At 37.9% G+C, this 72,089-nt stretch overlaps 2 protein-coding genes and 2 pseudogenes across 2 annotated transcripts; all 4 read left to right on the plus strand.

Moving 5' to 3' along the window:
* Window positions 1-11,876: 11,876 nt before the first annotated feature.
* On the plus strand, window positions 11,877-15,235 carry LOC140947065 (uncharacterized). Its single transcript, XM_073396151.1, has 4 exons — window positions 11,877-11,941; window positions 12,578-12,670; window positions 13,861-13,968; window positions 15,084-15,235. Exons 2-4 carry the CDS (start codon window positions 12,586-12,588, stop codon window positions 15,218-15,220), a joined length of 330 nt encoding a protein of 109 aa, XP_073252252.1. The 5' UTR covers window positions 11,877-11,941; window positions 12,578-12,585; the 3' UTR covers window positions 15,221-15,235.
* Window positions 15,236-17,742: 2,507 nt separating this feature from the next.
* On the plus strand, window positions 17,743-35,393 carry LOC140947060 (uromodulin-like). Its single transcript, XM_073396144.1, is given in 5 exon segments — window positions 17,743-17,863; window positions 18,291-18,413; window positions 20,429-20,556; window positions 29,288-29,303; window positions 34,755-35,393. Coding segments are annotated over 5 exon segments (687 nt in total). The 5' UTR covers window positions 17,743-17,799; the 3' UTR covers window positions 35,111-35,393.
* Window positions 29,891-32,147, plus strand: LOC140946645 (uncharacterized; annotated as a pseudogene).
* Window positions 35,394-56,402: 21,009 nt separating the features above from the next.
* The window catches only part of LOC140947067 (uncharacterized), a 25,676-nt pseudogene continuing 9,989 nt past the window's right edge, over window positions 56,403-72,089 (plus strand).

Raw genomic sequence — 72,089 nt, forward strand, 5'->3', positions numbered from 1 at the left:
TTGGACGCTTTCTTTTAAACCATGGATGTTAAAGGTTAAAGCTTTAACAAAAAACTATGATTTGCCATGTTTGAAAGTACTGTAAAGATCTAACTTTAGCGCGTCTTATGTTTACGGCTACATGTCCACGCAAGAATTCGTCTTGACTTTCTCAAAGCCCGTTTCTGGTTTCTGCTGGTTAGGTGGTCAGTTGGGAAACGACCTTTTCTCGCCTGCAGTACGCTATTTTTGACCGGTCAATTTACTTTAATTTTTCTAGCCGGCGGTGTGAGGGTGTGTGTCGTTAGGGATACGTCCAATCAGAAAACGCTTTATCTTGTGACGTCAGTTTTCGGGAAACTTGATCCAGGCGAATTCTTCGCTTGGCACGCACTTGTAGCTTTGAAGTGAAGAGAGCGTAGGAAATGAACTGAACGTACACAAAGCGATTGACGGTACGTTCTATTAGTGGTCGAGATTTCTGCATGGTTGCGTCGACAGCCTCAGAGAAAAGTCTATCACTTCACATCGCGCCGTTTGAGAACACACAATAGCAGAAGCGTCCGATCAGGCCATAGTAATGTTTGGGTGAACTTTTTGTTATTGATTTTCACTAAAGGAATATAGGTTGAGCAGTGATGCTACTAGCGAGTTTCTAGATCACTTGGTGTGTATATAAGCAATTATTCACCTCGGCCTCAATTAATATTATTGAATTTAATCAATTGACCTGTGGAATTTTTAAATATTTTATTAAATATCTATCTCAAAATACCTTAAACTTCAATTCAGTATCTAGTACATATTAGCAAAGGCAGAAAAAAGACTGCATGGTTAATAAAGGCAATAAAGTCACGTATCGGCAAGTAGTGCAGTTTACTGATAATGAATAATAACAATAAAATAGTAATAATAATATTGATAAGTTAAACGAGGACACTAAGAACAGTATGAAAATTGATCTTTTTAAACATCGTGCCCGTAGGGAACTTTGGGCGTCTATACTTTGACTTATGTAATATGTTTTTAGGATCATATCCATGTTAGTTCATCTTGATAGGTTTTAGTAGTTTTTTCTATATTAAGAGTATTGTAATTAGGTCTTCTTCTGATGGTTGTAAATTAACTTTCAAAATCCCAATTTGGAATATGTTAATAAACTTATTGTATTAATAAATATGATAAACTTATTATTATTATACTATAACATTTTTTTTATAGCGCTCCCATACCTGAGTTCTTGGCTCTCTGCTATATTATATTAGGCTGATTTAAAGATTACCAGTGGACGAAAATTGGTAACAGAACTTTCTGTAGCAAGTCAAACTAGGTATATAACTGATTTAATGAAGGTTGCTTTGCGCATCGGGAACTGGCAATTGTATGGTTATTGGGCATTTGGGCATGCGAAACTCAAAGCAATGATTTGCTTCCTTGGCCTTCCTGCAATCTGAAGCAATATTTATTGATCAATTAGCTATATATAAAACACCCTGAAAAAGAAATCAATAAAGTTAAATGTTGCGAACGTTAAGAAGATCATCAGAGCTTTAGACTCAACTTTTGCATTTGCGAAATGAAAGGGTTAAATAATTCAGGCTTGTGGTCCTTGTGCTATGTCCTGGATTCAAAGCCCTGATCTCGCTGCGATAACGGTTCAGCGCTCTACTAATTGAGCCAACAAGCTAACTGGGAGCGGGTAATTGAGTTTGTTCATTTGACGAACGATAAGTTTCACAGTCAACTCTCAGTACTACTCCTTAGTTACCATGTGAAGTACCTCTAGCCGATTGTTTGAAAACTAGCCTAACGAGACTTGCAGCTATTTGAGTGATGTACCAATCTCAAGTGCTAGTCGACTGGAAATTTTTCTCTATCTCCCTCCCTCTGATAACAGTAGAGACCTTACGATCCGACAACGGCAACGCCAATGAAAACGTCGCTGAAAAATTGACTTCGCTTCCTTTAAAACCACTTCGCGATTATCCCAAGTCACCCAGTCACTTAAAGGAAGGGAATTTATGTTGGAGCTGAAGATAGGGTGCCGTACCCGAGTGCAGACAGAGATGGTAGAATTTATCGTCTTGCCGTTCCCGTCCTCAAAAAAAAAATTCTTAAAATTTGGTCATTTCACGTGGTAGTCGTGCACGGATGGCAAAGGAATGTACAAAAAAGCGTGATGCGCGTGCGGAGTTGTTGTTTTGCTAACTAAAACTATTGCTTTTTGACGTTGCCGTTGCTGTCGACGTCGTAGTTTCGAAAGTTCCCCATCGCTAAACTGTGACAGTTTTAGAAGATTTGCCATTTGTATTCCTTCTGGAAAGTAGAATTGCCGACCGATGCAGCAGCCGAAATCTCGGTCGACTGTCGCTTGACATATCGGTCGCTATATCGGTGGAGAGTACGTTAGTCGAGTCTCGGAGGATCGAGTCTCGAACGAGAGTTGGTTGCTACACTCTATCAGTCGACAGTCGGTCGATGGTTGGTCGTTACTTCGCCGACGGATCACCGACACTTAGTCGATTTAACGGGCGACACCTCGGTCGACTGCCGTTCTACATGGCTGTCGATATATCCACCGATATCGACTAACCCTTGACCGACACGCCACCAACACTCTACCGATGTAGCTACCCACATGTGACCGACAGTCGACTGAGATATCGGCCGATACATCTGTAGACAACCCCTTATAAGACATATGATCCCCAGGGCTTTATATGCGACTTTTCCAAATCGATGAGGTCATGCAGTTGTTAACTAAAGGCGGTGCAATGGAGTTACACTTAATTCGCCTTCACAGTGTGTTATATAGTACATTTATAAAATAACTGAGATAGTACGCGTGATCTGATTGGTCAAAAACCTATGGTTTATTATACCGGTAAACTCATAGAAAAAGGCAACCAGACCACGAGCCATAAACAAAACCGGCTATCGATCTGCAAACAACGACTTTAGAAAGGCTAAAAAACCGAACAAGTTACTTACCCAGCCCTTCTTAATATTAAAAGCGTTGGTTTCCACATTTTATTACTGAGCGTCACAATTCGCTACTGCCATAGCTTTAGTAGTTATAAAGTACAAAGCTGGAAAACAGTTTACATTTCACGACGATGCCAAATCGCAGAGAAAGACAACAACTGTGTGAATTTCTGGTGTAGAAAGTCTCTAGGAAAACTTAACCATTTGCCAACCAGCAAGAAAACGGATAGTTTTAGCATTCTTGATAGATTTTATGTCAAAATTAAATTCCTTAATGAAAGAACTTGTTCAAAAAAGACATCCCTGATCAAGATATGGTACAAAATCGGCCGCTGTAGGTTGTAAACAAGCTGCCAAGGATGATGAAAGATGTCAGAGTTTCGGGCTGGTTTTTTCCAACATTTGCACAAATTATGCGGTGATATCGATGCCATAACCTACCTCATGAACCACCTGCCTTCACGAATCGACAAATATTAGCGTCAATATGTGGCTACGGCAAAGAAACCTTTCTCCACCACTGACATATTTCCATCGGTCGCTGTACGTGCATACAAAGTTACATGCGAAAACTTCGCAAATGCAGCCACGTCGTTACCGCAGCATTTCTTGATCATAATAAAGTCCAGAAAACAGATCTTAAACCACTGCTTTTTACTTTGTAAAAAGTGAATGAAGTCCTCCATTACAATAGCTGTCAGTTCCGTCTGTAATAACGAAATTCTTACGGATCGACTCAACAAAATACGGCCGCGTACAGTCTGATGTTTAATTAATTTCTACTTCTGAAGTAAACAAACCATGAACGTATTCTTTCATTGTACGTTCGCATGAATATGTGTTGACTTTTCCTGTAAAACAGCTTTCATAAGTTATCGTGTAATGAGTGCAAAAACTCGTGTTTTGAAGTGCTGCTGTTTGTTGTTTGACTGAACTGAGTTTTGAGAAGTTCAACGCTGTTAAATCGTGAGTCATGGTTGCCTTACGATGACTTTAGAGAGAAGACGTGACTTAATCACGGTAATAGAACCATATTTTTTACCTAAAAGACTCCATTCTACCAAAAGTTATTTTATAAACGCAATAGACCACACTTTCTATGGGTCTAACGGCGTGATAACCCACTTGGGATGTTGGGAGAACACTCGAAAAGCTTGTAAATCACTCGCCTTCGGCTCGTGATTTACAAGCTTTTCTCGTGTTCTCCCAACATCCCGCGTGGGTTATCACGCCGGTAAACCCATAGAAAGTGTGGTCTATTGCTTAAATAATTTTTGGCCTAACGCTAATGTTCAGATATGAGGATGTATCATATCAATTGCTGAAGCGGGGAAAGCTGGTCTTTCTGGGGATAATCAAAGTTAAGATGTGGATTTTTGAAGTAACAAGCAATTTTATTGCACAGGATTACGCGTCTGCTAAGTGTGGTTATAACATTTAGACCGTTTCTTGATCTGAAGCATCAATCTTTTGACTGTAACCTGTACCAGAATCGTATACTCATGTATATTTAACCCTGAAGAACCCTGAAGCGTCCAAATTCCTTTCATTTGTTTAGACACATCCTGGAGTTTTTTAGCCTTCCAATCAGAAGCACGGATTTTTTTTTTTTGCCCTATTATAGAATCGGAGAATTGAAGGCATCCCTGTCTTAAAAGTAGCTAATAAAGAATCTTCAGGTCCTTAAACAGTTCTCTTAGTACATCCATAACTCAACAGTTACACACTCCGCCGTTTAAATTTGTTTACATAACAAAATCAACAGACTAAAGCATTCATATTTACAGCTAGCGGGACAAGTGTTTTGTCATTTGTGCGCACTACGCTGCACTATGCATTAATAACTTTCTTTGCGAAAACTTTCTGTAAAAATCGATAAGTAGTTTTCCGTCTCAGTGATCATTGCAAAATATATATACTATATGTTATTCAAAGCAACCTTTGAAAACTATCGGGTGAAATTAAGGTCGCGTAATGTTGACACAATCAGTACTCTTCTGAAAACGCGCACGCTTTCGTCACCAAGTGCCAGGCCCGTAGATGCTTATCATGATTAGCCGTCTTTGACTTGTCTGGTTACCCTGGCCATTTTGAATTCCGATTTTCGTCCAATTTTACTTCATAAAACTGTTATTGCCCCTTGTAGCGCTTTGTTTGCATCTAGAGACAAAGCTTTCATAACATAAGCCCGACGGTCTCCCGTATCAGTGATTCCATATTAGTTACGAAGTAAATTTTGATTGGTTCTTAGAAAGAAAAAAAACGCATTGGATCATCGTTGGTACGCTAAGGGTTATTTCTAATGAATCAGATGCTTCTGCTTGTACCTTCCCGAAAATCGACGAGCACGCCTGAATAACCCGCGGTTTTTATTGCATACGCTCTCGACGATCTCTGAAGTCTGTGAACAGTCTAGTTTCGCTGTAGCGATAATTTTTTTCCTTACTTGACCTCATGCTGTCATTCAAGATTGCAGAATGACTGCAGAGCTTTAATAAGCAAGCCCTGCGAGGAGGGTCTCCTTCGATCTTCCTAGATAAGTCGGACTTATCTAGGAAGATCGAAGGAGACTCTGCTCGCAGGGTATAATAAGCACCATCTCTACACATTGACAGAGAAAGGAGGTCGGGGCCACACTTTCTCTCTTGAAAAAAAAAAAACCCAAGGGGCCTGAAAACAAATCGTTGTGCGTATGTTATCAAATGTACCGGCCTGGTGTGCTTTAGTGAAGAGATTTTTGGTGTCAGCGTTCATAAATGATTATAGTCAACTGACCTTACTAGACATATCACAATCGGTAAAAAAGTACACTGTATAAGAAAATGTGGAGATAAAAAATCGAGACTGAAGCAAAGGTAATGAAACGAGCGAAACTTCAGGTGATTAGGGTTGTGCGGGTAGGTCTCAGGTCATTATGGATGACCTTAGTTCTCCTTTCTGAAGTTCAGATTATTGTGAAGAATCGTGAACAAACCAAAAATATACGGTGGGATTATATTGGGAAGTATACTTCCGCAAAACGAATGGAATTTTTAAAATATTGGTGAAAAAAAAGAAAGAAAGAAAGAAAAATACTGAACCCCGCGTAGAGAGAAAGATTGAATCAAATCACGCAATAGGCGTTGCGCAGGGATTTCTGTTGGCCATTTTCTCCAAGCAAAGAACAAAGCATTAACTTTTAATTTTATTCAAACCAAGGTTTAGATTTTCAGTATCAGAAAGAAAATGACCAAGAGTGTACTGTAAAGAACCCTGCGTTAAAATCACTGGGTAGATGAAATGAGGAGGGAATGGGAGGTAGCTAATAAGCGCGCTAAAGTGACCTTTTTGTTGACGGAACCGCCACGCTAAGCGAGGGAAGATGCCGCGACTAGTGGTTGCTAATCGCGCCATCAGCACTGTAAATTAAAGACAGCCTTGCTAGGGTGATGGGAATCACTTTCGACAGCGATAGAATTTGACGAATGCACATGGCATTAATCATCCAACTTGAAAGTCAGTTTCAGGGGAACAACTTCCGTAAGTAAGTTGCTCCTCTAAATTATTCTAAGTTGATGCCTCCTTGGTTTAAATCATAATTATTTGGTGTGATTACATTACGAATACCAAACATTCCCTTTACGTTTTAAAGCTTTGGAAAGCTTCTTAATTCGAAAAAAAAAAACGGATCGATCGCTAATCTCCTCTTTCGACGCTTTTACACAAAAAAGACACCAAAGGATATAGCTGAGACGTCATGAAAAACAAACCGACAAGTGCCTCACAATAGCAATGTATAAACAATCACTATGTATCACTTTGGCATGGCAGTGCAGTGATGGAACTTAATTTTCCTTTTTCTTCATGGAGGAAGTCAGATTTTCAGTGCACATTTTCAGAGGTTCGAATAAACAGCCAATGAGCTTTGCAATATATCAGACACAAAAAGAAGCTGCAACTCTTGACACTTGAAGAGCAAAGCAAAATAGTACATCACGGAAACATTGAATTAAAGTGAAAAAAGTCAAACATTTAACATGCATTTGGATAAGTTGTCTTTGGAAGAAAAGGGGAAGGTAGAGAAATAAGGTTAGTACAAGTAAAAATCCCCTTTTTGTTTGTGGACAGGAACTTATGATATACATGTATAAGTGCATGGAAGATGTTTATTTAAAACGTCAGGATTAAACCACTGTTCTCGTAGGGGGCAAAATAGTGAGAAGGGGAGGAAAACTTGGAAGGAGAAGGGGCCTGAGGGAGTTCCTGTAAGTTCTTCCCTCTTCCATTTTTTGGTCATTTTTTTATGAAATCAGAATGATTTACTGCAATACCTAGGCAAATTCTCCGACGAGTAATTTCCCCCCTTTACTCGACCCTAACTTCAGGACTATGATAAATTATGTCCATTTTAGGTAATTCAGTGCTTTACTTCTCCATAATCTGTCTACGCAACAGAAATGATGCCTTCACGTAAAGACAATCTGTATAGTATTCGCATGAGCAGAAGCACTTCTTCAGTTGAGCAAAGATGGTGGGAGAGCAACACCTTCCCTTTTTCCTCTACGCGGTATGCACTGCTGTGCTTTTTGCTCAAGGAAGGCAAGGTACCATGAAGTATTTGCTTATTGAAATGTTTCACGAATATTCTTTTAAGTACTGATATTTGATGTTCATTTTCTACGGTAAAATTGATGAAAGTTTCATTTCAAAGAAAGGACGCAGGAATCGGGGGTGGGGCGCGCAAGGAAAGAGTTAATTACGGAACTATGTTCAAGGCCCTTGCGCTCAAGACGTTTTGAAATTATTAAAAATATATATATTGCAGCCATCGTAAATAGCCCAGAGGCAACGGGAGCTTACTTTTACTAAGACACTTTTCTTTTCTTTATAATAGCAATCAGTTTCAAAGCTGGAAAAACCAACGTCACTGTCAAAAGTCCAGGGTTATTCGCTTGTGAGACAATCTCATTCGCTGAATCGTTCTCTGGTGGGAAGCAAGTAAAAGTCTTTGCTTCCTTTGGTCACTCAGTTAACAAAAGGCCCGTGGTAATAGTCCTGCTATTTGGGTTAAAGCGGCAGATAGAACTCAACTCCGCGCTTGCATCTACGAGTACAGCAACGGCTCAAATTCAACTGCTGAGATAAACTGGATTGCCCTACAATCTGCTCCCAAAGGAGCACAGCTAGGAACCACTTCCTTGGACCTTTGGACTACCGAAATGTAACAAAGATCGACTTTCCTCAGGTACGTTCCATTTTGCTATGATTACCTACAAGGCGCCCATGCAGGATTAATCTAAAAAAGGCAGAAACTGGTGAGTTATGTAAGGCATAGTTCAAAGATGTAACTGACGACCGCAAATGCGAATCCTCTTAAGGAACTTAACCAGCTGTTCAATCAATGAATTTAGGCAAAAAATTGACGTCACTTAAGTTTCAAGTTCAATTACCTATATACAATGTACATGCTATTATGCACGGACTTCATGATTCAACGGGAAATGACGATAAAAGTCTAAAAGGTGAATCGATAAGCGTTGGTTTGTTTTCAGAACGATTAATGCAATGAAACAGCTTACTTTGTCTGTGATCTTTTGTTGCGCGGCTCTTCCTCTTTGTTTTCCTGTATTGTGTTTGTCTGTTCACCTCTTTTTTTGGAATGGGCAGTATTATAACTAAGACAGATGTCCACTCCATGACCCACACTAGCCCGCACTCATGTTATCACCTACCCGCAACTCCTCGACCTCAAACCCTCTCACTCTTTCATCCGTATTTGATTATTACACTGTCATATATTTGCTATAGTTATCTGGGTGTTTTTTTTGGTGCAATAAAATTTCTTGTTACTTTTGCGGTTTTTGCAGACTTAAATACTAGATTTCTGCAAGCAATTTCTATTAAACATATTTTTGCTAAAATTGCGACAAAAATTTGTAGGAAAGTTTTACTACAGTTTGCTATCCTTGTTGAATTTGTTATTGTTGCTATATTTGCGATTTTTTCTATACAGTTCTGACAGTTCATTTAACTCTTTTTTAATACGATAGTTAATTAATACGATAGTTGGGAAAATGTGGCCTCAATAAAATGTTTTGGTGAAACGGATACATTTCGTACATCTTGCCTTATCCGGAAAGCGGGGATCCTCATCTTCGTTGATGGACTCTTCGGCTAACTGGCTTAAAGAACTGATGCTGGCGTTAGTTTACAATACTATCAATCAACTTTGCAGCGCAATAATTCACTGAGTTGCTGCCACAACTTGAATGTGAGTTCGATTGGGTCAACGAGTGAGTTTGTGACTGGTTTTGTCAAAACTTTAATTTCTAGATTTCTATTTGCCCTGATATTTGCTTAAATTTGAGTCTGAAGGATTTATATAGCCCTGTTAGCCACCTTGTATAGACTTGAGTAAGGTACTGTAATTTTTTTCTGTATCGGGTCGCCGTTTAAATAACCCAGACACATCAATGATAACCTATATTTGTTAACCCTCGGACATGCACGCAAATTCATACCCCCACCTTAATACAAGGGTGTTGGGTGAATGGGAACCCTCCCTAGAATTCTTGATATGTTGCAGTATTTCGAAACGATTTTGCCTTAAGTGGAAAACTTTTGATCTTCTCTACAAGATGAGGTATATTTTATAAGTGGTGACGCTACTGGGGCCTGTGACGTCACCAATAACAATTTCCATCTTGGCCACCATCTTAGATTTTACCTGAAGTATTAAAAATCAGGTTAAAACCCCAAGAAATGTTTTTTTTTGTGCTCGACATATAAAATAACGCATAAATAAGCACTTTGCATCATTTTATCCACGCTCTTTTCTTTTATTGTTGAGAGAAGTTGAGAGAACATGCATTCTCACTCAAAAATGGCTTGACCATCAGCTACTTACGACGTCATATCTCGTATCCATAATAACCGACCATCACTAAACTTGTCTCAAAGTGCGTGCGAATGATAAACGAACAGCTATTGAAAACGTCAGGTGCTGTTCAGAAGTTCTATCGTCTAAGAAAACACTCAAAAAAACCTCGAAGGGGGGGGGGGGGGGGAGGCACCCCCCACTGGTAAGTGAGGGTTAAAACGAAATGCATTTGTCTCTGCGACCAGATGAAGAAATTTGTTTAATTTATGCCCATTAGGATAAGACCGGAAATAAATATGATGGCGTTCTGATAGCCAGCAAACGTAAGCAATAAAAATGAGATCATGCCTGCTGTTTTTCTATTGGTCAAATTAACAATTTTATCAATATGCAATAAATTGGCGCCACCGTTCTGGCAAACAATTGTCTTTTTACTCTTGAAATTCTAATTGCTCTAATTTGGAATCTTCCTAAAATACATTGAAACATATCCTGCACGTTGAACGTTACCTTTGAGTTAAAATTGCCGTACGTATTTACGTCATTAAGAATCTAGTATAAAACATCCTCATTGATCTTCAGAAGTTTATCCTCCAAAAGTTGGTTAACTACAGCAGATCAAAATAGCTGAAAACTGAGGTACGTAAAGTATAAAACTTTTTACCATTATAAAAGATAGAGATGTTTCAGTTTACTTACACGAATATTTCGTAGCCTTTTGATTATCTTTATACTTTGATCATGAGCGACCTAATCGACACCACTGCGCCGTATGTGAACATTTTATCTGTTACGGCCAGCAGTTAAAATACCTTTTTTGATTCACTCTACCCCTTTTCCCAAGAAATGCTTAATACCCAAACTAGCGAGTTGTAGATATGCTGGAGGATGAGTTGGACTTTAAGTCTTTAATGTCGCCGATGGGTTTTGTGTTGAAGTGGGTGATGGAAATTGCGAGTTGACTTCGTAAGGCCAAATAACGCTGTGTATTGTAGTTAGCATTTGGTTTGTACTTTAATGCCAAGGCAAGTCACTGGTCACCGGTGAACTGTGAGTAGTTAGGTTTGAGTTGTTAAGTAAGCGAAGTCGCAACACGAACTGGAGTTTGCAGAATGAAAGGTCACGTTTAAAAGCCCACAATTTAAGTATTTTTCCCTACCATGAGGTCACTGAATTAAAAAGAAGTACAAAGATGCGTGTTTAATGAAGTCAAATGAAACAGATATTCCTTATATATCATCAAACGATTGCTAGTACCTGGTATAAGAATACAATTATCCTTCGAGTGAGTAATACTTTATCGTGCCTCTATATAAACTCCTTGCATTCGCGCAAACTGTTCTTCCTTATATTAAAAGAAAAAAACTTCGCTCACATTTTCATAGCACTTTAATAGTTTGTTAGCGGCATAGCATTTTTGGGGACAAAAGGTATTTATTCTGTCTTGCGGCTATTAAAAAGGAATGATGTGAACTTCATTCGATGTCATGAATGTTACTGAAAATAGAAGGTTATAGTTGAACACGCCAAAATGTTTTTTACTCCGTTCTTTCATCTAGTGTAGAATCCTGAACACTGACTTGCCCTTCAAAATATCCTTTATCATGTATAGTTAATAAACTATATTTGTAAAAACAAAATACACCAGCCTGTTTTCTTTGCGACCAGATGGTGGAATTTGTCAATTTATGCCCATTAGGACTAGACCGGAAAACTGAAGCATTGATAACAAAACGATCAATGGCGTTTTGAAATGGCCATCTAACGTCAGTAATAAAAAGGCGATCATGCCTGCTGTTGTTGGTCAAACATTTTTATTTGTTAACCCGATAAGCTGGCACCTCAGGTGACAACAAACTTCCTTTTTTGCGTTTGATATTTGATATATATATTTTTTTTTTTTTTGGGGGGGGGGGGGGGGGGCGGGGGGACGGATCCTCTTGAAAATATATCGAAACATATCCTGCGTTAAATCTTGTTTGAGTTTTAATTGCTGGGCGTATTTGGCTGCTTCACAGGCAAACAACTCAGACAAGTGAAGAAGCGAACAGCAGATCTTTCTTAGCCTCCAAAAGTTAGGAGACATTACAACTGATCAGAAGAGCTAAAAAATTTGAGGTAAGAAAATAGAACTTTTAAATAACAAGAATGATATGGAGGTGAGAGGTGATTTTTCCTACATTATTTCTTAGTTATTTCTTACTATGATCATGACCAGCGTGGGTGCAATATTCTTGTTTATTTTGGCATCACTTTCAGTGTGTGTAAAATATTCATGTGTTATATACATGTAATATATATTGTAAAGAGGGAACGGCTGTTGTCCTCTTATGCACGACTCCCTCCTTCCATCCTTCCTTCCTTCCTTCCTTAGTTTCAGCGTTTAAAACACTATCCGGATCCAATCATTGTTTTATCATTTATTCGAAATAATTTCCAGTTTAAAAACATAGCTAAAACATACTTACTATTACTTTAATCGATGTTAAGTTCCCGTTTTCAACTGCACATAACGAGCTAAAACGAGCTTAATTTACAAACTAGCTGAATTATTGGTATAATTTTAGAAGTATACGAGCACTGCAAGTAGCATATCATGCTATTTTCGCGAGCACAATCTATCAAAGCCTATTTCCCATGAGGTGTACCCCCCGCCCCCGCTTACTCGTGGTTATTAAACTTTGCGTGCATAATTCTTACACCCACGAAATTCAGTGACATGCTACGAACTAATAATTATTTTGTTTTCAACAGCTTGGAAGATGGCTGGCATGAAAACATTAATCATTATTTTCGTCATCATGTACCCAGTCGCGATGATAACACAGGAGGATGTAGATCATGGAGGTAACAACTAACAACTACGACATCACCAACAAAAATTTAATTGCGCACCTGCGGTTTATCGCCATTATATTTCAGCGTCCTGTCTCTGCTCCACGTACAGAGAGCCGCTTAAAATTCTCATTTTTACTTTCCCTAAAAATTATTCCAAGGATTTATTCACCATAATCTTCACATCGTCAATAATACACCGTGTTTACGCCCAAAATTTTGCATGGAATTATTCTTAATTTTTCCTTAGAATAAGCAGTCATCACAAGAGAAACTGAAAACAATTTACTTATGCAAAAGTTTTTGGGGGGTAGACAAGATGTTTGACGGGCGATGCGAAAATGGTAAATATGTTAACAACTTCATTTAGCTTTATTTGTTTTTGTTTTTTCGCCAATGGATTTGAAATAAATTTTTATTTAAGAATATCTTGCGATACAGTCAACTCTCCCTTAACAAACACCTCTTTAAGACGGACAATTTTTTGGTGTTGGCCCCTGTCATTGTCCAGTCATTTGACTCAACTATACTCTCTATAAAGGCGTAAACCTCTCTAAGAAGGACAACCGACACTTTCAAAACCGTCAACGATCCCTTGAGAAATGCTTTAGGTAGTGAGAAATACCGCAAAACGGAAATGTAGGTGCACTTCTTGACGACAGGTTATTGCAATCAGGATAAGCAAATTACATACCCATTCCAAATACAAAACGCGTCTTCTTACAGCTCGAATCTTCTAAACGCCACACGGAGAGAACCTCTTAACCTGTAAAACAGTTATCTTCTCAGTCTGTAAGCTTAACTGTTTGAGCCTTATGGGAACTTCACATAGTGACATCAAAAATTAAACAAACCATTATGACGACTTAATTTTTATATGATTTAGTATATGGTAATTAACGTACACTAGAACCCCGCTAACTCGAACTCTGAAGGGAAACGAAAAACAGTTCGAGCTAGCGAGGGTTCGAATTATCGGGGTCGATTGAAAAAAAAAAATTATTGTTATCACTACCATTATCGTTATCGTTATTATTGTTATTATTTTATCGTCATTTTCTATTATCGTTATTATTCAACACTATTGAATAATAATTTATCACAATTATAATTGCTATATTTATTATTGTTTTGCAAATTTGATAAAATGTCGTTAGCTTACAGATTGAAATTTTTTGGTCATATGTGTTGCTACTTTGCAGTTTGTCCTGTTCCGACGAATAAAGAAGAAGAGGAGTTTATTAAAGAGCGCGAAAGAAAAAGAGAACTAATGGAAGAAATCGCCAGAGAAATTGAAATGACGTGCCTAGGTAAGTTAAAAAATATAAATGAATAACAATAATAAAAACCTTGAATGAGCAAGTCTTTCAGAGCGAATTGAAAGCCCTTTTGAATAGTTTAACCCCTTGGGACAGTTGGGTGTGTCCAATATCGAACAATGCAGATTTTGCATTTCTAAGGCCACTTACCCTTTTAGTTTAACCCATTTAGTTGTTAAGCAGCGAATCCAGCAAGTTACACATACATAGACTATCTACAGTTAGCCATTTTGACTCCTGAAGGAAATAACCCACCCAGCACAGAAAAGGTTGCCCACACCACCGGGGTTTACATCCAATATTCTTCACAGTGTCAAGTGGTGTGGATTCATTTAGGTCACACAAGTACCACTGTCACTGTCGGACCTACGAGACCTACGGTTTTTCTTCCTTATCCGAGAAGACTACAAAGTCTAACCGTTTTCAGATGTCATTCAGCTGACTTTCTTCCTAGTTGTTTAAAGACCCTGACTGTTGGTCAGACCCGGGTTTAAACCCGCAAACTCCCGCTCAGCAGACCGGCACTCTCCCGACTGAGCTAACCAGATTGCGGAGGTTACTAAACTTGGAACACTGCTACCTTATTATAGAAATGCTGACTAATCTTGTGAGAGTTTTAGACAAACATTTTGGGCAAAAATCCACTGCAAATCTCGCTATTCGCTACTACTCTTCCCAGTTTGAATTTCCCCTATTGCGGAAAGGTAAATAGCCCAATTCCGTGAGGAGAAAGGCTATAATTAGTTGGACTAGATATGTATAGAATAAAAGAGAAAACAAGAAAGCTTTTTTTTCTGTTTTTTTGTTTTTTTCTAAAAACGCACAAAATTTTGCGTCTTGGAATTCAATGGTACCACTTAAGATAAACTATTTCTAGTCAGTGAGCCATTTTGTGAGAAGTGGGTAAAAATACAATGTTTGTAGCAACCCCTCATGGGAAATTGCTACGTTGAGCTTGGGTGCGCTAAATTGTTTGGAGTATTGATACCAACGTTTTCTCAATGATTTTTAATCAAAGGATCATGATATCAGTTGTTTGTGCTTACAGGAGCAAACGTTGAAGTCAAGGAAATTCTTATAACTAACTTTTAGTTGCTGATTTGTAGACGAGTGTGAAGCAGGACTACATAACTGCCACGATGATGCATACTGCACCAACACCAAGCGTTCCTTCACTTGTACTTGCAAACCAGGATTTACTGGGGACGGCGTCAACTGTGCAGGTAACATAATATGGAGCTGAAACGAACTGAAACGAACTGATCTTCTCGAACTGGTCATGCATGTCCTGCCATAAACTACTTCATAGAAACCTTTTTCGTCACTTTTATTATCTGAATCAGTCGCGTACTTATCTTGTTGAAATTACTGTATGTGTCCTGTATCTTTTTGTTGGCCTAAGTTTCAATCTATTTTCAATCCTTGTAATCCATTGCAACAGACGACGAGAAACACTATCAATGCGAAGATAAAGTCTCGATTCAATTGATGCAAAAAAAAAAACGTTTTAGCTTTTTAAAAAGATAGCAAATAGCAAGACATAGTCCCATGACGCTGGTGGTAAAGATCCCGCTCTTAATCTTGAGTTGACTCGCTTCTTATAGGTCGTTGTCAAACAGGTCGAAAATTCTCTATCCAGTCCGCCCCCATCCCAACTGCATCTTCTTTTGTTACTGTTTGCACTGATGGGAGAGACATAGTTGAACGTGCTAACAAAGGCATGAAAGTATTTGACACGGGACAATTCGACTTTTCGAATTCGTAGTTCTTTTAAGCGATTCCTTCATTCTGTTTCCAAAGTTTTGGGCGTATTTCAAAGCACTAAATGTTTGGTCTTGAATGAAGTGAGAAATTGCGTGCTGTAGGTTTTCCACCTGCGTTGTCAGAAGTGTTTTGTACCTCGATGTAGACCGTTGTCGACATCCTCGTTTGCGTCCCTCAATGTTACCTTTTTCGCAGAAGTACCTTTTTTGCCTATTTCAAAAGCGTCATAAAGATATTCAAAGGTTTTAAGAAATGAAACTGTTTCGGAAATACCGGTTTAAACACTAGCTTATTTGACTCAATATAGTTGGAACTGAAACACCAGCTACAAAAGTGATGTATCTCGTAAGTACAAATTCCATGTACTATACTTAAATAAAGATGCTGATTTCTTTGAGCCATCAGAAATTCTTTTTGGCCAAATCCAATGCTAAGAGTCATGACAGCTTTTTTTCTTCGGTAGTAATGTTTAACTTGACGTCCTAGGCCTTTTGGGTCCGAGACAACTTCCTTATCCGAACACAGAAATCTTGTTAATATTAGAATTACGAACTATACACTGAGTTGTCTTCAACCAGGTCTATGACGGACGCTTTCTGTTTGCCGGGTGCTGCTCTGGTGCCTTTTGCCGGGAGCCGATTACTTAATAGTTAAGTCATCTGCGGGACAGAAAAAAGTCAGAAAATAGCATTTCTGTTTACAAAACTTTGCCGCTTTCATTAACATCAACGATGGTATGCAGTTTAGTTAATAGAATGTCACTTAACTGTTAACTTTTCATTTCTTAGTTAACTACTAATTTTTTGGCCAATTATCAGTTAACTACTGTTTTTTTGGCCAAATATCAGTTAACTGCTAATCCCATTGGCACCTCCATAAAGGTGTCTGATACCGAAGGCTCTTAGGGATGTGAAGTTTTTTTTTGGCTTAGAGTTCATGTTATTACTTTAATATCATAGGTGACGAATTACTCCTTAATTTTGGCGCGAAATTTCAGCGTTAATTTGTAATTTCACATGTGAAATTACAAAATTGCCATGGTATCCCTTCCGTACGTCTCAGCGTCAAGATTGCGACGAAGTTTTAAAATGCCGTGAATGAAGATGTCAGGGCACAAAAAGATGCTTTAGAAAACCTGAACACACAAGAGAATATCAAGAAGGATTCTAACAGGTATTTGCCGAAAAAGTCTGAAAAATTCTGAACTTTATAAGCTAAATTTAAGGTCTAAACATTTGAGAGAGTGGAGTTTTCAATCGATACGATTCAGGATAAACATGTCAAAAAACAAAGATTGCTAACGTGATTCGTCACCCATGATATTAATAGGTAATCGAATGGTATACCCGTGAACTTAGGGAATAATTTCACTCGTCACCATTTGATCACACATACTAATTTGATTGCTTTTATCATAAGAATAGAAACGGAGGCTTCGCTTTTAGCAATGGCTAAATCTATATATTAGATGAATTACGAATTTTTAAGAGGTTGTTCCATGGAGGCACAAGTACAAAACAATGTAAGAAAACAAACAAACAAATAAGCAAAGAAAAGAAAAGAAAAAAAAAAAAACACATATGCACAGACTTCAATCGCTGAAAAATTGCGGAAGTGGAGAAAAATAGTATTGGAAAGAAAGAACTTACTTTGAACTGGTGCCCCTGGCCTAACACCCAGGCCCTGTTCTATCTCGTGCCGTCAAAATAGTTATTTCTTATTCTTAGCGGGCTCATTGGTCATAAATAACATAACTTACTACATGTCAAGCTTTGGATAATCATTTGTCACTGATTTTATCTCGGATTTTGTTACAAGTGGCATGAATTGAATTATAGTTCACTGCAACTGCTTTATTTCCAAAACTGCAGATTAAGATATTCGTGAAATATTTCTACTACTCAAAAGCATTGCATTACTATCCCTCATTCAATAGACATAAGAATAGAAGAGGACTCAGTTTGATGATTCAGTATTAAATATTGATTTCCAGACATAAACGAGTGTAACACAGGAAAACACAACTGTGACGTCACTAGTTCCGTGTGCTATAACACTATGGGATCCTTCGGGTGTGGTTGCAAGGAAGGTTATTTTGAAGATGAAGAAAATAAATGTACAGGTAACATAAAATACTCAGATATTTCAGCTATTTCGTAGCCACGTTTCTTTCACATCAATTTCCTCTGTTCAAAAGAGGTTTTTCACTAGATTTGCCTTAATTTAAGTCGCGTTAATTTCCGTAATACCTTTTACTGATCCCAGAGCATTAAGTTCATATATTAATAAGTCAGATATATTATTGTAATTCTAATAGGCCATTTTCGAGTTGACTCGAGCTTCTGTCTTAACACTAGGCGAAGTGCGAAGCCTTTAGTTGATATGAAAATTAACTTTAAAGCTTAAGGAAAAAAGGTTTGAAGCCTGACCTCGTTTTGGAAATGAAAATTGATCCCATGAAACAGTTATTATGGTAGGCCACAGTAATTGCTGTGAAAGAAAAAGGAAATCAGTTTTGATCATTCAGTGCCTGACTTCCTTTTTTGCAGATATAAATGAGTGTAAAGCAGGAAAGCACAAATGTGCTGCAGACGCTAATTGCCAAAACACCAAAGGGTCCTTTGTGTGCATCTGCAAGCCAGGGTATTCTGGGGATGGAGTTAGCTGCACAGGTGAAAACAATACCTCGGTCTTCTTTACAAAGAATCTTTTTCTAATCAACTCCATTAAGTCGCATTAAAGCCAAGTTCAGCCACAAGGTAGTATGAAGCTTAGTCCCAAGAGCTGCAGTTGGTTCTTTTGCGCATAATAATAAGTATCGAAATGCCCTTGCATACTGCTATAGTTTGTGATTTGCAGTATCTGTCTGCAATTTTTGCCATTTTCGAGTTGACTAGAGCTTCTGTCTTAAAACTAGGCGAAGTGCGAAGCCTTTTGATATGAAAATTAATTTTAAAGCTTAAGGAGAAAGGTTTGAGGCTTGACCTCGTTTTGAAAATAAAAATTGATCCCATGAAATGGATGTTATGGTAGGCCACAGTAATTGCTGTGAAAGAAAAAGGAAATCAGTTTTGATCATTCAGTGCCTGACTTTTTTTTGCAGATATAAATGAGTGCAAAGCAGGAAAGCACAACTGTGCTGCAAACGCTAATTGCCAAAACACTAAAGGGTCCTTTGTGTGCATCTGCAAGCCAGGGTATTCTGGGGATGGAGCTAGCTGCACAGGTGAAAATAATACCTCGGTCTTCTTTACAAAGAATCTTTTTCTAATCAACTCCAGTTATATCGCATTAAAGCCAAGTTCAGCCACAAGGTAGTATGAAGCTTAGTCCCTAGTGCTGCAGTTGGTTCTTTACGCTTACTAATAAGTATTGAAATGCCCTTGCATACTGCCAATAGTTTGTGATTTGCACTATCTGTATGCAATTTTAGCCATTTTCGAGTTGACTCGAGCTTCTGTCTTAAAAGTAGGCAAAGTGCGAAGCCTTTAGTTGATATGAAAATTAATTTTAAAGCTTAAGGAGAAAGGTTTGAGGATTGACCTCGTTTTGAAAATGAAAATTGATCCCATGAAATAGATGTTATGGTAGGCCACAGTAATTGCTGTGAAAGAAAAAGGAAATCAGTTTTGATCATTCAGTGCCTGACTTCTTTTTTGCAGATATAAATGAGTGTAAAGCAGGAAAGCACAACTGTGCTGCAAACGCTAATTGCCAAAACACTTTTGAGGATATAATTAGATGTTTTATTCTTGATTTTATTTATTTTTTTAGCTTCGCCTATTACATCTTAATAATAAAGAAAAAAACAAAGAATAATAAATGCTTAATTAGGCAGGGGTGCCACGACAGCGGTAGGCCAATTACAGTGGTCCCAGAGCTAAAAATATATGTAAAAAGCAGTAATGTTATGTTCTAAGGCATCCACGTAGTACTTGTACATGATTGATTTGAATTGACTGATCTGAAAGTTGAAAGTCATCTGCTAGCGTGTTCCAGATTCTGGTGGTTCTATTAAAACAAGATCTCTGAAAAGTGACAGAATTGCATTTCCCTGAAATAAAGTCAGTGACGTTATGGTTGCTGTTAGATCAGGTAGTGCAAGTAACAAAGACCTGCGGGAGAACAGGGAAAAGAAAATCATGTCTAAACACCCGTGCCAATCATGAGATCGGTAATAGGTTAAGTATCATGCATTAGCTTGTCCCTATGTGTTTCGTCGCAAATGAATGGTAGATCCAGGATATACTTTGTAGCGCGCCTCTGGACACGCTCGAGCTTTCGAATCAGATCTATTGACTACGGAGTCCAGACTTGCGTGCCGACAGCCAAGATGGGATCTGCGCTTTGCATTTGCTGGGACTAGTTAAAGTTTAGGCTAGCAGAATCTGACCACGAGACCAGGTCAGATAGGTCCTCTTGAAGTCGTTTTATCTTGCACATATTCGTCAAAAAGTAGATAACATCCATCGAGCAATACACCTTTTGCTTTTCATTAAGAGAAAATACGCGTTCCTTTGCGTGAAACGGCGACCAATAGCGCGGAGATACATGTCCACGTGCGTCTATCACTTACATTATTGAGTTTACAACAATAATTTCGATTGCTGTTAATTTAATCCTGTTGGCAAACTATTTGCTTAGAAAACGATTACAATTAAGCAAAGTACTATTTTTTTTTTAATAGATGTTGACGAGTGCGCCCTCGGTACTCACAACTGTCACAGTTCATTTGCTTCCTGTACAAACACGGTTGGTTCCTTCAGTTGTTCATGCAATAATCCTTACACCGGAGATGGCAGAACTTGCAATATCGTATACGGTAAGTTACTAAATAATTAGGAAGTTAAGTTGCTTACTTCATTTGCTAGATCGCTTTCATACTCTTGTTAGATAATGTGCGTTACTCTATACTCAATTGAATTTTTTTCACAATCTGATTGTGAAATAAATTCTGTGCCTTCACTACAATGATTACAATATTCGTTGTATAAACGCGGAATATTCCAATTTAGTGAAGAGATAACTGACTTAGAAGTTAAAAGATTCACTCTTCTCCCCTTCCTTTATAAAACTGCGCCCTAAATGCAGTGTGTTATAACTTAAGCTAGTGAACTCCACCTTTATTTTTGACCAAGATGAATTAACCTAAAAGTACGGCAGTCTACTTTTGAAAACTTTATTTCTTGATGTTATTGCCTGGGAATTTATCTCTGGGATTGCAACGTTAGACGACAACGACTGACTTTTCAGAACTATTTAGCTATGAATAAGCTGCTTCAGGTGTTCAACAAAAACGTTGTATTTTCTTCGCAATTTATTCAAATGAAAGTAATAGAGTCCTTTTCTTTGTTTTGCTTTTAGTTTTTCTTTTTTTGTTTTTTGTTTTTGGTTTGGCGCAATATCACTTTTAATTAGGGTTTAAATATCGTTTTGGAAAGTGACAGTAAAGGACGCTGCTTACTTCAATTTAAATACGGGACCAACCACAATGATAATAATAATGCATTTATATAGCGCCATTAGCACTATTTGCTCATGGCGCTTATTTTTTATAATAAGAAGTATAACAAAAGTATAAAAGTATAAACAATTAAAAAGTTTCAAGGTTAATATGTAGAGCAAAAAATAGTAATAACAATTACAAGTTAAAAGCTATTTTAAGAAGGTTACAAATTTTTTAATGTTTCGATACAGTTTTCAGAGACCATACAATCGCCTTAAAAGTGATTTTGTCCTCGTCCGATCGCTACAAACTTTTCACCACTGATTCACTATGAATTGAAGTTTGTGAGAATGTAGATTTTAGTAAAATGGATATCACTATGATAACAATAAACAAAAAACTTTGAAATCGATAAAATCCGAATTTTGCGCGATCTAGACCTGCCACTGAAAATCCGACACCAGAAACTTATTCAGTGTGGTGTTTAGCAAATAACCTTTGTGGGAAGTAAAAAATTCTTCTGTTTGAATTCAAATAAAATACAAATATATTTCAAACCTTACATTTTCAATAGCCGTGATAAATTGTTTTATAAAAAAGTTCTAAATAACTCAAATTAATCTTAAGTAGCGTCAGAAGGCTGGTTAACATCATATTTCGATGCTAAGAAATATTGGTGTATTTTCTCTCTTTCGATCCCGAAAACTAACCTGTTCGTTGACCTCCTCTCTAAATGCAACTTTACCCTAGATTTGGCTTTTTGTGCTTTTCTGAATATCTCTAAAACGGCTCGACAAGAAATCAGTTGCTTCATAAACAGCATTCAACGTCGCAGGAAACCTTGTTATGATCGTGAAATTCACGTTCCAAACCGTATTTGGTAACTCTCGCGAAAGTCCAAGACACGCCAGCGCGCGATGTCGCGAGGAGTCACTCGAGCTGTATTCTATCCTTTGATCTGATTGGCCAACGACGAAAAGCTTTTACGACGCGGATATCGTTTTGCACTCATTCCACGTTAAGTGGGTAAAATGTGCCCAGAATTTTCGAAAAATCGAAGCTCAACAAATCAGACAAGTAGTTAGTTTAACCGAAAGATGTATTATTGAAGGGTGAGAAACCAAAATTTGGTCAACATATCTTTTATCTATAAAAAGTTATAGCCTGTTATTTAATAGCATGTAGTGTGATATTTTGTATGGCTTGAAACAGCACAGTGTTGCATTATATCTATACGTTTTCAATTTAACGTACTCTAAAATGCTTAAAATGAAATCCGTGGCAGGCTAAGGTCTGAGTTTTACATTTTAGTCAAGTCAGTGGCTCAAGGAATGAAAAAGTCAAGTTGTTCTGCCATGGTGTACTTTGGTCTGACGTAACAAAATATTGAGAATTTAAAATTGCTGGTTTTTTTTTTATGTTTTTTCTTTAAAAAAGCCGTCAGACTAAACATTATTTTGCTAAATGTGTAGGAAAGAAAGTGTTATTTACCTTTATTATAGTTTGGGAACATGTGATCTAGTAGAAAACGAGTGATTAACAAATAAGTTTCGGTAACGGAAGTTACAGAAGGAAGTTAATATTTCATTTCTCTTCCAACTACTTACTTTTGGGATTACAGACCGTCTTAAATAACAATGCATATGACTTATTCTATTGAATTGAATTAATGCTAAACAATTTTGAAAGAAATTTTGGAATTTTTGGGTGGAACGAGGCTAAAAACAACAAAATGAGCAAAATAAATTGAATTGAAAGAAAAAAAAATTAATAGATACATGGTAATCTGTTAGAATTCGTACAAGAATTGTAATACATGAATATGGTAAAGTCCATTCACAGAAAAGAGGGTTGAACTAGCGCAAGCACGGCTTCAGATAATCCACTTCCTGTTTTGTGTAACCTCCGTTACTTTAAAAAAAAAAAATGAAAATGATCAAGATGCCTGTCCCATTTTCATTTTATATTCCTAAATTGCCTAGAAATACTTCAAAGGAAAATAAACTTCTTTAAACTATGCAAAAAAACTCCGCGAACCATAAACTAAGCTAAAATTCCCTTATCACACTTGACAGAGAGGTATCTCACCAATGGAACACGTATGTGGGTGTACTTATGACGAAATCTTCACCAGATGTCATCAAGGCTTGAGTTGTTTGATGGGGCAATCGTGTGACAGCATTTCCCGAAATTTACCTGACGTTTATCCTATGTTTTAGAGACCGGACAAATTCTTGGTAACGGAAGTTAAGATTCTACCTTTTCTGTTACATCTTTAAGTGAAATTAATAACTCGGAAAAACCAAACATACTCCATAATAATACTCACTAGCTCCTCCGTCACCACAAAGATCGGCACGACCCACTTTTCATTTTTCTCTACTGTAATCTTAGTAACGGAAGTTACACCCTTAACTGTTCACCCAAAATCCTGCTATTGTGAGAGGGAATTTCTTTCCACAGGTTTTTGCTCTTCATTTTATGTATTGCGTATCAAAAAGAGCAAACTTAAGTAATATTTACCCGAAGTAAATCATTCGCATTATTTATTTCTAGGCCATTTGTGATCTGCCCTCAGATCGGTAACGGAAGTTTCATAAAAATAGCGGACACCAGTTCACTGTAGTTAAAAGCAACAAAACTGACCTGCAGTGAGAAATGATCATGTAGGACTTTAGTTTAGGTCCCTCCCGAGGCATTAGATTGATTAGTTTCCATAGTATAAGGTGAAAAGCACAAATATACCGTAACCTTCTATACCCACACTCTCTGGGGACATAGCAAAATTGCATTTTTTGGACACTTTTGGCCTTGAATCCCTCAAAGTTACTGTCTAGGGGAGCACAAAGGGGTACTGGCGCTATTTATTTGGGCGTATTTTAAGTATTTTTTAGCGAAATGATTATGGGAAAACAATTTGAGTCCTCAAAACTTGCCATGGACACCAAAAAATGGTAATTTACCCACTTAACGTGGAATGAGTGTTTGCCGCTCGGGTTCGCCGACGTTATTTTTCGGAAGGAGAGAAGCGACGACCGGAAACACGTCTGCTGTTCGCAGGCTAGGCTGAAACAGAAAGGTACGATATTGTCCGCTTTTCGGGAACAGGCTTTTAGGAGTCAAAGTAATTAGGCGAGAGCAAAATTCCAGGTGAACTTTGACCTGGGCCTAGACTTCGTTTATTTCTGGTGTGAAAACAGATGCTGGTCTGCCGAGCGTGTGACTGTACATCCGGGAACTTGAATAAGACGAGTGCTAAGAGAAAAGTCCTGGTCCCGGCTTCTGAAAACCCTATTCGAGCGCTAATCCAGGGTTAAAAATTTTGTTCCACCTTTTGTATCTACCTTCCTATGCATTGCTTATTAGAGTAACATTCTATGTTATCATCACTGAATCTCGGAGCAAAAACACAGCAGTATTTGTAAGCTCAAGTGACTTGTTCTTAGACAATAAAACCTTGCTTGAAATTTGAGGGTTGTGTAATACTGTCGACATGATGTAAGTGTTGTTGAGTAGGCAAATGCATCTCATTAAGGGGACTTAGAAATTTTGTTGTTTGTCATGTTAGCAACAGACCCCGTGACTTATGTCGGATCTTTGCTTTAAGAACGACTCTATACACAGAGTCTAGCGCGCTTGTTTCTTCGTGTGGCTTATACCGGGTCTTTGCTTAAAGAACAATAAAATAACTCACTTGCTTACTCCGAAGTACGTATCTAACAAACATTTTCGGAACCGCACGCTATGTTGAACAAAACAAAGGAAACGAGTTTCCCGTGACAACATCCATGTATCTATACTCTAATAGATCATGGGCAATGACTAATCACACCGCGCATAGCATTCACATAAACGTGTATCGTTCATGACCGGGACGACACAAGTCAAGGCGCATTGAAACACACACAAGCGAATGGAAACTTAAGGTTCCTTTTTGAGATTTCTAGGCGAATGCTTGTATCGCAGCAGTTTTCTTAGTAACTTCTAGTTTGTAAGGATCATCCGTTACGTCCCGGTTAGATTGTGCTTATAATCGTTTTGTACCTACATGACTAAACCTGCCTTTAACAACTATTTTAACTTCTCACACTATCTGGATTTTATTGGCGATCAACGGCCTAATTCATATAGACATCACTGCATGTGACTGGAGCTTTAAGATTATAGTAGTTTCGTGGTGTTGCGGAGAAGAAATAAAAACTAAACAATACCCACATCATAAAACAAACTTACAATTAGTTTCCTATCCGCAACTCCAAAAAACACTGCTGCATCCAAGATAGCATATTATTATAGAGTTTAGTACTCCATAGAAAACTACAAGTGTATGAGTTTTAGTCGCGACTTGAGCAAGAAAACAGAAGAGGAACTGAAATGTTTCATACAAAGACCACATTATAGCTGCCATAAACTGATCGGATGGACTCAGATCAGTGGCCAATATAAAATCAAGAGCATCACCAAAGGCCGGTTCCTCGTCCATTTTTCACGAGAGGTAAAGAAGCTTCACTGTAAAATCAGTATGAAAAAGAGAGCGTTGTAAATCCGTTGCACAAGGCGAATAGTACTGGGGTGCAACATACTTGAAAGGTCCAACCCAGTGGGGGTGGGGGGCGGGGGGGGGGGGGGGGGAAAGCTACTTCCCATACATTCTCTTAAATGAAATCGAAACGATGTTCCAGTATAAATCACTTTGTCGTTAGACCCTTACTCACCAAAATGGTTTAAATAGAAGCACGGGAGTGAGATTGAAAAGGGCCACAAGCTTGAAATCTTCTTTCTTCTCAATATTATTTATTCAATATTTTATCGTTTCTGATTGTCTGTCCCGTTGCTAAATCCCCACAACCCTGCTCATGGTTACCATATTTGGAGGTCGATGTAGGCAGTACCCAATCGATGGCATGCTCCTCCTCGATCTGCATAATTCTTCACATCATACTCAGCCTCATTCAATAATTGTTCAATATATGGAATATTTTTGACTCAATAAGGTTCTCAATAGAAGAGGAAAACTTTGAACTTGTTTCCGTCATGTTAAGGCGGGGAATCGAAAAATCGTCACATTGATATCACGAGCGAACCATTTCATCATTCACGATATGTTCACTATAATTACTTTCAATCCGGAGAATTGATTTCTCAAATTTTGCCGATTAACTGCGAATGCGGTCAACTTTAACCTTCGAGACCCAGCTGTTGTCTAACGAAAAGTTCGGAAATAGATCCTCAGAGAATGTTCTCCTAAATTTAAATTTGCTAGTTGGTATCTTTTTATCGTTGTTAGTATCGTTTTCTTTTAGTATCTTGTGTTTGGATTTTATTTTTATTCATTCACAGTAACCTTTGAAAGAAATTCAGTTTGTTACATCCGCTTTCCTTTCCCTTACTGTGTATTTTATTTCGCTCTTCCTTCCCTTTACCCTTGTTTATTAATTCTGTTCCAATTTGCTTTACGACCTTTTACCAAAAACGCCAAACGAAGAAAAAAAATAATGCGACTTCGATTAGTTAAGCATTCGTACCATGCGCAAGTCACCTTGTTTTATTTTTATTTATTTATTATTATTTTTTTTTTTACATTAGGAGCTTTTACAATAGAGAGCCACCGCAGGAGCGAGAACGTCATAAAAATCATAAATTCTTTAAATTAGGTATAAAAAACAAACATCAAACACAATTATTACTGAGGCTTACCATTCGAGATGCAGCTCTTGAAAGGTATGAAGTAAGACCAGTGTAGTTTCAGACTTTTCAACCTTTACGCATCAAGCAAGGTGAAAAACAAAAACGTTGCCATCCGAAATCGGATTCCCGACTTTGACAAGTGATGTATTAATTTCTCAACCAAAAACCAACTAGCCATGAATAACAGAAGACTCCTGGTAGCAGCTGAATTTCCTTTTTTTGCATCCAGTGGGAAAAGACAGTTAAAAACATCACAAGTTGACACAAAACTCTGTCAGCTTCAGCTGTCAAAGTAAACAAGATTCAAGATGCTGCATAAATTTTCCGCGTGAGCTCACCTGTCAAATTTTGACCAATCAGAGCATAAAAAATAGACGTAGAGCGTGACCAACGCGTGACCATGGTGAGCAAAGTCAAAAGCAACTGTCTTGCCTGTAATAGCTGGCTGAATGTTCGGGTCCGAGGTCAGTTTTAAATCAAAATTTTAATTGTGTGGCCCAAAAACAAAACATATTTCATATGAATGAAAAAAAAAATCAAAATTGAGCCTGCGATCATTTGAAAACTAGTAACTTGTTAGCGGATAACCTCGATGGGTCAACACCTGAGCCCGTGATACTGGTCAGCGGATAACTTTTTTTGACAGCTGTCAATTGATCAAAACATTGATGTCCAATGGATGTGTGCATTATCAGTTTTCCTGTGCTCTCAAACTAGCTAGCCAGAAAGTATGAGATTAAACATTGATCGCGATCTAGTAAAACAACTGGCAAGCGGACAGCTTCCAAATAAATCACGTCACCATGATGAGTTGACACATGAGCCCTCCATATGGCAATGTGATACTGGTCAGTGGCTATCCTGTTTTGACAGCTGTCAATTGACCATATCGCGAATAGCCAATGTAAAAGATGTGGATTTGCCAAGACACGCCTGAGACACCCCTCCCTTCCTTTTGATAGTCTCCCCTACCCTACCCGTACAATCTGTAGAGGCGTACGTACGTACGTACGCTCGGTCAGTCACCTGACAACCAAAAGAAAAGAGGTTGACCATATTCTATGAGTATGGGGCTCTGTCCCACGCGCGCTTCGCGCGCGAGGGAGCCCCGCTATTAAGAAATAGCAGAAACTCATAAGGGGTTGAAACGTGTAACTCTCATATGTTTGCTTTGTCCGATGCTCGTGATTATTCATTTTCGAAAGTACCATATTTGGAACGAGAAGAAGAGATAACTGACCAATCAAACTTCGTAAACAACGTGACGTAATTTTCCTTCAGGTTCCCGCGCCCCTTAAAAAAATGGCCGACAAACGGGGGAAAAACTCCCGAAAGCCGAGAAAGCTTTCAAAGGTTGAAACCAGGAATATTACCGAAACACTGAGCAGGATATTATTGCCTTACCACCCGGGCCAAACGTAACATTATGAAACCCACTGACGGCCTCGCAGCTTCTTGAAGTTGTCACTTCAAAAAACGATGCCTCGTTGACCCTCTGCACAGTAAACTTATACTGCAAATAGGCTTTTACAATTCTTATGTTAAAAGTCTAGAATAAACAGTGAAAAATATTTTCGAATAAAATTCATTAGCTGTGTATCGAAAAGTGTCCAAAACCTGAACCTGACATCTTCGCAAAAAGTGATGCTTGTAATGAATGTGAGAAGCATTTTAAAAGCTTAAATTAAACTTAGATGTTGTAGTCACGATCGTGTTTTGAGCTAATTTTATGAATGAACAAACTCAAAACAAAAGACAGAGAAGCCGTTTCATGAAAATTTTTATTCAAAGTCAAAAAAAGTTGATCCTTTATAGCAATTCGGAAAACACTATCTGGATCGTGGATCCGTTCACGCAAGTGACATTTGCTAAGCTCATGGCAAAATTCAACACAAAATCCATCCCAAATCAGGGCACATTTTGTAATTTTTCTTTTGCGCCGAAGAGAAAAATTTATAAAACGTCTATGAAACATTTAAAAATACATAAATTCCCCAATTCCCTTTCAAAAACGTAATTGTTTTGGCCATAGAGTGCAAAATGTACCTAAAAATTAAGCAAAAACTTCGTTGACTTGGTTGCATTTCAGACCATGGGCTCCGCCGTGAAGAAAACAAGATTGAATTCCTCGAAGGACGATTTCTTGATGAAAAGCTTCCCTTTCTCCACAAAAAGAAAGCTGGACATTCTTTTGAACTTTCTCTTTCCCTTTTTTGTCTTTTAACGGTGTATTTTTAACCTTGAAATGCAGAACTCTTGTCTTAAAACATCTGCATGGTGATCGCGCAGTAGAAATGGATATCCGTCACTAAGATTTCCAAATATGGTCAAAAATGAATATTCACGAGCATGGAACGCGAGTTACACGTTTCAACCCCTTATGGGTTTCTGGTAATAGTAATAGTTTATCAGCCGACCCCATAAAATGGCTTTTCAGTCAATTTTACAATTGCAATTTGATAATTAAAAGCATAATTATCTACTTTACAATATGTGAAATTTTGGGGGGAAAAAAATGAAATAAGGAAATAAGGCGGACTGCTCATGGCCGCTGACCAGCAGTGAGTCGAAAGGAAGGCATGTCTAACTATGTTTCTGTTTCCAATATTACGAGATTGCACATCGCCCATTTTCATTAACCTATTACAGAGAAGAGGCGGGGCAAGTCCCTTAACATATGTTAAATAAACTCGAATTTTTTTAAGGTTTGTCAAAAAAACGCAAGGCACTCGTTTTATCACTGGTTAAAAAATCTCTCGCTTATTACGCTCAAATGTTAAACCAGTGATAAAACATTGATGTTCGTGTTTTAAACATAACTAAACACGGAACGCTGTCAGACTAGAAAACCATTTTTCTTTTTCCTTTTTCTACATTGAGATACATTACAATAGAATTAAACACCAAAAACCATTCACTAACATTTGACAATCAACTTGAACGAAATGGAATAAGAGTGATAAAAATTAATTTGAAACTGAGCGTGAATACACTTTTTTGTGGCGTTTTCGCTCCATGCCGTCGCAGTGGTGGTTGCTTCATATGCTCCTTATATGGAAAGAGACTGTGACTGATAGGGAGATCGGGTATGCCAAAAATGGAGAATATGGACTCTACGCCTCCGACTGAGTTTAATAAACTCTGGAGGGGCTTAACTGTAACGTCGCTAAAATTCGCGGTAGACTGCGAGTTTGAAACCGCACCATTTGAAGAGAGAGCATCATGCCGCTGGCACGCAAGCTCAGAAAGAAAAAAAACTTTATAGGTGTTTGTTATTTTGCGCTTTTCAGCCCGACCATTATGATATCAAGCTTCAGGAAGATCTCCAGGAAGTCTCGTTCGCTGCTTTCCGTTATTTGCTCTATGAGATCCCTTGACGCACACGGATCTGTAGTAGTGGAGAAGGGATGTTTTACGCCGGTTCTTTGCGGATTTAATTAACTTTTTGTGCGGTATAAATTAACGTAGATGACGTCATCCATCTCATTAACATAGGATGATGTCATAGTTTATTTGTAGCTGGCAAGGAGCAAGTGACGTCAGAATACCCTAGGGGTTGACGTCATTAAAAAATGTTGAGATCATAATCTATAAATAGAATAGTGATATCATGTCCCTACTTGGTCATGATGATCCTCAGTAGTTGAGCGTTTTAACAGAACATTTAAAAGTAAGATGTACAAATATTTCACAGCTAAAAATACTCTCACTTGTTATCTTTGCAGATTATACTAAATGAAAAATCTTTAATCGTTAAATTATTTTCACTAAAAATCGGTTATAAACAAAATCAAGACACGGAGGTTAGCTGAACAATCTTTACTTCAAAAGAAGGGAAAAGGAGGTTAAGCGAATGTGAAATCGTACTAATTTTTCAGGCAAAACATGAAAACGAGGTCGAAGCTCAGCGAAGCAAAAAACTGCCTATCAAGCAAAAATGTCAATCTATGTTTACTTGACTCTGTAGAAAGTATTGTACAGGGTATGAAAATTCTATAGAAAACAACAGGTGGTTCTAAAGTAAACCCTAACTCTTTTGGTTCTTAAATAAACCCCATTCTTGTTCCTAATGAGTGGAAAGTCTATTTATAAAAATAGGAATAAGAGATGCGATCCCCTAGCAACACATGTCTTCTTATTTAGCGCTAAAAATTGGATATATAACAAAACACACACACACATACAAAAAGTGGAGTTGAAAACTCTCTATTGCAATTTTGACTCACCATTACGAAAGCGTTTTCTCCGTTCCATCTCGAGGAAACGACCAACTATTGAAATCTCAGCGCTTGATGAGCTTATGGTTTTGTCAATTTACGCGCCGTTAGTGTTAGTCAGTTAATTATGCGGGTTAACAAGCGTAAAGTTGAATACAAATTAGTTCATCTCTACAGCTAGACCCAAGGGAGCACCTTGACTTATTATTGTGAAAGCACAAACAATTGATAACTTAACAAGGATCAATTTAAACACGCGACAAATAAATTGACAAGACACGAGATACAGTTTTAAAAACTTTATTGAAAACCAGTGACAAAAAGAGTCAAATAAACAGCGATTTGAAAATTTGAGAGTGTCTCTGTAGGAGCGGTCCGGTCGATTTTGCTTGAGACACAGCTGGGTTGAAAAATTCTCATCCCTTACCCTTTCAGAAGACGACAGTACCAATGTTATGTAGCGACAGGGTAGCGAACCTTTCCAGTCGAATTTAGGTGAAGGATGGGCACTTCATAAGCCAAAAGGCGGCGCTTTTCGCTTCTCAGAGAAAGTAAGGCAGTATCTCACCTCCAAGTTTGAAATTGGTGAGCAATCTGGAAGGAACGATCTGCGACAAGTCTCGCAAGATACGAGGAAAGCGAAGGGGGAAAACGGGGAGCGCCTGTTTTCCCGGGAAGAGTGGCTAACCAAAGCCCAAATACAAGGATTTTTCTCCCGTTTATTCTCCTCGAGAAGGAGACGGGCAGGTCCGTTTCCGAGCACCGCGGTTGACGATAAATCTGACGAGGAATTAATTGACGAGGAAGAAGTGAGTCACATGACCACCGTCGAATCAGTTGTAACAGAAATTGGCTTAAAACATCAGATTGTCTATGACATAAATGACTTGTGTAACTACGTCAAGGAGGAAAAATTGAACTATTTTACTGTTTCCATGCTTAAGGAAATCTGTACTTTCTTCGAGCTCCCATTTAAATCTAGAGATTCCAAAGCTTTTCTAATGTCAAAAATAAAGGAAATGACCCATGAATGCCAGTGCTCAGTGGAAGGATAAGCCTTGTTTCTGTCTATGGTGGAGAGATTGTAAGTTGGTTATGAAAATTACACTTTTTTCTGTTTTGCTTTGACTTTGTGACGTGGTTTTGTGACAATTTAAACAGACACTCGTCACTCTTACGTAATGTTTTAACAGGAAACCAAACAGCATCATTTTATTTCCAAGTAGGTATATATTCAGTCGTTCTTAGCCACCATTTTGCCAGAACAAACTATATATATATATTTAGAGTGCAACACACAAAAAAAGACAGTTTACTTGTAAAAATCTTTGTGTTTTTTATATCTTTACATACTTATAAAAAATTGTAGAGGGTAACTGAAAATGAAAAAGAAATGGTGTCCTGCATAGCAGTCTTTCAAATTAACACCTTGCGTAAATGACATTGGTTACTGTTACGGAAATTCATATTTTAGAGTCAGATTTGTATAAAGCAATGATTTTGCATACATTCTTGGGAACAGCAAAAATGATTTAGAACAAACATTCTAAGTGTAGTGTTCATTCCGTGCAATAAGGCATAAATAAAAGGTTCTGGAAGAAAAGACACCTTATTTTATATCACTGATGGCAAGCAAAAAGGTCATATGGTTACCTCGGTTAAAAATATTTAAACAACTCTATTAATTAATACCAGTCTAATTTAAAGGAAAAGCTTATGAGAATAAAATAAAAGTTGTCTGTACCACGAGGCACGACAGGCCTTCGCTGGAGTGAAATTTACTTTCCGTAAAACTCTCAAAAATAAAGAGATCCGATCAAACGGATTGTGGTTTTAGTATAGGTACATGAATGTCTTACAACACACAAGAAATGAGCTAAATCTGTGTCTTGTGAAAGGTCCGAACCCAGTTGAAGGGGACTAGCTCCGGGTCGGCTTCACAGAAAAGACACTCGTACTCTGTTGGTTCAGCAAACTTTGTATTTCTTCTAAAGCTTTAGTGCTGTTACAAGTCAACTTAATCTCACACTAGCTTGTACCATCTCTCTGACAGAAGCCTGTTGTAACTCCTTTTATCCTGACTGGACATGACAGGTGCCAATCCTAATCATTCGAAATTTAGTTTTACGTCAGTAAAAACCCGATTGGCTGTAAGGAATATTATCATATTTTCCTTCAAGGTTATGACGCAGTCCGAAAATCAACTTTAACTATAAAATTCACTTAAGTCCAGTTAATGTCCAGTCAAAACAAAATAGTCAGAGAGATATAAGGATTACAAAGAATGTATTTGTATATATAAATCGCTGGTTCACACTATCGTTACGCCAAAAAGTACAACTGATCAACTTTTGTACATTACACAAGTTGTCGTTTAAAGTCTTCTTGTAGGAATAATTAACAATACTAATTTGTCCCGCCTTTTCAATATATTAACTCAAAGTTGTTTACGAGTTTTGCAATGAAACTAATTAGCGTACAAATATAATTACACGGATTATCCAACAAAAGAGTTCACTTGACAACCGGTCTGAAACAATCGCTAAGCAACTACACTTAATGAAGTATAACTGGATGATTTGATCAGGAGATCCCGATGGACAAGGTTTCTGTCACTAAAACGCAAGCCAACTCAAATACTAAGATCTTGAAAACGTAGGAGAGTAATAAAAACAGTATGTTCCAGGTGAGACTTTGTTTTCCTGGAAAGGTTTTGTTTGGTCAAGGAAAAGTCAATTAAGGCCAACGGAGCGTATCCTTTGTTTTACCAGCGCGTCCAATTAGTATGAACAAAAGACAGATTTTAACAAAAGATAAATCTTACTATTAAAGTCACTTCACGGCCGGCACGTGCGTTTTCGAAATCTCTCAACCAAAACAAACAGATATAATAAACCTTGCACACTTTTGCGTAAATAAAATAACACTCAAAATAATTCAAAATAATGGCTGTTTTGAGTACTTTAACAGTCTCAAGCAAAATCGACCGGACCGCTCTTACAGACACACTCTCTTAAACCTTCCACGGCAAGGACTTCCTCTTGTCCAATTGGGCACTGTTGTGTTTGCAGCCGCTGTTATTTGCCTCAGAAATACTTTACGATTCGCCAGCTTACAATAGCTTACAATAAACAACTGTGGACGCCAAACCGATAGAAAGATTTATGACCAAAGCGAAATCGCAGCTCGCTTGCGATCCTCGCGTAATCCGCGCGCTGCGCGTGCGACAAAATTATACACTCGCTCCGCGAGAATTATTATTTAACCTACTATTTCCCTACTTCATCGTATGTGGCAGAGATCACTCATCCATTTGCAATGGCAGATCGAGGCAGCTAGAGAATGCCTAAAGATATATTTGTCCCCCTTTCCCATGTGATTGCTTAACCTCGGTCTGTATATCTACCAGTGTGTGAAAGCCAGTAACCAATCCTCAATTACTCGTATGTAGACAATTATCGCCACAGTGGGGCAGGTGCTGGGGATCTTTGGGGACGTGAAAATAACCCACTTTGAATCTGTTTATGTACAGCAGATTAAAGTTAAAAAAATCAGTTAAACTACAAGAAATATTTAAATATCAAATAATTTTCTAGCTTTTTAAAAGTTAAATTAATTTTTATTATAATAATTATGATAACAATTTTTTTTTTCTATATCAGAATGTCAGAATTACGGAAGACTTAACAGTTATACCAGAAAGATTACGTACACTGGTGGCGGTTATTGTGACAATGGAATCGGACCTGGTTGGTTTCGTTTCGAGGGGTCCGCCGGTACAAGAATGGCAACTACATGTCCACCTATACTCAGATGTGGCACTTATGCAACCGGCTGGTTGAATGGTGGACACCCTACAGTAGCAGAAGGTCAGGTCAGCAGGCAGGTGTGTTTTCACTGGAGTAGTAACTGCTGTCGCGGGTCAACAAACATCAAAGTGAGAAATTGTGGTTCATATTATGTGTACTATCTTAGTGGTACACCTACTTGTAATGTCCGTTATTGTGGTACTAACTGAAAACAAGGTGCAAGTAAAGTAATACATAATGCTATCAAAAAAAAGAAAAAAAAAAGGTCTTCAATATTTGAATTTCTATTATAACTTAAGCAAACGGAGAAAAAAAAACTATATAGCACTTTAATATATCTCAACGTACTACTCGAGTTAACAAGCAAGAACAGTTTTCTTTAAACTTAAAAAGAGGATATTAAATTTTAAGTTGTTTTGAAGACCAGGTAAGAAATACAATTATAGTATTAGAACTTACCAGAAATTCAAGGAAGACAAACTAGGTAAATAAAATAACACTTTCAATTAGCAATACAGGTTTCTGTGTCATTTGTCACGGTAATCAGAAATATACACTGAGTCCAAGAACGCCATGTAGTTGCTAAATAAACCGCGATGGACAGATGTTTCACTAGTTAGGAAAAGATGTATCGGGAAGTGCGGGATATATGAATCTGCTTACTTGTTTTAATATTGATGGGTACAGGGATGCACTTTGTAAAATCGGAAACCAAATGCATAGCGACTATAGGTACAGTCACTCTCGTCTTGCACGCACATCGGCAGTACGAACAGCAGCTAAATCCCCTTTCTACGGCAGACTCTTGCTTCCTAATAACAAGGACACTAGCCCTGCGGTCCCGATGGGGACTGCACTAGGTTGGGCAATCATTGGATTAGGATTAGAGGTTTTTTTTTTTTGAGAAATAAACGCACAATTTAGTGAAATACCTGTCACATGTGTTTGTTTTCATTTAGTATGACAATAGGCTATTGGCAAGTTGGGGTCATTTTACTCACGACAAGAATCTCAGGATTACAAGGATTACATAAAGGAGCGCTCTACCGACTGAGCTAAATCCAGGCCAGACGGTGGAGATTTACTGTGTGAATTAAGTGTATAAGTCACACTCGTACGAGGGACTCGAAAAGTCAAGTGTATACTTGCGCGTTCTGAAAGTGAGAAACCCAACGAATTGACTCTAGAAAGAAACTTGAGATTAATTAGGAAACAAAGAAAAATTTTTTGACCCCTGCGAGATTTTTAACGGGCTGTCATGCTAAGAAGAGGGTCCTCAATAGGTTTTGCGGGATACTTGATTTCCCTCATTTGAAGCTCGGGATTCGGGACTTTAAAGCAAAATCAGAGCGAGATTTGGGATTGAAAGTATTCGCGGGAGGTGGGATGCCAAAAATAACCCTCGGGATTACGGGATTGCATGAAGTTTTGGGTCGGGATTACGGGAGTGAAAAACTCTATTGGGACCCTCTGAGAATGAAAGCCTGCTTTGTCCGGGTTTCCATTACAGATCCCCCGTCGCTAGCCGTTTTGGAGAACTTCATCTTAACTCACATCTTTCTTGCCCAATGCTTCTCAATACTCCTGCCATATAAAAACACCGAGCTAGTTCACACAGCTGTTATACACCTAAATTTTAGTCGATTTCCTGTAGTATACTAACACTCCTCTGGCCTTTCACAGCCTTACCTTATTGAGATCTCCTTGAATTCAAAGCCATATTCATTGCTTATAACGCTGCCCGAATAAATAAATAAAAAAAGTCATCAATGAATTCCAGTTTCGCCGGATATCTGAGCTGAGAGCATTGCCCTGTCGCCCCATGTAAGGGAATCCAGGACAATCCTGGATTCTGAATTCCACGTCGTGGATCCCCGATTCCAATCGTTAGTGGCATTCCGGATATCCTTGAGCTGCATTCCGGATTCCAAAGCCCAGGATCAAAATTCCACAAGCAAAATTTCCAGGATTCCAGATACCATAAGCAAAAATATTTCAGGGATTCCGGATTTGGATTCTCTTGCATAGCCCGAGCCTTGGGCTCGTGGCAAATCCGATTAGTGTCCCCCTGGGGGGGGGGAGGGGGGGGCGAACTCCTGGGAATTCTTGGTGGGGGTATGCCGCCCGGTTCTCCAAATCCTGACCCTATTTCAGACGAAAAAATGTAATTTTCCATACCCGTTTTCAGACCTAGCCTTTAGGCAGAAAGTTGTGTTATAATTACATAGATTAGAGCAGAAACAAATTAAAATATTCAAATCCACTCCGTAGTTCCCTCGAAAACCATACCCGATCCCTGACCAAACTGGGCAAGCGTATACCCGTTTTCAGACCAAAACGACGCAAAAACTTTGCCCGATGGGTTTGCAGAAACCTATATAGCTTATATAAAGAAGAATCCCTCTCCGATTACTCGAGAGTATAGCCAACTTTTCATCACTTTAAGATGAGTAAAGAAGGTCCAACTGTATATAAAACTCCTACGTTGGCCTGTTTCTTTCAGAGAAAGAGGATTCAACCATTCAACACAGTCTTGCTCCCCTTGCGTGTTGCGAGGAATGATTTTGGTAAATTTGGTTTGCAGTAAGACCCGGCAGACACTTACAGATTATCTTACATTTGCAGATAAAAAATGTTATACCTCTCACAGTGGGTGGAAATTCTAGTCATATCAAACGTGTTGTAGAGCCCAGCTGAGATCTCTATTGCAACAACATTGACAATCTGAAATGTAAATCCACACAGTAGACCAGGATGCTGAATTCATTGCACTGTTTGTTTTTATTCTGGGAAGCGCAAGAATCAAGGCAGCCGACTAGTCAAGGCGAACAAAATACCCTTAATAAAACCTATCAATACAAATTTAATGGTTGGAAAAGGATGATCGGCGCAACCCCATCCCACGTATTGACATAAATAAATTGGTTGATTGATTTCTTGATTTCTTGATAACCTTTTGGGAAAGAAATTAATAATAGTAAAGTGTAATTTCTTTTGATTGCCCTCGGACTGGGAATAAACAGTTCTATGAGGCGCATCAGGTAAAATAAAGGGAATGTAATGAGTGACATTGATCAAGAGTAAACCGAAAGAAGACCGCGGCTTCGAGAGACAGGAATGAGCCATGATTGCCAAGTGAAGCCCGACACTCAAAAAGAATACTTCCGGGTGAACATTCTGTTCCCTGGAGGGCAAATAAGTGTGAGGGGAAGAAACAGACCAAACATAAAAAGGAGCCTAGGTGTGTTCATAATAGTTTTAAGGTTGTTACATTTTTAGGCCTCTACAATCATATGTGAATAGTTATGTTAATTCTTCCCCCTTTCTGCGTCCTTAACTTTAGTCCAAAAATAGTTATACCCATTTTAGGAAAATCATGCAGTGCTTTACTTCTCCCTTTACTGTCAACGCAAGAGAAATAATGACTTTCAGCGAACACAATGGAAATATTATTTTCAAGAAAAGAAGTATTGATTTAGTTAAAGCAAGATGTCGGGAGAGCAACACGTCCCGCCTGTCCTCTTCGCAATTTTTGCTGCAGCTATGCTTCTTGCTCAAGGAAGTCAGGGTACACCTACCTTAAAATATTTTTTGTTTACTTAATACTCTAAACAACACATTTCATAAAGTGCTGATAGTATCTGGCGTTTTCCACCACTGAAATTGTATGTTTTGTTGTGAGGAAGAAAGAAAGATATCGGGTGGGGCGCACATGGAAGAAAATACTTCAAAGGATCTTACAGCTCCCTGTTTTAACAGTTCAAAACTAAAGTGAGTTTTCTATCTTTTAAAAACAGTTGTTTTTCTTTTAAAGCCGTCAGTTTTAAATCTGGGAAAATCAATAATACCACTGCCATAAGGTCAGGGTTATTTGCTTGCGAGAAAATCACCTTCGAGGAACCATTCTCTGGCGGAAAGCAAGTAAAAGTGTTTGTTGCACCTGGTAACTCAACTAATGGTGCTGCTGTTTGGGTGGAATCAGAAAGAAAGACTACTGTTAAATAAACATTATTGGGAAACTGATTATTCTTTTAAAAGTCAACATTAAATTAACCCTTTAATATCACCTTTAATATATCATAATTTAGATTCTAATTTACTGTCCCTATACTTTTTCAATAGAAGCAGTTGGGAGAATTTGTTGAAGTATCAATCACACTCATCTTCCCTGATCATGTACTCAATTCTCATGACTTAACTCTGTTTTGCAAAGCATTGATATTACAAGGAGAATTTTGATGTTGATCACTCTTAGGGTTTAAAGGGTTAAAGTAAAGTGAGAACAGTTGAAAAAGAGAAGAACCAATTAGTTTTGTTTGCTCAGGAACACTATTGGCTTTTCTAATTTTATTAGCGGACATAAAGCAGCTGAAACCAACCAAACGTCAAAGCGAATATTTGAACGCTAGATATGAAATTCGAGGCAAATAAAGAATTCTTGGAAAATCTCACGTAATAGTCAGTTGCACTGTTGCACAGAAATCGATAAATTTGGGATGAAGTCCTCCCATAAAGGGAACCCTTACCACCTTTCCATAACCTGGTGGATAATATCAAGCATTTGACAGGCGATTACCACCACATAAACGTAAACATTACCCCGATAAGTTGTACCCCAGTTAAAGATCTTGGGATATTGTTACACCTCTAGAGAAAATGACCTACTCTCATTCGTACCTAGTTCTTTGCTTTCATAGCAGGTCTTATGGGTCTGGAACATTAAGAACGGAAAACGTAAATTGCCGATAAAATAGTCTAAAAAAATTGCACCATTATGTTTCTCGAATTTATATTCACTGAAACAGCGTTTGTATATATGATATTAGGGACCGGTCATTATTTATCGCCTGAGTAGCGGAGGATTTTGGGCTAAACAAGGTGAAATTTGGCCGATGCCCCCTTTGAATATCACTTCACTGAAGTAATCCCCCTTAATAACTTTTGATGACTTTCGCGATCACCCCCATGCCTTCATTTTCCAAGCAAATTTGAGTGGTCCCCCCTCTGAATCCTTCCAAAGTTTTCAGCGATCCCCCCTTTTGTTCTCCCAAAAATCAAGTGATCCCCCCTAAAATCCTACGCACCACCCCCCATTTTTTGCGCGTCTCTGGTTTATCTTTGTTTGCATTTTGCTTTTGTTTTTTGATCGCCCGCGCAGTCATAGAGTGTACACTAAGACATATTCAGGGAGTGAATATAAGTGAGGCCTTTATTTAACAATCATCCTTGATAACTATTGAGGACATTGAGCAACCAAACCCGATTTCCGTTTTATAACAAAGAGCATTGCCTTCGATTTCCCTTGAATATATAGTTTCAATTTTGCAAAGATCCAGACGATTAAGTACAATAGGAAAATTCTGAATATCAAACCCAATGCCGGAACAGTACAAGGCCGTTATTCCATTATTTTTAAAAGACTGATGACAGACCGACATCATACTTGTAATTCGGTAGATAAATGAGTGCTATTGCCTTCCGGCTTCCTCAGTTATATCATTATATCCCCAGTTGACTAAATTTCTATCTCTTTCATCTCTAGCATTTTACGGGACACTGCTGCCTCCTCTGAGCTTTGCGAATTCTGACCTGATATATGTATATTTCTCTAGTAAATGTAACAGTGAAGAGCCACAATAAAACAGTATAACTACATGAAATTCTTACAGTTGGTATTTGAGGAAAATAATACAATCCCTAAATTATGAAGAAAAATCTTGGCAGGTGAAAGTGTGAAAAGTACTTATTTAAGAAATATATTAAATATTAATTCTTTAAGTTTTCCATTCTTGGCCTTTCACAGCTTCTTTATATTTATATTTAATTTCAGCTTTTTGCGACTCCTCCAATCGTACTTGCGACTCCTAGTCACCAGTTTCCTTAGAGACCTCAAGACGTCATGGCTTTCTGGCTGGAGGATTTGACCGAAGACAGCTTTAAAATCTGTCTTAGGGAAGTGAAAATTTTTGATGAACTTCATAAGGGAGCAAATTTTTGAGTAAAAAGTTATATCCACCAGGGGTTTCTGAGCTTTCATGATGCGCTTTTGCCCCTTATTGACCAAAGTTTAGAATATGATTGCTGAAAAATGAGTCACTTTTACGGATGGGGACAACAGAAGGCGCGGTAGCTCGGCTGTTTACCTAAAGCTCAAAAAAATGGCGGGAACTAACGCTTCCTAAAAACAAAGCAAGAACAGCAAAAATGCCACTTGATAATGACTACTATTTGAATAATATTTCAGCTAGATATTTAACAATCATTCCACGAGGGCGAGTTTAATATGCGATGGTAGTAGCCAACGAGGCGCGTAGCGCAGAGTTGGCTATAATCATCTCATATCCAACAAGCACGAGTGGAATAATTGTTTTATTAAAAACGCCCACAAAATATCGAGAATTCTTCCCGACTTTATTTACAAAAACAATCGATTTTCAGCAGACGTGTATAGTTATCATATTGGGAGAGCATAATATAATGGTTGATATACCACGGGCTAAGCCAATCAGAGCTCTAGAATTGCATTATCTAATGATTCAGTTTTTAAGTAAAAGATGAAGGTGAATGAATTATGATCGGCTGAGTCCTCGTTGATCTGCATAATTCCACATAACATACGCAGCCAGGAGCCCATCATGATGGGCTGTTGACGCAGCCTCATCCAATAAATACTGAGTGGTTTTATAATCGGTTTCTTCGTTAAAGCTATCAATCGCCCCATTTAAGGGAATCCAAGACAGTCTTGGATTCTGGATTCCACGCCGTGGATTCCGGATCCCAGGACTGGATTCCAGTCTTTGTCAGTGGAACTTCATGGATTCTGGATTCCAATCCTTAATAGGATTCCGCTGTATTCCTCTAAGCCAATCAAATTGCAGAAATTTCTCATGTAGTAGTATAATTAAGGTAATAAACTATGTAAGCAACAGTCAGTGTGATTTTCCGTTTTACATAGTTTATGGTGAGTAATGTTCATTATTGTAAGCTAAAGGAAAAGAGAATAAATTAAGGACCAGTTCAAACGTCGAATAAATAAATAATTAAATAAATAAAGTGTCTTTATTGTTCAAAAGATAAAATTACACGTCTTATGTTACATTTAAATATAACAATGTTAATGTTCTAAAGTATGTCTCTAAATAAGATTGGTATATACATAGAAAGAATTACAAAAATCGAATACAGAAAGTACACTATTTACAAAGCTACATTATTTTTGAAGACAATTCTATTAAAGAATGTATTCTCAAAGCGGACCGTGTGAATGGCGGGCATTGCGGGAGGTTTATTTCTTAAGTTGTATCTTGTAATCTTAGTCTCAGGGAAGTTAGCTTTAAGAGGGTGGTTCGGGATACTAGAAACCTTCCTACAAATTCTATGATCTTGCACTTTAAGTAATTCACTGTAATTTCACATGTCCCGTACGTAATTCCTATTTTAGTCGACTAAAATAGTTAAACACGGCGTTTGATTCAAACGTGGAATTTAACTCTCTGAACTCACTCGAATTTAACTCTGTTCGTTCCGTCAATATTCCCATTAATATAATTATGATAATTTACTAAAATTCACGCATTAAGTTAATTCGGCACATGTGAAATGTGACGTTTGAATCAAAAGTCGAACCTAACTCGAATCTTTGACTGTTTCAGTCGCAGATACGGCAAACGTCGCGTTTAATTTAAACAGTCGAATTTAATTGATTCAAACGTCGCACTTCACATGCTTTTAACTCTCGCGTTAAGTTCGGCACCTGTTAAAAAGAACACAATAAACCACTTCTTTTCATCACTGAGTTGCTTTTTATTCAGTTCTTAGTCCCAAACCGAACAAAATTAAATAATACCAAATAAAAAATGAATGTTTATTGTATTAACTATTCGGACTCACGCATGAATTAAGCATTAATTCATATTCTGTTAAGATAAGATAATTTATCTGCACTACTTGCAGTGAAATTCATGACGACGTTCATTTTGAATGACGTCACTGGTCCCCGGTAGGGCATAGCCATCGACCAAGTTGTGGTTACAGTAATCCTCTTACCCAAAGCGAGTCGCGCCTGCTCTGGGTTTTGATCGATATCGTGATCGTGGCATGCCTTTAAATTGCCCATGGGGAAGAAAAACATAGATCCAATTTTGCCCTAAGCGTCCTTCCAAAATTCTTTTTCAGTCATTTTTTTTACCCCTTTTATAAACCCTCCGCATTACTAATTTTATTAGCGATAACATTAAACAGATCAGCTTCATGACCTCTCAATGTAAGGGAAGCGGCGAATATAGTATTTGCTTAATCAACCTTAAGAAACCTCCATAGTATAATGTACCCACTCAGAAAGTAAACGACGGGAACAAAAGGCTAGTCACATGAGCTGAAAGCCGTGCAGGCTCACCAATGTCCTTTTTTCACTGTGTCGCATGTAGAAGACGCTAACAATTACAAAACACAATAACTGTATTTTCACTTCACTTCTTAAGGAGGTGTGTTACGTTTATGAATCTAGGTATATATTGTTGCCTTGGTCTTCAAAGTTGGTGACCTTATTCTGTATAAGTGTATAAGTGCATAAATAACGGTAAAACAGAATTCGGATCTCACCTCACCGCCGAAAATAAAATTTTCCGAGCTTCTTAAGGTGCTTTTGAAATCACTAGACCTAAACTCGTATAATCCAATGTCCTGTATACTGTTGTGAAGTATTTTGAAAGTTATTTTTAAGACGGATCTATCTTAACTTTTGAGTTTAGTTTTTGTTTCATTAAGTATTGTTTTTGTCCACGTACTGTTTTTCTGTTTTGATCTTTTGTTTTTACTTGTACTTGAAGTTATGCTTAGCTCGCGAATCTACTTATTGCCATATTAGGAATGTTACAGGTGGTCGTGTTTGTGGTGTTAGAGCTGACCTTCGTTCTTTGGTAATTATCAGCTGTGGCTGTGCGTAAGCTAATCTATTCCCTGACAATAGCAAACCCGTTGCAGTGTTAGCGATAAGAAATACAATAGAAACTCTTCCGGTCAGCTAACCCAAACATGTCCAGCTTTGGCTATTAAAACCGTTACTATACTTGAACTAGTTAATAGAGAAAAGCAGGAAAAGTAGGGAGAAGTAGTGTAAGCAGAAGTTGTAAGAAGATTAAGAAGAATAAAGCAAGATGTAAATCAGATTCCTGGTACCTCGTCGTGTAGCGAGCGAGTTGCTCGAACACACCCCCACATATTTTGGTGGAGAACCCGTTATTTTGGTGGAGAACTCGATATTTTGGTGAAGAAGCTGATATTTTGGTGGCGAACTCGTTATTTTGGTGAAGAGTACAAGATCAGCCCCTGGACATCTGTGAGTGCTAAGAACTTTACCATTGCAAGCAACTAAGAACTCTTTTCCAAGTTTAGTCATATGTAGAATAAGAGTTATATTTAAAACAAAATAATGCCACAGTTTCGTTTTTAAGTAATGAATAGGCCCGTTGTTGAGTTTCCACTATTTTATGGCGACGAGAGAGAAGATGTTCGTGAGTTTCTTGTCAATTATAGACGCGCCGGTTTGTTAAATGGTTGGGACGAAGAAAAATTAGCGCTTGGTCTTCCCCTTTTTCTAAAAAAACACGCTAGCGTATGGTTTAAAACTTTAACAGAAGCCGATGAAAATGAGTCGTTTCAAGTTTTGTCACAAAAATTAATTTCTCATTTTGAATCAAAAGTAACTCTATGGCAGTTGAGGCAAAAATTCAGGGACCGCGCAGCAAGTTTTCGAGTGGGGGGGCTAAAGAAGAATGCGTGAAAGAAAATTTTGGGGGGGGGGGGGCCGGGGGGGGGGCATGCTCGTGGATTTCTATTCAATTTCTCTCGCCAGGGAAATTCCGAAAACCACTTGGATTGAAATGAGCGATTCTGTTTGCCACAATGCTTTTTTGGAAAGTTGAAATCCGCACGTTGGAATGGTTCCGTTATATTGATCTCTACAGCTTCGCTGGCTGTCGACTGATCAACTTGTCGTTGGATTGGAGGAGGCTGCGACTCTTGACTGGATATTGTGGCTTCTACTTCACTAGTGAAGCTCTTTTAAAGAATGTAAATGAAACATTATTAGACCAATATTTCAAAAACTATGTCACATGAAAAAGTGACTGGAAATAATTCAATTATAGAACAGATTCAGAAAAAAGTAGCAAAAATTATGCAGAGTTTACTCACCAGATAAAAAAGGTTTTCCATTTTGTTCGGAAAAGTAATCAGAAATTTTAAGAGATCTCTTCTTTGCATTACTAGTGGTATGTGAAGTCTCGTCGTTCGTATTTGTGTTGCCGTGTACCATGTGCACTTCTTTGTTCGTAATAACCGCCGGATTGAATGTTCCCTGATGACCAGAGCTGTACACAATTCTGCGGTTTAAGTACTTTCGATGACAAAATGTTTTTATAAACAGACCGTGTTCAACAAAACTTGCAATTGGAATGCTCAACGAGCCGTGAAGCCTGACATCAAAAGACGGACTTCGCGCTGATCGAGCTAAAATCAGGACGTACGATAACAAGAGAAACAATAACTTCATGATCTTCCAAAAATCAAGGTTGAAACTAATAAACAATTTGTTTGAGAATCGCCTTATAATCTAAACCCAGTTATTACTTTGGATCGAAATTGACCAATTACGAAACAACACGTTCTCTTGAGAGGTCCGCAGGAAAAAGAAGCCATTTAAAAGACGTTTACCTCTGCTAGGTTAGAAGCGAAAAAATATTTTACAATTGTAACGACTAATGCTTCATTCTCTCTATTTATCTGCGCGTTTGTCTTTGCCAGTAACTCTGGTCACTTTCGAATTAACGATTTTTTGCTATTTTTCACTCCGTTACTTTTGTTAAATTATTTTTTGTTTAATTTATTTTTATTCTTGCAAAAAAGTGGGGGGGCTAAAGCCCCCCCAGCCCCTCCCTCTGCGCGGTCCCTGAAATTAGAAGAACGTCGTCAGTTGTTAGGGGAGACTGTTGCCGATTATTATTACGATATTCTTTCATTCTGCTCTCGTCTAAATTTACCTAAAAGTGAATGGCTTTATTGTTTTGTACGTGGTTTAAGGCCTGAAATGCGTGAACATGTTATTTTACATCAACCGCCTGATTTAGAGTCTGCATTGAACATTGCAAAACTAAAAGAGTTGGTAACTCTTAGCCGTAAATCGAATAATGGTCAAGAAGTCGAGAATTTTAAAGAATTACAGTCTAACCCCTCAGAAGAGGAAATCAAACAATCTGTCAGGGACGAATTTTATGTCTGGAGCACAGACTTCCAAAATAATGGAAATCGTCGTATTAATCGTAAATTTCGATCGGGCAAACTTAATCGTTTTCGTTATGGGGGCAGCATTTTCAGAAAGAATCCTAAATTGGGTAGTTATGGAAGTTCGAAACCCAACTTTAGTGGCCTGTATCGGAAAAACAATATGAAGAATGCTTTTCACCAGGGAAAAATGGGCGCTCAGTTAAACTGGCTGGCGCCCCTATCGTGTGTGGTAGTGAACCCGTGATGGGGGCGCTTGAAAATTCTACAAGTAATAACCATTCTTCCGTCGGATCTAGTTCTGATAAATGTGTTTTCAGTAACTCTGGAAATTCGGCCGAGAATGTTACTAAAATGAATGTTCAAGAGTTAAGCCATGTTATGTCTAATCCCTGTGAGCCTGTTGTTACACCAAAGTCTAAAATGTTTAAACCTCAAGTTTCCGTCACATGTCAACATGAGTGTTCTCAAGATTGTCAACCTCAAGATGTCCCTAATGAAAATATTTTGTTTGGAGTTATTAAATGTCTTTCTCAGGTCATAACAAAATTTGATGGTGTAATCGCCGGGTCATCGCCAAATGAAAACGAAAATGTTCACTCGCCAAAAGTACCTATGTTTTCCCCTAAAAGTGAAGTCATTTACGAGAAGTCTTCAAGTGAAAATTTATCTCGAGAAGTCAGTATAGAAGAAATTAAAAAAGATGAAAAGTTGGCGCCTGCGTCTAAAAATGAAAATTTGGAAGTAAATATCGTTGGGGCTAAAAATAATGTTTGTAGTGAGTGTCGTGGCTTATCTTTCGCAAGTAGCCCAGAGACAAGGGAAAATGTGACTGACGTGACTGACAGGGTTTCTTTGCCTGCCACATCCAGTAAAATTGATTCTATTCATCCTTTCCAGAGGGACAATTTTAATGTAAGTGTAACAATAGAAGGAAATGGTTATCATGCACTCCTTGACACAGGAGCAGCTGTAACAGCAATTAGTTCGCAAGTTTGGGACAAGTATCTTAGTCACAAAAATTTTTGTTTAGATTCCTCGTCGACCAGTTGTGTAACAACTATAAGTGGTTCTCCTCTTAGTGTTCTTGGTAAAGTATGGCTCAATTTTGTTATTAAGTCTGATGTTTTTCCTTTTGAAGCCTATGTTATCAAAGATTTAACTCATGACGTTGTTTTGGGCAGAGATTTTCTTCAAAAATATTGTTCGAGAATTGATTTTATGGAGAACATCATTGAATTTTCCCACCTTGAGGATCCCCTCCCCTTTGCCGATTGTTTTGGTGATGATTTGGATGCTGAAGTTTTTGATAATTATATTTTGTCAGTGCATGCTGATAATTCTTTTACTATTCCCGCTCAATCAGAAGTCGTTGTTATTGGTAGATTAAGTTCAGTGCCGAAAGGTGTAAACACCAGTGCCAGTGAAATTTATGGATTGGTCACGCCTAAGTTTGATTTACCTCACCGTTACTCAGTTTTTGGAGCGTCAGAGCTCGTAAAGGTTTCTAATGATGCAACTTTTCCTGTTAGGATGGTAAACCCCTCCGCTCAACCAGTTAAGATTTTTCGTAGGACTAAATTGGCAGATTTTGAGCGTGTTGATAATGATTTAGCAACATTTGAGATTGGCAAAAACTCCATTTCTTCGGATGCTCAACATAATTCTTCAGATGTTCAGCAACAGCCAAAAGATTATTTAGAGTTTCCTGATTTGTCGAATAGTATTTTGAATGATAAGGAGAAAGTAAAGTTTAAGAATTTGTTTAATAAATATCGTAATGTTTTTGCTTTTCCTGGGGATCAGTTGGGTAGAACATCCCTTGTACAGCATGTCATTGATACCGGTGATGCTATGCCTATTAAGCAAAGGCCGTATAGAGTATCTCCTGATGTTAAGAAAGAGATTGACCGTCAAGTGGACGAAATGCTTGAAAAAGGAATAATTCAAGAGTCTGTCTCTCCTTGGAGCTCTCCAGTTGTTTTGGTAAAAAAGAAGGATGGGTCATTTAGATTTTGTGTTGATTTTCGTAAAGTTAATAAAGTCACTAAAGTAGATAGCTTTCCAATGCCTTTAGTTGCTGATGCGCTAGATTCTTTAGCTGGTGCAAGCGTGTTTTCCGTGTTGGATCTAAAAAGTGGTTTTTGGCAAATACAAATGCAGGAGGATTCGAAACAAAAGACAGCTTTTTCTACTCACAATGGCCTTTATGAATTTCTGACAATGCCGTTTGGATTAGTGAATTCAGGAGCCAGTTTTCAAAGACTTATGGGTCATATTTTGAGAGGCTTAGAATACCGTTTTGCTTTAATTTACATCGATGATATAATCATTTTCTCTAAGTCTGTAGATGAGCATTTAGACCATTTGGAAGAAGTTTTTAGAAGGTTGCGTGACGCCAATGTTAAGTTGAATCCAAAGAAATGCAGTTTCGTTAAACAAAGTGTAGAGTATCTTGGTCACGTAGTTACGCCAGAAGGCATTAGTCCCAACCCAGATAAAGTAAGGGTGGTTCAGGAATACCCCACCCCCACAAATCTGAAGGAATTGAGAAGTTTCTTAGGCCTTGATAATTATTACAGACGTTTTGTAAGAGGTTTTTCACATATTGCCAACCCTTTGAATGCTTTGACAAAGAAGAACGTTCCTTTTGTTTGGACTGTAGCTTGTGCTGAGGCTTTTGACAAGCTTAAGCGTGCCTTAGTTTCTGCACCCATTTTGGCGTATCCTAATTTTCGGGAACCATTTTTGCTATTTGTTGATGCTGGCTCCACTGGTATTGGTTTTACCTTAGCACAAATTCAAAATGGAAACGAAGTAGTCGTTTCTTACAATGGTCGTGGTTTGAATCAGGCAGAGCAAAATTATAGTACCACAGAAAGAGAAGCTCTCGCATTAGTTGAGGGTATTAAGAAATTCCAGCCTTATTTACACAATCATAAGTTTACTGTTGTTGTTACTGATCATAGTTCTCTTCGTTGGTTAATGAATGTTAAAGATGCTTCTGGTCGTCTTGCTAGATGGGCCTTACTTTTGCAACAATATGACTTTAATATTGTTCATCGCCCTGGTAGAAACCATGGTAATGCTGACTGTTTGTCTAGACGTCCATATGATTCTTGTGAAATGAGTTCCCTTAAGAAAGAAGAACCTCAAACGCCTCACACTCAAGAAATGCAAAGAAGAGATCCTGAAATAGCTGTGATGATTGATTTTCTAGAGAATGATATCCTACCTACTAACGATAAAGATGCACGCGAAATTTTACTCTCAAGCGATAATTTTTATATTGGTCAAGATGGTTTGCTTTACCACATTGATTTTAATCGAAGGCGTAATGCTCGTGAATCTTTTTCTCAGCTTGTTGTCCCAGCTGCATTACGTTTTGAAATTCTCTCTAATGTACATGATCATATTGCCGGTGCTCATTTTGGGTTGAACAAAACTTTTAGTAAGCTTAAGCAAAGATACTGGTGGAAAGGTATGTTTAAAGATGTAGAACATTGGGTTAAGCCTTGCGTTGAGTGTTCAATGAGGAAGTCTCCACGAAATTCGAAAAAGGCACCTTTACTTCCGATTCCAGTTGAGGGTGCGTTTGACAGAGTGGCTGTTGATGTTTTAGGTCCTTTTCCACCTTCTAGTAAAGGCAGTAGGTATATTGTAGTTTTTAGTGATTATTTAACTCGTTGGGTTGAAGCTTTCCCAGTACCTAGTGTCGAAGCAACTGTTATTGCACGTCTTTTGATCGATGAAATTATTTCTAGACGTGGGGCACCACGTGTGTTGCTCTCTGACAGGGGAACTAACTTTTTGTCTAAGGTCATTGCAGAAGTTTGTAAAATATTTCAAATTCAAAAGGTCAATACTTCTAGTTATCACCCACAGACCGATGGTCTTGTAGAAAGGTTTAATTCTACCTTGTGTCAGTCTTTGTCAATGTACGTTTCCAAAAACCAGAAAGATTGGGACGAGTTCATACCGCTTATTTTGTTTGCGCATAGGACTTCTGTTTTAGATGCAATTGGGGATTCTCCTTTTTACGTTCTTTATGGGCGAGAGCCACGCTTGCCAATTGACGTTAAGTATTTGCCTCCTGCGGCTGATGATTTGAGTACTTCGGTCCATGACTACCGAAAACGTTTTGTCGAAAAAGTCGAATTGGCTCAGAATTTAGCGAGAGAAAATTTACAGCATGCACAACAAAAAATGAAGGATTATTATGATCAAAAGACAAAAGAACCTGTTTTTGAAGTTGGACAAGGTGTTTGGGTTTATACCCCGAGAACTAGAAAAGGGTTATCCAAAAAGTTAATGCATAATTGGTTGGGTCCATACAGAATTGTTGAGAAATTGTCACCGGTTCATTTTAAGTTGCGCACGATCACCAATAAAAAAGTTGCTTTTTCGTGTCACGCAAATCGTATGAAGCCATTTGTTGATCCTAATTTGAGACCAATTGACCCTCCGCCTTTTGATGACCCTGCCGAGCCGTACATTATTGAATCTGATATTCCAAAAGATTGTTTTGAGCCAATTTCTGCTGAAGCGAATCCTAAAGACACTGACTTAAATCCAGTTTGTATTGAGACGCCACAAAAACAGAAAGAGTCAAACAAGGAATTATACCGCGAAAAGACAAAGAATCAACTTCAAAATGCAAAAGAATCAACTCCGGAAGCAATTGTTATCGACAATGAAACTGTGTTTAGTGCAGAAAAAATTCTAAAACATCGAAAGAGAAATGGAAAGGTCGAGTACTTGGTGAAGTGGCTCTTCTTTCCTAGGAGCCAATCAACGTGGGAACCGGAACACCATATTTTGGATAGACGTCTCATTGATAATTATCTTCAATCACAAAAATAATTTTAGTTTTTGTACTCTGCCTTGCTGCTTGGCTTATATTTCTTTGATTTTCTCTTACCCATGAATTGAGTTCGGTATTCCACAAGATATTCTTTTCCATGAATTTATGAACGCCTTCTCTCCGTTTTTCTAGTCTATCTATAATCTTGTATGAGTTTTTTACAATATCATGAATTTGATAAGTTTTTGAAGTCAGAAGTTCACCATCTGTTATTAGTCAGTTTTCCATTAGTGTCTGAAATGTTATTATAAACACAGTTATTAAGTTCTTCATTAAGCAAGTTGAGTAGTTGTTCAATAGTCAGTATCAAGTTATGCACACATGAAATTATTGCATCTAATGTCTTTTAAAATCTTTTGATCTATTTTGTTTTGTTTCTCTGGCTATTTTGATTAAGGTGTTCGTGTAATATAGTTATTATAACCTTAGACGTCGGAAATTAGATAATTAGATATATTACGTGCTTTTTAATAGTTATTTTGTAAAGTTGCTTGCATTGGCATTTCGTCATGTATTCAATCACCTATTCTTCTGTTGTTCTTCGATGGCTTGTCGGTGATTTTCGTCATTTTGTACTACTGAAACGGACCTGAGCATTACTAGATTGTTAATCTCCAAGAAGTCTAAACACACTTTGATCACTCCGCATGGCATGGGCTACTTTGTTTGGTCGAGTTTGACCCCTTCTCTGTTACGGTTAAGCAGAACTGTGCTTGTTGATACTTATCACTGGTTAGTACTTTGTGTCTTCATCAGATGAGTTCGCTTCATTTGGAGCTGTGTTTCATAACATTTACAAACAAGATAGCCTTGTCTTCCAAGTATGCGTTACCCGCTACATTCAAGTTGAAATGGCGTTTGTAACAACCGTCTTGTATGCTACTACAGGATGATTTATGCTGTTAATTAATTCTCAACGTTTTCAAGTGGTTCTCTAGTCAAGTCCTTCACAAAAACACTCTCATCAATTTATTTAGCTCAAGTTTTCAAGTGTCAAGATTCAAGAACAATGAATTGAACACTGAACTATTGACATTGAACAGTTGATCTTGTTTTAATTAATATTGTGTAGTGTGATAGTTTTGTTTTGATATTTAACGCAGTTATTTCCCATTTATATGTATTACGTCCTTTTGCATCGAGGACGATGCTTTTTCTAAGGGGGGAGGAATGTTGTGAAGTATTTTGAAAGTTATTTTTAAGACGGATCTATCTTAACTTTTGAGTTTAGTTTTTGTTTCATTAAGTATTGTTTTTGTCCACGTACTGTTTTCCTGTTTTGATCTTTTGTTTTTACTTGTACTTGAAGTTATGCTTAGCTCGCGAATCTACTTATTGCCATATTAGGAATGTTACAGGTGGTCGTGTTTGTGGTGTTAGAGCTGACCTTCGTTCTTTGGTAATTATCAGCTGCGGCTGTGCGTAAGCTAATCTATTCCCTGACAATAGCAAACCCGTTGCAGTGTTAGCGATAAGAAATACAATAGAAACTCTTCCGGTCAGCTAACCCAAACATGTCCAGCTTTGGCTATTAAAACCGTTACTATACTTGAACTAGTTAATAGAGAAAAGCAGGAAAAGTAGGGAGAAGTAGTGTAAGCAGAAGTTGTAAGAAGATTAAGAAGAATAAAGCAAGATGTAAATCAGATTCCTGGTACCTCGTCGTGTAGCGAGCGAGTTGCTCGAACACACCCCCACAATACCCAGCTTTCAGCCGGGTTGCGGACATGATTTTGCGTCAAAAAGAAGGCAGCAGCACGCCTGATATGGGCTCAGCGAGTTACCTTGAGGGCTGTCGAGATAATTCTTGTCTTCCTTTTCACATGACGTATCCATGGAATTTTCCCGAGCTAAATTCTCTTTGGAAAGATGGGCCTTAATATAATGTTGCTTGCCCGGTGGGTAAGAAAGGCCCACCATGGGTTAAAATAGCCTGTATAACTGCACCTACTATGACGATTATGACCTCAGTCTGTTCTACAATATTATAATTATAAATTTGCACTTCAGTGGAATCCAAGACGAAGGTTATCTTGAGTGACGTCATGGAAGGTCCCAGCAGCTCCATCTATCTGATATTAATTTATCGCCGTTTATATCTCTGCAGAATAATAACACATCAACCAGCTTCCCCATTTTCCTTGAAGGGGTATGAATTTGTAGGATATTGATAATTGATATTTAGCCTGTTCGTGAGGGTTGTGCACAGGTTTGGTATATTGTTTCCCAATTGTCTATACTAAAAATAGAACAGAGAAAAGCCGCCGTACCTTTAACATGCGGATTAGTTTGCTTGTTTTGATTATAGTTTTATATGTAAACAAATAAATCGACCCTTACGATGTGTCTGTTTTGTCATTCTGTTCTTTACAGAGTTGAATTATCGCTTTAACAGTTTCTGTTTCGTTTTCCTCATAAATCACACTAAGCAAAGTTCTAGATATAGATTAAAATCTCTGTTGTTGCGGAATTCTCGAACCACGTGCCGCCATCAATGCACCAAGAAATGTTTTATTGCCGGTCACTGGGGCCTTGCCTGTTTTGATAATTTCCCTGGCATGGAAAAAGGTGAATTTTTAGGTTAAAACGCCGGATCACTGAATGATGATATATCAAATCTGATTTTCCAACAACTAAACAGCCCACGCCACTGAACAAAAGCTAACAAAAGCCAACTGCAGAAGAATCAATTTCAGATCAAAATACTCGTTCTAACTAGTGGATTTGTCTTTCGTTCAACAATAACTTTCAACTTCAACTTTTAACTTCAGTTATTTATCGCTTCAGAACGGTTTACAAACTAAAATTAATAGCTATCTATTAAACCGATTATGTTTAAAATTCGCTAAAACACAATTACCCTACATGATTGACACTACCCGCAAATAGCACAGGCTAATCGCGGCGGGCAGTGATAGCAATTTGCAGAAAGCCTAGAATCAGTTAGATGTCAACGTTTCTATAAAGTACATAAATAGATAATTAATTAAATGAAAAAAGTAAAAGAAAAATTCTCTAGTTGAAGCACACACTCATTTTTGAAAACTAGCTGAATTACAGACAGTAATTGCGATAGGAAGGCATGATTATAGAACGCGCGTTCTTGGAAAAAGAGCTGCTGAATCCATATAATCATCCTCAGCGGCGAGGATTTTCAGAAGTGAATTATGAATTTTTTGCTTAAATTCCTAGCGAGAGAGTCAACGTGTAGTGCTACTTAGAGAATTCCAAATGACGGGTGCTTGGGGAAACAGGCCTTGAATTTCCGACTCTTAATGAGTATATATATGTAGAGAGGGAGAAAAGCGAATAAGATGTGGCCGGAAGTCTTTCTTTTCTTAAAACTGAGATATAACATACGGACAATCGGAAGCCGTTGGAGGAGCCTTGTAGTTAAGCTTAAAATGTCTGGAAGGCCTAGAAAAGTCAGCTCAACATTCATGTTTTAAATACAAACATAATAAGTGATCCGCGCTTCCCGTTTCTGGCTAATTTGCCAAAATCCGCCAAAAAAAAAAAAAAAAAAACCTTTAAATCCGAATCCCGAGTACCTTCTTAATTTAAATCCGTTATTGCACAAACAAATTCAAACATACTACTCTCTAGCTGCAATAAAGTAGTTTTTAATTTCCATATGTATTTACAAGTTCCAAGTTTAAAGTCCTTTCCTAGCTTAATAGTTCACACTAGACAACAGTTCAGAAACACTTTTCCAGTAGCTTATAGAACTGACAAACACTTATTGTATGTAACAAGTTGATATATCGGCATTATTGAACGTGCCCTTAAGCCGTCGCTGCAATCTTACAATTGATTAGTTTTTGGCATTGTTAAAATGATGGATCAATAAAAACAGTTTGTCTCAATTTTTAGTTTGTTTCATTATGAATCTAGCTACTTCTCTTTGTAAAGCTTAGAATCACTGTAAGAACCAACAAAAGAACCCTTGAAATTTATTTCGGTGAAGACCTTTTACGTTATTCGTGCAGAAGCTGTATGAGCTTGAAGTATGGCTTGTCTGGTGAGTCATTTTGCCCAGCAATACTTAACTTGCAGGTCATTTTCTCTGTTACGTAGTGCAAACTGATAAGTACAACAGGCACTGCACGCAAACTATATAAATGTAATTCTGTTCAAGTTTCGTAAACGAGACTGTTTGTGATGCGAGAGATCAGCTGTTTATAAAGCTGAAACTCCATATAAACCTGAACTCGTACCCAAACAGTACAGATGGCCGTCGCCACACTGGGTAAGCTGTGGCTTAAGATGATTTCGTGCAAAACTGTCGACAGGGATGGACCTTAAAGTTATAAAAATTAATTTCGTTATTTAGTTTTTTTTTAATAACTTTAATAATAATAAAGAATACTTTTGAGGGCACAACTTCCTTTAAAACCTTATCGTTTAGCTTTAATGATTCATTTCTGAACAACATAAATTGTACAAATGAATTGTCCGCCAATCCCTTCTTGTTAAGCTTATACCCAAAAAACAAAAGGATTTGAAAAAAAAAAAAAAAAACAATTATATCCAGACAGTAAGAAAAGCCTTTCCTTCTATCCACTTCACTCACGCTATAATTTGACAGGGCTGATTTGAATTATTTTATGGAGAGCATACGAATGGATTTCAGTTTTAAGGCGTAGACAGTTTGCTACTTGCTCGTGTAAGTAAAAGAACTACAAATAATCAAATGATCATTGCATGATCTGGTACTTCAAGGAGTGGAACTTAACCCGGCTCAATTATCTAACGATGATTTCGCAGTGAATCAGTGAAAATAATTGATCACGAGAATTTGATAAAAGAAGTCAGCAAAATATCTTATAGACTGTTAAAGTTCTCTATAAAAGGAAAGGAAAAGGTAAAGAATCAAAATGAGCATTTGTAAAGTTTTTAAGTTTCAACTGGCTTTTCTGAAAACAACAACTGCAACTGGAATGTATATTAATATAATTGGCAGTAAGATACTTACCCACTAAACGTCTCATGATTTTTTTTTTTATTATTTCAAAAGGGCAAAAATGTCAGAGGGGGACAATTGGGTGAAATAAAAAAGCGCATGGGTGCTAACATAAGCTTTACGTGTTCTCAGAAAGGGTAATTATAATTTTAGCCAAATAGAATAAATCAACTCGACCAGAGTCTCTATATGGTAAGTCTATGCCGGTAGGTGGTTTCCCCCCTTTCCACGACCTCAACGCTAGGACCACGACAAATCATATCCATTTAAGGAAAATTAGTGCTTCACTGCTCCTTACTGTCCACGCAACAGAAATGATGCCTTCACGTGGGGACAATGTGTATATTATTCTAATTCGCATGAGAGGGAGCGGCACTTCTTCAGTTAAAGCAAGATGGTGGGAGAGCAACACCTTCCGTTTGTCCTCTACGCAATTTTTACTGCTGGGCTTCTTAGTGAAGGAAGTCAAGGTATATTGGATAATGTTTTGTTTCTTTAGGAATATGCGCTCTAACATACTAATAGTTGTCGGCAATTTTTTTTGGTAAAATAATGTGGAAGTTTCATTTCGAGTAAGGTAGAAGGCATTGGAGGTGGGGCACGCACGGAAATAGGAAAGTCCTGAATACGAGCTTATACTCAAACGTTAAGGATTCTAGCTACGCTCAGTGCGTGTAACTTTTCATAAATCTACCAAATGCAATAGCCCAGAGGTAACAGGAGGCTATTTTAGCCTAAAAATTTATTATTCTTTTACAGAAGTCATTTTCAAAGCTGGAAAAATCAATACAACTACCAGGAACCCAGGGTTGTTCGCGTGTGAGAAAATCACATTCGCTAAACCGTTCTCTGGTGGAAAGCAAGTGAAAGTGTTTGCTTCGTCTGGACACTCAGTGAACAGCCAAACCCGTGGTAATGGTGCTGCTATTTGGGTGGAATCAGTAGATAGAACTCAATTCCGCGCTTGCATCTACGAGTACAGCAACGGCTCAAATACAACTGCTGAGATAAACTGGATTGCCCTACAATCTGCCCCTCCGGGGGCACAACTAGGAACCACTTCCTTGGACTCTTGGACTACCGGAACAGAATGTAAGAAGATCTACTTTCCTCAGGTTAGTTTAATTTTGAAAAGAATATGTTCACTGTACAAAGTAACGTGATTGATTGCAAAAAGGAAGAATCCAGAACGGTCAGACAAAGTGGTCTTGCAAGATGAACAAAATAACGATATGCATAAGGTTACTACTCATGTGGAGAAAGTTTCTATTAATCATAGTCTGGAAATGTATTATTTCTTCGAGTTCTCAGAAAGATGTATATTAAAAGAGAGTTTTTCCTATGATAAAACCATTGAATGAACAAGGTCAGTTTGTTAATACATCCTTCTCCCTTTTTCTTTTGCTGCATTTCGATTGTTTGTTTTTGGGACGCCCAGTGTTACGGCTAAGTCATAAGCGCAGTTGAATGTATTAGAGGAGAAGGTAGGATAAATTGTTTTGATTCGCCAATTAAAAGTTGATTGTTGGTGTGGTTCCCTGCTAATCGCACTCGGCCTTTGCCACACAAATGGAACTTTCATCTTGCCGTTGAGAAGCCAAATCCGATTTCGTTTTGCAATAAAGGACATTCTTGGATTCCTGACAGATTACACTCTAAAATAATATTATTGTCAAACATTTTCTTTGGCTCAAACGCAAAGAACATAATGCATGCCTCCTTTGATGCTGAAAAACGTTGTCCTGACCCTTCATCATGCAATTATTTGTTCAAACGCTGGACGTGTGTTCACTTCTGTAGAATCATTTTCCTATCCGACAGAAGTTCTTTAACATTATATAACAGACACATAATGATCGATTTGCAACGCATTTGAATAAAGAAATATTAAGCACAAATAATCTTTTGGTTGACACTACGCTCTAACTTGATCGATTTTTTTTTTCTTTTTTTTTTATGCGTGGAATAACCTACTAATCCGTGCAATTACCAATTCACGCAATGACAATACCAGCCACAAAGAAAGCGAAGAGACGTCTAACACACCTTTCCCTGCCCCCTCCAACCATAAGACGTTTGCACGGTTATGTAGGACTCCAGGGTGTATTAAACTTAACCAGTCAACCTTTCAACACCAGCCCCCACCATTCCGAAGAGTGATGTGCTCTTCATGAACTACACTTATACCTACCCATATAATCCGTCATACACTGACACTTGCATTCACATACAACAAGTCTTGAATATAAGCAATGAAACATTAGCCTTTATAATGGTAAAGTTAGTTTCCAATTGCTATCTAATCTATTATTTTATAAAACAATAACACGGAACGCATCAAACATTGTTGAAATTGATGTAAATTTTTAGTTACAATGAATTTAATTTAGAAATATTAAGGTTGCAAAACAAAGAGATTTTACAGTCAGTCACCGTGTACAGATTTATTATTTTTTGCCTTTCCTTTGTTAACGAATTTGATAACGTTGTTCTTCAAACGCGGTGTGCGTGCCGGTACTATACGGAAATACATTGTAGCTCTCATTTTGTGTGTGTGTGTGTGTCACTTTCCTCTGTCTAGAATTTTCAGTGCTCTTTTATTTGTAATTCGGAAAAATTTTTCTCCTTATTTTTAACACTATAATAGTATTATAGTATTATTATTATTGTTGTTGTTATAGTAATATTATTAATTGTTCAGTTAAAACTAATCCATTTTTCTTCTTCTTTTTTTATTTAAAGCGTTTTTTGACCTCTCCAACTTTGCTTGCAACTCCAAGTCACCAGTTTCCTGAGAGACCTCAAGACGCCATGGCAGTCTGGGTGGAAGAATTGACTGGGGACAGTTTCAAAATCTGCCTCAGGGAAGTAAAGATTTTCGACGGACTTCACAAAGGCATTGCTATTGTGAGCTTGAAATTTTAAATTGCTTTTCAAAGATCTTTTAATATTTCCATTCAATTATTTTTTCTGCAATGAGCTGCCCAAAGACGCTTATTTGCTCTTAAGTTTATCATAATCATAAGAAAAATGGTCGAAGTTATCATAGATTTGTAAAATTCTTACGTATTAAGTTATACAATAAATAAATATGCCAAAATTTTAAGTCCAGTTCTTTTTAATATGTAATTTCGAATTTGGTAAAACATTGAAGTAAAAATACATTCCCTAAGTATATTTCTGTTACCATTTACTGCTTTGGAAGTCAGCAGGAACGCTTTCTAGCTTGAACATTAGTATGGGTAATTAAACGATTTAATGAGCTATATTTTAGTACTCGTTTAAATGAATTGAAATCAGGTTCCTTCTTTCGTAAAACTTTAGTGTTATGCAGACCGCGGGGAAGGAGCTTTTGCCAGGCTCCAAACTTAAGGTTCATGCTTAATGAGTACCAAGCTTAGCGATCTTTCTAAAACTTGTCTGGAAACATTTGTCCCCAGTGTCAAAGTGTCCTCTGCCACCGATTGTTGACAGCCATATTTTGCAAAATTTGGAATTTTCACTTTCATGCGTTTTTTTTCTTTTTTTCTAGATTTTCTGATTGACGTAAATGATTAAAAAAAATTTAAAGAGAAAATTGTAAAAATGCAATCAAGGTTTTTGAGGCTCTTATTTGATAAAAGATGTGGATTTGAAGAAAATTAATGTACAGAAGTGTTGAGATAATTTTCCAAGAATGTTCATTTCCCTCTGAATTTTATTGCTGGCACATTAAGTGTGCTTTCAGAATATTCTTCTACACACAAATAAGCAAAACAAATACATTTAACTTGTTCAAAATCAATCAAACAGTGAAAATGTATTCTTCAAATATCCTAAGGGTGTCTATTTAAGATCTGCAATTCAGGTGCAGTGTTCAGTTAGTTTTATTTGAATTGACATCAAGATAGACTCTGTAATATCGGTAAGGCTTATCGCTACGAAATTGTTAGAAATATTCTTTAGTGGGACAAGTGTCTTCAGCCTTCCCTTAATGACACGATAGTGGAGTTGAATTCGAACACTCCATCGACGAAACTGGATTGAAATGCTCTCATTTCTTACAGATGCATGCCCAATTGAAAGTTCCAGTTCCTCCCGTTCATCATGCTGTCACTTCTGTTGTTAAGGGCATTAATCAGTGTTAGCCTACTTCGCAATTTAATCAGACACCTTCCCATTGACGTGTTTTCTATTATACTCAAGCTGAAGTCACATTACATAATTTTGTCGGTCAGTTTATCGCAAGATGCTAGATATGTTGAGTACATTATTATGACCAAATTATCTGGTCTAGCTATATTATCATATGCAGTTTTTAAGTTATGGGGGGCGTGCCTCTAACTCCCCCCATTTAGCTTAATAGTGGACAGCTGATTTAGTAACATTATATGGCAAAAACGGCTCCAAATTTCTAAAATATGATATTTTTTCCATTGCTGCAGAACTGGATGGCTTATACAAACCTCAGTGTTGGAAACTTCACATTAACTGACAGCCTCTTGTTTACAAATTATAACTTGTTATCTCAGCAAGCTAACTACGCCTTTTGCCAGGTATGAAAGTAAATTGTTAGGTTACTAAATGGAGCACTAAAATTTCTTTGCATTAAGAAAATCGAAAGCGGGATGATGTTCCTTTTTAGCAGAACCAATAAACAACTAATCCTAGTTGTTCTGAATATTCTGCATTGTGCATTAATTCATGGAGTAGTCTGAGAAACAAGTCGAAACTTGCTTGTTAAAGTCATTTGTTCATTTTATTTATAATTCTCATGTTTTGCCATTTATCTTAAATAAAAAAAGTTGTTTTTAACAAGCTATATCTTTCTTTGACAGAATATCAACTTTACAGACGAATTCTTTGCTCCTCCTGTGGTGATAGTGACGGCAAAACGCATCAACAACGATTCGCGTTTGTCTGGGTGTAACGCAATCACCGCTTGGGTCGAGGTAAAATTGTTTTACAAACTTGCAGATGGCAAAAGATTAATTTAGCGTTGAATCTTAATAAATATGATCAATCCATGCCGTGAATAAATAAAAGAAATCCCAGATTGACAAGAAAGACAGAAAGTGTAAGAAAATCTTTTCACAAAGTTTAACGCCACGCTAGTATTATATTCTTGGTGGTTTTCACGTGACGTCATCAAAATTCATACAAATTCATCAGTTATAGAGCAGCATAACCCGTATTTTTACAAATTGTCTGTTCGAAAGGGCTCTTCGTTTTGTCAGTGATAAAGTACGCTATTAATTTTTAACCTTTTGCGTGACGCGGCATTTCAAGGATCTGAAAGGGCCTAGAAAACTGTGATTTGGGTTAGAAAATTGTCACTTTTTTTCAGATTGTGCCATCGCAAAAACAGACATTTTTGTTGGTTTCTGACCACTATATTGGTTCCCCTCTGAGGAACAACAACATCAAGTTCTGTAAATTTGGGGAAAAAAATTTATAAGTATTTCCGCATAACAGGAAATATCACAAAGGCCTGAGTCCTTGCAAAGGTTTTTTGAATATATTTATTTATCTTCTTTCATTTCCCAGATTCTGGACTTTCTTTATCACACAGAATCGATTTCCATTTTTGATGGAGTGACAGTAATAACCGGTTCAAAGGAATTGGAGAATGAATAAAATGTTCAACCCGAATCAACTTTTTTTTAGCAGATACGAGTCCTCTTACTGATTCCTAAACATTTAAACAACTTTTTATATCTGTGGTTAACAGTTCAGTTTTCGTCAAAGTTTCTCGTCACCTTTACGTTTTGATCGTTTGTTTAGTAAAATTTTCAACACTGCTTTGGAGTAATAATGTTATTAGCAATCTCGATTTTCTACCCTTAGTACACGTCCACCGCAAAAACAGAGATTTGTGTTCGAGTCTATGAAACCAACAGCAAGGATACCATAAAAGTCGATTATCTGATTACTGGAGGTAGGTATATCACCCAGTAATGTAATAATCGACCACTAATGTATTACTAACCACTAATAAGGTAATAAAAAAAAAAAAACACTAATATGATAACATTCTAACCTTTAATGTAATAAAAAAAACTTAACCACTAATGTGATAACTTTGCGACCATTCATGAAACAAATTCAAAGAGAACAGCTAATTGATTTTTTTGAGATTATTAGGATTTAGAAGATCATATGGTGCACGGCAAAAAAATAATCAGACGACCCCCTGCTTTGATGTCAAGTAATGCCGTTTCAACGAAATAAGTCATTTAGGACTTGTTCCATACACTTGTTCCCTTTTACTTGAAGAATTTAAAATCTACTTCTTTGGAATTATTTCTTAGCTAATTTAGGTTCTAGTGTAAAGACTAATATTGTCACTTTGTCTCGTTAACACTAACAGATCCTTTAGATAGAAGATCGGTGTTTAATTTATAAGCGTCAGTTCAACATGAAAATTACCGATAACAAGAATGATAGCATCGATCATTCACCTCACTGTTTTTCTCTTTCTCTCCCTCGCCATGTTCGGTAAAACTTCGTTGAAATTAAAGTAAAAGCAAAAAAACAGCAACAACAACAAAACAACAATCAAATAAATAATAAATAAAATAAATAAATAAATAACGATTTGCAGGAAGCACATCCACATAGTGGTTCTTCGTCTACCTGATTCCTGGTTGAATTGGAATTTGGAAGTGCTAGTTTTTGTGGGGAGGGGAATACCGGAGCACCCGGAGAAAAACCTCTCGGAGCAAGGGGAGAGAACCAACAACAAACTCAACCCACACATGGTGTCGACGCCGGGATTTGAACCCGGGCCACATTGGTGGGAGGCGAGTTCTTTCACCACTGCGCCACCCTTGCTCCCCTAAATCAAGCCCTACTCTAGATTAATACTCTTATAGACCAAATCCAAATCTCGGTATAAGCACTTAATTCCGTTAGATATGTTATGCACACAAAATTAATGATAATCATGCATCTTTTGTTTTACACAGACCTGGATCCTTGTATAGATGGCGTACACTGTGATTATCATGGTCTATGCAAAGCTTTTGGACCATACGATGCCCGCTGTGTGTGCATAGACAGTTGCCCATCTTATCAAGAGCCTATCTGTTCTTCTAACGGAACGACGTATGACAACAAGTGTCTCTTTAAGCAGGAAATGTGTTTGTTACAGCTGAACTTTACTGTGCAGCATCCTGGGAGCTGTGAAGGTATCAGTGATCTCGTAATTTATGGTATCAATTGCCATTTAATTCAATCACCCAAATTAACAACCCCGAAAAAAAAGAAACGTCAAAAAATCTTCACTAACAACGTATCGATATCACATCATCTGAATCTCTACCACTGTACCAGTTAGAAGTCGTTTCAAAGGTATAAACTGGTTATTAATGCGAGGCTGATCTCTGAACATATTTCTATAGCAAAAGCACAAACGAGGAAATTTTACCGTGACACGATTTAATTAAAGCAAAAAATGCGTCGTTTTAGTAACGTAAAATGTGAAATACTGAGGTCATTTAGTAAGGTGAACAGTTTATGACTTTTAAAAAAATATATGATCTTGTCTAAAGTGGAGCTCGAGACAAATCGCCTCATGATAACTCGAACTCTCTCATTCTTTTTTTTTTTTTTTTTTTTTACATTTGCGTTTTTGTACTACTTTGCAGGGTTCCCATTTCAGCGTGACCGGCGTCACATGCCTCATATACCTTCCTTGGGATATTCTCACTGTGAAGTAATTGGTTTCCGACCATTTGTGTTCTACCCTGATAAACCCGTTCAAGTGCAGGTTACTGTCAATCACATCGATACAAGGGACATGAATTACGTCCACGATGCTGCTGTGTCGTGGATTGAAGATGTGACCTACGAACAATTCACTGCGTGCGTGATGGCGGCTGGTTTCAACGAGCGCAGGTCCCGTGCTAATGTGTCCATAGACTGGATAGCTTATCAAGGAGCCCCAGAAGGTGGGGTCAGTGGAGAGTTGCGCATGTCACAGTGGTGGACTGGAACAACATGCAAGACAGTGCGTTTTCCTTCAGTAAGCGATTTTTTCCACTTCTCTAAAATGTGCTTTTACTTTATTTATTATTACCTTGGTTTGTTAAGGTTTTGTCTGGTTACACTGAATGATAAGGGAGAAAAAGAGTGATTTACACACAAAAAGTACAGTTTTATACCTACGTTTTAGCGACGATGGCAAACCTCCCTGAATTTCGTTGTGGACAAAGGCTGGACGACTTTTCGACAACTTTACGCATGCACAGGTTCGCGCGGCAAAATTTCACTTCAATTCCGGTCGGCGTCGTCGTCCCATTTCGTCGTCGATGCTGAAGGTCCCTAATTACTATAGTTCTACTTCCAAGTTGGCCAAGGCCTAAATGTAATAAAGTCCTAAATGTAAAAATATTTGTCCTAAATGTAATAAAAACTTGCCCTAAATGTAATAAACTCTTTTAAGTTGCCAATTAACATCTATACAGTTATTTCTCGAATAAGCGCTGCATTTGGGGGCGAGGAAGTTTAATAAGCGCCGCGGCGTCTCGTAAATACGGTACTAAGCGGTATTATTATGGTATTAAGCACTGCCTTCAAATAAGCGCCGTAAATTCGGTACATTTCTTTATGCACTGTGGGATAGCTCTAAATGCGAAGTTTATCCGTTCCACGCAAACGAAACCCGAGTCTGTTTCGGCTATAAAATTCAATTAGATTTGATGCTCTGTCTCCTGTAACCTCGCAAAAAGATTTTGGAGTAACGGTTACTGGTGACCTTACGTGGAACCAGTGCATAAACAATGTTATCTCATAAGTACAGTGTTACTGAACATTAGGATTTCTTCGAAGACACACTTGCTGCGATTAAAACACTGACAGACACCAGAAGACTTTTGTACCTTACATTCGACAGATCTCCTCTGAATCTGGGCACCTCAATCTATAGGAAACATCTCTAAAATTGAAAGTCTTCAATGAAGAGCTACAAAATTTATGTTAAACTTGAGTTGAACGGCTTCTACCAGCTACCAGGAGAGGCTTATAATATTAAACTGAACCTCTTGCCTATTCTTTTTTTTTATGAAATCAATGATATTCTTTTCAATTCTACTTCAGATGCCAATTAGGTCAGTACAATAGCTGTCATAATGATTTTGTACAGCAGCTTAGTTTTAGATTTGTCAATTTCTTAGTGCCGCACTACATTGTTTTAAAATAGTTATTTTAATCGTTTACCTATAAGTTATGGAATTATCTACCAGCATCTATCTGCTCTGTTTTAATCTCAATAAATACAAATTCCTCAAGTCCCTGAGCTCCATGGACACGAACAGAGTGCCTTCGCTAATCTTTACGACGTCAACATTTTCAGCACGTGAAAATCAATCTGTCCCAAGTGCTGCGTTGCACGTAACACTCATGTCTTTGAAGTAATATATGCTGTTACTACAGTTACAATTAATGTCTTTTTAACACTCATGATATTTTTTAGCCTTCTTAGTAAATAAATATTATTTTTTTAGCTGTTTATTATGGATAATTTAATAGATTTAGTTTACTTATCTAGTCATTTATGAAAATAATTGTTTCTCAAAGGCGCACTTTAACTGAGGCCTCGCTCTGTTGTGTCACCCTTGCCATTGGTTTTGTTTTCCCTTGGTAGAATTTTTATTTATTTATTTATGTTTGTTTTGTAAAAGGATCAAATGCTGCACTACAACACGTCAACATACACACACAAAAAATAGAAGTCTCGCTCCGGCAATATACACACCATGTTAGAGGGTGTGCTCACGGTTCGGTTCATGGTACATCCAATTCAAAACTAACAGATAGGTACTTTTTTTATTGTGCGGTCATAACACATGAAAACCGGACAACTGTTTTTAAAGTACAGATGCAGACAAAACGTTAACTGCTTGAAGAAAAGCTAGTACGAGACGCCTTTTTCACTTTGTCTTTGTCACTACCTAGTAAGGAAGTGTTTTAATTGCTTAATTAATTGATTATTATAAAATAAGTTATTTAAAATGTTGTAGATTTAAACTTTTATTCACAACATGGCTTGCTTAGAAAATTTGATACAAGTAATTTTTCTGTGTGGGTTTAGTTTCCAAAGGAGCCTTCAGTTTTTGTGACCGTTGCACATCACCATGCCGGACTGAAGAGGAGACGCTGCCAGTATTTGGTTGGAGGATATCACGCGATCTTCCTTTAAAATATGTTTAAGGGAACTGCAAAATTACGCGGGCTCACATGAGGACATCTATGTCGTATGTAGTATACTTCATTTTTTCTCCTTTCTACGTCCTATTCTCAGCATTATATTTGTTGTGCGTTGAGTTGTCTCAAATTATGTCGTTGCCCAGCGGTGCAGGGCAACGTGACAACATGATGTAGCGAATTTTCTCTTTCTTTCCATTTTTCTTTTCTTTTGCTTTTTTTTTCTTTTCACAGAACTGGTTGGCTTTTTCGTCACTTAACAAGCCCATGTTCTCAGAACACAGCTCAGTTTATTTTGCAAACTCTCAGAAGCCTGCAGCCTGGAATAATAACGCATTCTGCAAGGTTAGTATAAATAGTATCTCGCTTAGCTTTAATATATGTCACGTTTTCACCATACGTTAATTTGACGGCTCTTTTCATCGATTTTGAAATTCATTGTACGTTCTTTTATTAGGATATTTCCTTTACAAAATCGTACAAGAATGCCCCAAATGTATTTGTATCTGCGAATCACACCTCCAGTGGGGGAGGTCAGGATCCAATGCACAATTCCATAACCGCTTGGGTTGAGGTGAGTCAGTGACTGCTAAAACTTGGAGGTGTGGAACGGTATCGTGAGCTTGTGATGCTTGTTGAGCTTTCTTTCATGGCAGTGAACTAATAATGATTATAATATGTAGAAAGTGGTTCAGTAATAAAAAGACTTGTGCTAAAAAATGATTGAACTAACATGGCTCCACACTTGTTTTCTTGCATCTAAAGTTACGTTTTCCTTAATTTACGTCACATCTCCTTTGTTCCAATGGTGTGCCAAAATAGCAGCAACTTTGAACGTCTAAGAAAAAATTCTAAAAAAAAACACAACTTTGTGTTCGCATCGCAAATTTTTTTCCGCAGACGAGGTTCTCTCAGTAATGCGTACTTTCAAATGATAATAATAATAATAATAATAATAATAATAATAATAATAGTAATAATAATGATAATAATAAATGTTAGGTTATGGGCACTTAAAGCTGTTTCAATGACGTAATGACTAAACGCAGTACTTTAAAAGTAGATAAAACTACAAACAGTAGTCAGTAGCAGATTATTTTTTTGTCGAGACTAAGACATGATAATTTAGGATTGGTGAATTAAAAAATGTACAAATGATCATCTGTTTTTATTTATTCATTTTTCATTTTAATTTTTAGTACATCAATACAACAGGGGCTCGAGTGTGTACAAAGGAATTGTACGACTCAAAGTACGACCCTCTCTCCGTATCATATACTGTCTTGTCAGGTAAAGGGCGACATCCTTATTAGACTAGAAACTCTTTTTACATATTAGATACAGCTAACTCAATATTAACCAACAATATTAACCTGAAAGGCGGTGCTTAAGGTAGTCCTAAACCGGATTATCCCAGCACCCATTAAAGCGTAGATGACATTGCAAGGGTGGATTTCTTTTACTGAGACGCCTCGGTGTGACAAAGTTTTCTTTGTTGCAGTTGTGAAGCACTTTTTGAACTTGATGCGCATAAATTAGTACACTGTATATACTATTAGTATGGTTTCATGCAGCTTTTAAGTGTCTCTAGCTCAGATTAAAAGTAGGATCTCGATATATTTATGTTTTTCAAACGTAAGGTACATAGAGTGATAACTATTCGAGGTAATTGGGTATCTTAATTCCACAAATGTTGCATCTATTTCGAATTCCCAGGTATTTGCCAGCCAGGTTGGAGCTATTTTAGTGGCTACTGTTACTTTACAAGTCGCACTTGTGGCTCGTGGCTCACTGCTGTATCAAACTGTTCAACGATGAGTTCCAGTTTGGTAACAGTTCACAACCAAAATGAAAACGTCTATATTCAACACCGTCCCAACGGAGAGAGAACCTGGATCGGACTCAATGACCGAAGTGTGGAGGGCTCTTTTGTGTGGACAAACAAAGAAATAAGTAATTTTAGGTTCTGGGCCCCACAGCAACCGAACGACTGGAAAAACGAAGATTGTGTTCACACTCTTGGCGCCAGGCATGGTTACACTTGGAATGATGTGCCTTGTCATAACTGCTATAACTACACTTGTTTTAAAGGTATTAGGCATACCAAGATCATTAATAACTGTGTTTTGTGAACCTCAGTTAGCAGATAGTGCCCCAAGACATTCAACTGCATTAACTTTGAATTATATATTAAATGGTTCATCGAACATGAGCTCAGGGCAAGCTTTGTAAGATCCTTTCTGAGAGTCACGTTTTTCCCATATGTTACTTTCTCTCGACAGTTAGTTACACAGCTACATACAAAGCAAAGGAATTCTTAACTTTTAAGACAGGATAAGAGTAAAGATTGTTTAATCTCTTCACTATGTGATTTTCCCTTTTAGACTTGGATGAATGTACCACTGGTTCCCATTCCTGTGACGTCAATTCCGTTTGCCAGAATAACGCGGGTTCATACACATGCTCGTGTAATGCCGGGTACACAGGAGATGGAAAAACCTGCAATGGTATGTTAGATTATAAGTAAACTGAGGCCTCGTCCACACGAATCGGGGCACTTTTGAAACTTCATATCTTTTTACCCAGATAAACCCAAACCCAACCCCCCCAAATCCAAACCCCCCCAAACGGGGTCTTAAACCACTCTGAGCGGTTTTAAAAAGATGCGGTTTCGGTGAGCGGATTCACTGGTTTCGTGTTGACGGAATGCCGTTTCGTGTAACAAAAAGGCAAAAGGCAAAAGGCAGTACTCAAAAATATCCGGTTCGTGTGGACGGATTCTGAGAAGGCAATAAAGTCAAACAATGGCTGAAGGGTGCAATTCCTACGCGGTGTGAAATAAACCCTTAAAATTGTCACCTGACTTGTTTCGCAGAAAAAAAAAATGAATACTTTGACCTTAGCGACCAGGTGTAAACTATCAGGTAGATAATTCAAAATGCTTCTGCGTTTCTGATTGCGTATTCCCCCAGCTAATTTTTCAAAACCAGCTACCGTTAACCAAATGTGGAAGATGTTCGCAGATATCCTCAGAGATGAGACTTGTAAGACATCCTCGGAGACCTAGGGGCAGTTAGTTACGCCGTTTCTCTCGACTCGACTGAGGCCCCGGCTATACGAATCCAATTGCAAAAACCGCATACATTTCTTTACACAACCGTACTCGTATGGACGAGACCTTAAACCTATCTGGGGCGCGGTTTAAAAAAGATGCGGCTTCGGTGAAAGGATTCATAGGTTTTACGTGGACGAAAGGACGGTTCGTGCTAAAAAAAAAAAATCGGCTGTTCCAAAAATATCCGGATTTGTGTGGAACATGGCTTGACTGCCCCTGGGTTCTCAAGAATTTTAACGGTTAATTATTGATCAACAAAGGACAGCCGAAGGCTTGGTAGTTCGGTTTTGATAATGCTGGAGAAAATAGCGAAGAAAAAAAAAAGAGAGCCGAACTACTGCCTAACGGCAAAGCAAACAAACAGCAAACATACCACTCAACCGATGACAGCTCCTCATGAAGATAAATATTTTCCGGCTAGACTGAACGTGCCCTTATATCCTGAATTTTCTGAGGAAGAGGCAAATGTTGTGCAGACGAAACTTTACATCGATGAAGAAAAGCATGATTTAAAGTTTTGAAGTACCTTCAATCACAGGGTCCAGGGGCGTTTCGTGCGAATAAATGAATTACTTATTGTCTCACCTTAAAAAATATGTATACCTGTCGCTTAGCACGATTAATTAGCCAAATGGGATCTTAATGAATCTACTGTAAACGATTTCTTCACTTTTTATCTGACCCAGATCGACTTTGTTCTAACGACAAACACATCTCCTCTGGACCCTGTGCTTCAATTAATAAAAAAATGTTTGATTCTGCTTTGTATGATATGAAGAATTATGCAGGTCTCGAGGGGTGGGGAGTGGAGGGGAAGGGGGTCAGAGTAAGGAAGCCGAGTCCAATAATTGCTGAATAATTGATCAAAGTTACGCTGAACTGCCATCAGGCATATGCAAAATCTCTTATCTTTACGCCAAGCTTCACTACATTTTCCCAGATATCGACGAGTGTTCTTCCAACGCCCATAGCTGTGGCGTCAATGCGGTGTGTAACAATACTCTTGGATCGTATGCATGCGCATGTAAAGCAGGATATTCAGGAGATGGAAGAATATGCACTGGTAAGGCGTTTTGATCTTTTTCTAAAGGTGACATAGAAGAAAGGGAATACTGTCAATGACTCCTGTAAACTTGTTAACTCGAGTACAGACGAAAAAGGTTTTTGGTAGGTCAGACAACAACGAAACCAACAACAGAAACAATCATATACTTTGTTTAAAGGAGTCAACTTAGAGTACCGGCTGCCTGGTATAGCCATTAGACAGCCATTAGTAGCGAGGTTGCCAGCTGATGTGATCATTAAATGAAAGTAACCCATGAAGCCCGTAAGCAGCAGTCTTTCACGTGCGGAGTCGGGGGCGCTGGTTTCGGAACGAGGGCGGGGGGAGGGGTGGGGGGTATGCAGGTGGGACTGTTATGATTAGGAGTATTATCATAGATTAGGGAGTGCCCTCGACATTGGTAATAGGCGGATAGTAAAGGAGCTGAAGCATATTGTGAACTTTGAGACGTGGGGAGTTTTAGTTCATAAACCCGGTTGGATAACAGAATTAGCAGTTTGTATTTTCCTGTGACAAGTTTTGATAAATAGTAGAGACAGGATCAATGCATTATTCAAGGTACTTTTATCGCAACTCCTTCTTCTTTGGATATATGAGACTTTGGAGAGCTCTTCGCAAAGAAGAATAAACGTGAACACGATGCACTTGGCGCGTCCACGAAAATTGGCAGTAGCCTTTCAAACTCTAGCCTAAGAAAACAGCCGACATTTCGAGACGCCACGACTGGTTTTCCCGGGAAATGAAGAAGAATAGAATTTCTTTCCCTTACTTACTTAACTACGTTCACAGCTTGACAACGAAAGGGAAACGTTTTTGCGATGAAAAGTCCTGAAAATAGAGAGGTGCGCAACGGAAGAAAAACGCACGTGACCCACCCACGAGAATTGATTGGCTGCAAAGGCTGAGAGTGCGCATTGGACAAAAGGCCCCTGAAAAAAAATATATCTGGGAGCGCCATTTTAGTAACCATAGGAATGTTTGGAAGGCCAAAACGTCCTGGCTAGATCGTGTACAGGACACCCAAAAAAGAGAAACAGCCAACCGGTAATGGGTTCATGATAACCGTCACGAATATAGAGGCATTAAGTGACCACTAAGCCCACTATGAGAATGTTGATGTAATTGCTGTAGTTACTGTAGTTGGTGTAGTAGCTGTAGTTGGTGTAGTAGCAGTAGTTGGTGTAGTAGTTGTAGTTGGTGTAGTTGGTGTAGTTGGTGTAGTTAATGTAGTTGGTGTAGTTGGTCTAGTTGGTGTAGTAGCAGTAGTTGGTGTAGTAGCTGTAGTTGGTGTAGTTAGTGTAGTTGGTGTAGTACCTGTAGTTAGTGTAGTAGCTGTAGTTTGTGTAGTTAGTGTAGTTGGTGTAGTAGCTGTAGTAGCTGTAGTTAATGTAGTTGGTGTAGTTAGTGTAGTTGCTGTAGTTGCTGTAGTAGCTGTAGTTGGTGTAGTTGCTGTAGTTAATTTAGTTGGTGTAGTTAGTGTAGTTGCTGTAGTTGCTGTAGTTGCTGTAGTTGGTGTAGTAACTGTAGTTGCTGTAGTTGCTGTAGTTGCTGTAGTTAATGTAGTTGGTGTAGTTGGTGTAGTAGCTGTAGTTAGTGTAGTAGCTGTAGTTTGTGTAGTTAGTGTAGTTGGTGTAGTAGCTGTAGTAGCTGTAGTTAATGTAGTTGGTGTAGTTAGTGTAGTTGCTGTAGTTGCTGTAGTAGCTGTAGTTGGTGTAGTT

This window comes from Porites lutea, chromosome 8 (assembly GCF_958299795.1).
Source record: "Porites lutea chromosome 8, jaPorLute2.1, whole genome shotgun sequence".
Classification (NCBI taxonomy): Eukaryota; Metazoa; Cnidaria; class Anthozoa; order Scleractinia; family Poritidae; genus Porites; species Porites lutea.

Excerpts from the sequence above, each read along its gene's own strand:
- LOC140947065 (XM_073396151.1), top strand. The coding sequence starts at position 12,586 with ATGGCTGGCATGAAAACATTAATCATTATTTTCGTCATCATGTACCCA. Across the intron at positions 12,671-13,860 it reads GGAGGATGTAGATCATGGAG|TTTGTCCTGTTCCGACGAAT; the intron begins GTAACAACTAAC and ends GCTACTTTGCAG. Across the intron at positions 13,969-15,083 it reads AATTGAAATGACGTGCCTAG|ACGAGTGTGAAGCAGGACTA; the intron begins GTAAGTTAAAAA and ends GCTGATTTGTAG.